The following is a 72,089-nucleotide window of genomic DNA, read 5'->3' as shown; positions in this document are numbered from 1 at the left end:
TCTGAAACACACCACACCACCACCACCAACGTCTAAAACACACCACCACCACACCACACCAACACCACCACTACCACCTCCACCACCACCACCACACCACACCACACCACACCACCAACGTCTGAAACACACCACACCACACCACCACCAACGTCTAAAACACACCACCACACCACACCACACCAACACCACACCACACCACCACTACCACCACCAACATCTGAACCACACCACACCACCACTACCACCACCAACGTCTGAACCACACCACACCACACCACCACCACCCCCACCACCACCACCATCTGAAACACACCACACCACCACTACAACCATCAACGTCTGAACCACACCACACCACACCACCACTACCACCACCACACCACCACCACCACCACACCACCACCACCACTACCACCACACCACCAACGTCTGAAACACACCACACCACCACCACCACCAACGTCTAAAACACACCACCACTACCACCTCCACCACCACCACCACACCACACCACCACCACTACCACCACCACCACCACTGACCACCACCGCCTGAACCACACCACCACCACCACTACCATTATCATCTAACACCACCACATCACCACCACCGACTGAACCACACCACACCACCACCACCACCACCACCACCACACCACACCACACCACACCACCGACCACAACCACCACTGCCTGAACCACACCACACCACCACCACCACTACCATCATCATCTAACACAACCACCACCACCTGAACCAAACCATACCACACCACCACCACCACACCAGATTGTGTTATGTATCATCATCATTAATACTTCCTTATTTTTTCCCACCGCAGTAACGGTGCCAGCCAGCAGAGGTCATGCCAAGCTCAGCTCAGGAGGAGGTCTTTCCACAGCTGCATGGTCCTTTTTCTGCTCCTGGTCTTGATCGTGACATTAACCTTTGTTGAAGTTGACAGCCGACTGTCAATAGTCTGGAGCCATAGGTGGTGGTGGTCTACGACCACTGACTTAACTACTGACCAATACTTTGTGTCTTACCCACACCAGTACCACTTCCTGGTGGACGAGGAGGAGAAATGCCGTGAGCAGAACCCCTTCCTGGTTCTGATGGTCCCAGTGGCGCCCCGCAACAGGGCCGCCCGCGACGCCGTCCGCAGCACTTGGGGCAAGGAGAGCCTGGTACTGGGAAAAGTGGTGCGTCTGTTCTTCCTACTAGCTCTGCCCGGCGGAGAGGGCAGCGAGAAGGTCCAGGAGGAGGTGCTGCGGGAGAGCAGAGAGCAGCGAGACCTGCTGCAGAGCGACTTCAGGGACAGCTACAAGAACCTGACCATCAAGACCATGGTGATGCTGGAGTGGCTGAGCTCCCGCTGCCCCGACGCCTCCTATGCCATGAAGATAGACTCCGACATGTTCCTCAACGTGCAGAACCTGGTCGCCATGCTGCTCGACGCACCCACATACGACTACATGACAGGAAGGATAGCAAGGGACGCCGCGGTTTTACGAGACCCCAGCTCGAAATGGTATCTTCCCGAGAAGGTGCTTTCCGAGTCACCCTACCCACCGTACGCTCTCGGACTGGGCTATGTCTTTACCTTGGACCTCCCCTTCAAGCTAGTGGAAGCGTCAAGGTGGGTCAAAGCCATCTACATCGAGGACGTCTATCTAGGGTTGTGTATGAAGCATTTGGGCATCGACCCTACTGACCCCCCCTATGAGAGCCGGTTTGAGACATACCCCCCCTCAAACCCGGAACAGTGCTACTACCACTCTGTCATCACGACCATCCTGAGTACGCCTCAACAGCTACTGGACGTATGGATAGACCTACAGATGCCAGGGCTGGACTGTTGAAGCTCAATACACAATACAATACACCACAACACAACATCGAAACAGATTATAATACAATACTTCTCCTTTATGTTATGCAGTGTGAAATGTAAGTTTTTCACTTTTCTAGGTCTGTTCTTTCAAATACCTAATTCCTCTATTACTTTTTCTATGACTTGTAATATATTATTCAGACTGGGTTTTACCAATGTTTGAAGAAATGCACAAATAAATACATTCATTTATATTGTTTACATTGTCTCGTCCACAGTGAAATAAACAATTGGTCAAAGATTCAAATTGAGTGTTACATTTTTAACCAATACTATAGTAGAATATTACCTTGTCACCCCTCTAATGTCCAGTCATGTTCACAATGAGAAAAAACTGGATAGACTGTCGGGGGAATGGTCTAATGAATGATGACGGGCAGGACGGATGTACTTTACCACATTGTTTGCACCTATCCAATCCTCTCAGATGTACATAGGAGGTAGGGGCCTAGGAGATAGGGGCCTTGGAGGTAGGGGGTAGGGGCCTAGGAGATAGGGGTCTAGGGGGTAGGGGCCTAGGAGATAGGGGTCTAGGGGGTAGGGGCCTAGGAGATAGGGGCCTAGGAGGTAGGGGCCTAGGAGATAGGGGTCTAGGGGGTAGGGGCCTAGGAGATAGGGGCCTAGGAGGTAGGGGCCTAGGAGGTAGGGGCCTAGGAGATAGGGGTCTAGGGGGTAGGGGCCTAGGAGATAGGGGCCTAGGAGTTAGGGGCCTAGGAGGTAGGGGCCTAGGAGGTAGGGGCCTAGGAGATAGGGGCTTAGGAGGTAGGGGCCTAGGAGATAGGGGCCTAGGAGGTAGGGGCCTAGGAGATAGGGGCCTAGGAGATAGGGGCCTAGGAGGTAGGGGCCTAGGAGATAGGGGCTTAGGAGGTAGGGGCCTAGGAGGTAGGGGCCTAGGAGGTAGGGGCCTAGGAGGTAGGGGCCTAGGCGGTAGGGGCCTAGGAGGTAGGGGCCTAGGAGACAGGGGCCTAGGAGATAGGGGCCTAGGAGGTAGGGGCCTAGGAGATAGGGGCTAGGGCTTGCTTTACGCAGTGTTGGGGATTAGTTCCACTACATGTAGTTCTACTATCAGCTATAATAATAACAATAATAATAATAATAATAATAATAATCTTCTTCTTCTAGTATTGTGACTGCCAATGGCCCCTGGTCCTAGCATAGATTCGTTTTTCTTGATGAAGACTGATGTATAGATGATTCACTTACTTTAGACAAATGTATGTACAACAAGTAAGGTGCTTTGAATAAAGGCGTCTGCTACATGTCAAACATGTAAATGTAAATGCTCTACTTCGCCTGCAGGGGCTGCAGCTCTCCATGTGGGACAGTGGTAAATCCACACATCGTAGTGTTAGACTATGGAAGCATAATAGTAGACATAATTCAAATGCTAATGCAATATGAGATTGCAATTGCATGTTCCACTTTTGCATGCATTCTTTCAGACAATATTCAAATTCAAATGCAAAGCCATTTGACATTTAATTTTCAAAGTCATGCGCTGCTTTGTAGCTGACAAAATTCAAAAGTTCATTCTAATGTGCAAATTACTTTGCAATCCCAAAATAGCATATTCATTTGCCACTTTTGCCTGCGTTATTTGAGTCAATATTCAAATTGTAATGCAATAAGGTGATCAGCAATTGCATTTACATGTTCTAGGAAACACATCCGCTTTACAGCTGACAAAATTCAAACTCTCTATGTAATTCGAACGCATCCGGGTACTTTGCTCTCCCGTCAGCGAATTTGCGAAACCTAGGATGGTGGGGGGTGGCAGGGCAATACCGCTACCTGATTGGTTGGCGAAGCACTCCCTCATTGCCCCCTCATTGGCTGGCAATACCGCTACCTGATTGGTTGGCGAAGCACGCAATACCGCTACCTGATTGGTTGGCGAAGCACTCCCTCATTGCCCCCTCATTGGCTGGCGAGTCTACCATCTAAAGCCAGACTCCTTGCTATAAGCTATAGCTTGGGCTAACGTAAACGGCTAACGTAAACGCTAGCATGCGGCGTGTGAACGGGTTGAAATGCACGCCCAGAGAAGTTAGAAGTCATAAGGAAACATGTTTATTGACTGGGCAACACAGTGTAAAAATACACAGCTTCATAAAATAAACCAGAAACACTCATTCTGCAGTCTGCACGTTTTATTCCGATATTAACCACCCACAAACCATATTACTGCATAAGCAACCACACAGGGGAAATACAGTATCAAAGGAGCAGTACATTTCAGGAACATTTCAGAACTTTAGGAGTTGTTTAAACTTGAACTCTCTTAGATTATATTCAAGCCGATCTTCAGACTTAATGTTTATGGCTGCCTCGATATTTTCCCTCTCTCGCTCGTCTTTTCCCTCGCTCACTTCTCCTTCAGTAGTCTACCTTAATTGATACAAAATGTAAAATGTTAGACATGTTAGAAGGGTGGGGAACAATGAGACTGTTACACTTAGAATGTGTTTTTGAGATTAGATTGCAAGTGGACAGCGAGAAACATTGCTGTTTAAACTTGTAATATGCGTCTCCAAAAAAGTGTTCCACTGACCACCTCTGTCCACTTGTGTCCAGATGTCATTGACAGTTCAGCCAAGTTCCTCAGCAAGCATCCAGCGTAGATAATAATATATATATACATATATTAGATAGAAAGGATAACGTACACATCTGCTCGCATCGGTTAACATTCCGGAAAGAGGAAGATTTATTTGGCGCTCTAACATTTATAGACATGAATGTAGCATGAGTATGCAAATGAGATCAACAGTCAACGTCAACAACGTGAACGTGACATGTTTCTTTATGACTTCTAACACTGTAGCTGATCGGCTTGAATATAATCTAAGAGAGTTCAAGTTTAAACAACTCCTAAAGTTCTGAAATGTTCCTGAAATGTTCTGCTCCTTTGATACTGTATTTCCCCTGTGTGGTTGCTTATGCAGTAATATGGTTTGTGGGTGGTTAATATCAGAATAAAACATGCAGACTGCAGAATGAGTGTTTCTGGTTTATTTTATGAAGCTGTGTATTTTTACACTGTGTTGCCCAGTCAATAAACATGTTTCCTTATGACTTCTAACTTCTCTGGGCGTGCATTTCAACCCGTTCACACGCCGCATGCTAGCGTTTACGTAAGCCGTTTACGTTAGCCCAAGCTATAGCTTATAGCAAGGAGTCTGGCTTTAGATGGTAGACTCGCCAGCCAATGAGGGGGCAATGAGGGAGTGCTTCGCCAACCAATCAGGTAGCGGTATTGCGTGCTTCGCCAACCAATCAGGTAGCGGTATTGCCAGCCAATGAGGGGGCAATGAGGGAGTGCTTCGCCAACCAATCAGGTAGCGGTATTGCCCTGCCACCCCCTACCATCCTAGGTTTCGCAAATTCGCCTCCCGTCAAGTCCACGCCCCTTTTTGGGTGATAGAAGTGTAGAAGTTTGACTGGCGGTCAATGGAAATTTCTGGTCTTTGCTACTTTAATCAGATAAAATAAGAAAACCGTAGTGCTTTTTAGATATTAGGAGCCCAAATCCGATGGCCAGTTAGGCAAACTATTATATAGTGTCGTTGCCGATCAATGATCAACGTCGTTATATAGAGAAAATTAATGAAATAGGGGTTGATTCATCAGAGCAGTCATACGTCATCTCCCTGTCATCAGGGATTTGTCGATCTTTGATTTGATTTGCCGTGTAAGTCCCCAGATGAGAGTGTTACATTAGTTTTCTTAAGATAGGATAATGAATAAATCTGTTCAATGGGCATTTGCCTACTGTTAATCAGTAGCCTGTATGGTGTATATGAAGATGTTATAGCTAGCTAGCTACGATTTATCATGAAAATAATGAACAGCAAGCTAGATCCAAAACTAGGGCCGGTGGAGGAGGGCAAGTGTCACATTGGACAGACTACCAAAACAGAAAAATAAAGTATCTTAACGACAGCAAAAGTGATGGATGTCAGAAATTGCCTACATTACCTGGAGATTCAATAAGGTACTTTTATATGACAGGATATGGGTTAGGGTTATATGACACCTGTAGCGAGATAGATAGATAGAGCCAAAAGTAAAAAGTCGCTGAGAGACGCAACCAGGGTCTGGCTGGTAATTGTATGATGCGCCAAACAATCCGCTGAGATGAAAAGTACGTTTTAGAGCATTTATTGAATAGAACAATCAAACTTGGCGAGTACAAAAATAATCCATAAGCGATCAAAACCAGAAAAATAACAAACAATGCATATAGAATATAGAATAGAGTGGCCCCGCGGTGGTGTAGCGGTCTAAGCACTGGCCACTAGTGCATGCTGCCCACCGGGGACTGGGATCGTATCCCAGCTCGCCAGATCCGGATATGGCTGGGGCACACACGGGGAGCGGCATATTGGGCGGCCGCTCCCGAGGGCGGTATAGGAGTAGTTCCGGACAAGGATCCGTCGCGCAACAGCGCCCCCGGGGTGCCGGAATAACAGGTGCTGGGCTCGAGGAGCCAGTCAGCTAGTCTGCCTGGCGGCCTCTTCTGGGACTGCCGGCCACAGGGTCGTGCGGCGGATCCTTCGCAATAGGCAGGGGATAATTGGATGCTAGGTTGGGTTCAATTGGCTACCAAATTGGGTGAAAAAAGGGATAAAATCTGAAAAAATAAAAAATATATATATAGAATAGACTTTAGTAGACTTGGAGTTTTCTGACCCAGCTACAGCAACAACTTGCCTTCTTTAAAGAAGCGTGGAACCATCACACACTTAGAACAGAGGCCAGTCAGTCACCGTATCAACTGTGGACACGATATAGAAATGCTGTCAATCCTGATACGGTAGGTATTAAGTGGAAATAATGGCCATTATCACATCACATTGTTGAAAGAAAATTGGCATCCCAAACTGTATCTTCTCCAGAGCTGGTTAGGTCAGATGTGCAGAACAAGTTAACGTGGCAATATACCCTTGATAAAAGTGGGCCACCTTAATTACACTGGGGAATTAATTATTTTTTATCAAAGCCTAAATGTTAGGACATTTCCCATTCGTATTTTCACATACAATGATTTGTCAAAGCTAGAAAACGTACAAAACGTATGAACTGTTCAAACATGTAAAACCACATTTTATAATATCAAATGTTTCACTGATTAGGCCTATAGGTACATACTGTCACCTTGAAAGTAATAACATTTTTAAATAAAGGTGGAGGAAGACTATGGCATTGACTGGGATGGGCCACATGAGCTTGAAGGCATAGAAGGTGTGCCAGTCCCAGACGTCCAGCTCCCTCGACCCCTCACTGCTGAGGAGACCTCTGGACTACCAAACAGAGATGTTGCGCTCATGGATGCAGTCGACCTTTTTACTTCAACAGTTGGGCAGCTCAATGTGATTATCAGAGAATGAGTAAAAGCAGAACAGATGAATGAAAAGGTAAATCTTTCAAACAGATTTTTTTATTATTTCAAAATAAACATTTGAAATGGTTGAACATTTGAAATGGTCCTCTCCCCTCAGATTCACCAACTGCCACCACCGAGCACAGTCAGACACAGCTGCCTTCCCTCAGCCAATCAACAGTGCCATGCAGTGGCACAATCATTAAATCAAAGAAATGTGACACATCACAGCCCATATGTGGAATGGACAGAGCATTGACACCTGATTTGAATGTGTGAACAGACACACATATTTGGTAGTACTAGCATAAGTGTGGTTACTTGAACTACTTGCACAACTTTTTATTGACTAAAACAAATAAACAACCGTATCTATCGGTTTCTGTGAACATGCATGCATCCTGCATTCCTAAATCCTGTCTATATTCAAATCAGGCCAACGCCATACTTGCTCGTTTTCACAGCTGCCTTTATGATCTGTACAAAAGCCTGGGATGTTCTGCACCTTAAAGGTAGTTTGAGTGTTGTGAGGCAGGTTGAGGCAACTGGCAGACAGATCTGGGGAGACCTTCACATACAGGTGCTGAGGGAGGATTGTCCAACCCGTCCAAAACTGTAGTAGTTCACGTAGTTCCTCAGAAGAACCTAGAACAATGTGATTTACACATCATTAGGTCCACACTCATCTAAACACAGAGGAAATACTTGGAAAATAAATGCAAGGAGTGGAAAGTAAGTTATTTATAGATATCTAAGAGCTATATTAAATCATTTAATATTCTTTATTGGACAGGCCACCACTACATCTATACAGTTGGCAATTAACTTAAAATACATCAATGTGAGTATTTGTCTTACCGCTTTCAATGTAGTCACGTAGAAAGCCGGTGACCTGGCACGTGTCTTCCACATGGAGGTCATCCTCAGGTTCTGGCCAGATGACCTTTTTCAAGATCATCTACCAAAAAAATGACTTTGTAGTTTACGCAATAAAGACATAAAAGATTGATAGCAAGCAGATTACCTCTGGTTGCATCAGCTGCGTGTCCGATCTGGGGAACAGGACCTGCGTAAGAGCTGGGCGCTCCTTGATCATGCCAAGGACCCCGGTGTCCTGGAGCCCCTTGCGCATTTGCTTAATCTGCTTTTCACGTCGGCCAATGACCTGAGGAATAACACAGCACAGCTATAATAAGACCATGGTAAAAAAAAAAAGTCACCAAAAGAACAAAAGCCAAAATAAGACCTGTAATTACATTTATTCTCAATAAAATACACAAATTGACTTAAGTAAAGGTTAATTGAAGAGCAACTTGGAGCACCTAAAGATGTTCCCCAAGATAGCCCTTAAAAATAGTCTCAAACTACTGCAAATTACATTACAAATATTATACATACCCCATGGTGGAGGATGGTCTCTGCCAGCCACCGCCTGTTCTCATGGCTGACGGATGGAAGATCCCAGCTGACTGCCAGGTTATTGATGATGTCTAGGTCTTGCTGGCTCAATTCCTCCTGATTTTCAAGCTGTATACAAACAAGAAATATAGAGACACTTACAAGGTCATTTAAATATATCAATACATGATTCCTCAGGATAATAATTGCCAATGAAATGTATTATATAAGAAACTTATATTAAGAAGACTTACCATAGACACAACATCAACTACATCTCTGTCTGGGCAGTCATCCAACTCCAAGATTGGAGTTTCTTCCCTATTTCCAGTCAAAAGAGGGAATAATGACGGGCTCAATCCAGTGAAGAGTGGACCTCCATGAAGGAACGAGTGGCCAATCATCCGTCCCACAACTCTGAAGAGATCGCCATCTATTAGTGGTCGGGAGGTCGACGGGACCATGTGATCTTCTCTTCCATTGAAGAAGAGGATTTTGTCACCATTTTCTGTCAACAGAAAGAGTTTTTTTTTTAATGAATTAACCAAGAGGTAATCATGAATATAGTTAAATCTTTAAAAAATAATTTAAAGAAAAACTCACCAATCTCACGGTCAAATCCGAACTGGACCTTTTCCATCACAAATGAAAAGAAATGGAGTTTAACTCCATCCCCCATTGCTGCATCACCTGAAAGTAACAAATGAGTAGACAATGAAATTAGCAGATTATAGAGTACAGTAAGAAATGTAAAATTTACTAAATAGTGTTCAGAATTACCTACCCCTCAGTCTTGCAGAAAAAGGACTTGCCCAGTCGTTGCCCATGTAACAGAGTTGGGAATGTATGTTTAGTTGTGGTGAATGTAGATGAGTTTCGCCGTGCTTTGAGCAGCCCTGGTTGTTGTTGGAGCCCCCCTTTGGAGTTTGGGTGTACTGCAGGTCTGCACGTTCTTTGTCCTTCTCTTGTTGCCGTACTTGCGGTGGTGCGTCAGAACATGGCCGCCACCTTAATGGGTATGTGCGTGATGTGAAATGCTCCTCGTGTTTTGTTGTTTGTATGGAGAATCTTGTAATGTAGGGTGAAGGTGTTGGTGTAGTACTGTGCTGTTTGTTTTTACATGTATTGTGATGATGTGATGTATTGTGATGATGTGAAACAGAACATTTATTGTATGTTGTTTTGAACGTGCAGATTCACAAGCAGACCAGAGAAGAATTGTGTTCTATATGTCTTCTCTGCAGGTATGTCGCTCCACATGTTGTTTGTAATTGTTATTTGTAATGTTTGAGGGAAGTTTGTGTTCTTTCTGTGAACAAATTGTCCTGATGTGAAATGTACATAGACGGTGGTGGGAGAACATGGCCGCCACCTTAATGGATTCACAAGCAGACCAGAGAAGAATTGTGTTCTATATGTCTTCTCTGCAGGTCAAATAAACGAATTAAATGAAAGAAGTTTGGCTGTTTGACCATCGTTACACTGGTGCCGTGACACGTCGATCTCAAGATCAGCTGAACGCCGATCTCCGTGGATGCTGCGTGGATGCCAGGTCTTAGTGTGATAGATCAAGTGTGGTCAGAGTATTATAGTAAATGGTCATTCAGTCTGAGGTCTGTGATTATATCAGTTTAAAAAGTGCTTTGATTGTTTTGGTTTTTATGTCCTGCTGTAACTTTATATTTTTTTTTTAAACATTATTATTATTATTTTTTTTTTCATTCAGTAATATTACACAACGCAAGTCTGTACCACTATGGCTCAGAGGCCAGGTTTTAATGATGAGATTTTTGCCAGTCCAGTGTTGCCTATGGGGAGGGGTGCATGGGGGGCATGTCAGAGCAGAGCAGACAGTGCTGTCATAGACATTGAGAGTGCTGTCAATAGTAGGGAGGTGGGGTGTTCCCAGTTGTTTACTGACAGTGGTAGAGGCACAGGGTCAGGTCAGGACCCAGGTTGTGCTGCTGTCGGACAGTTTACAGGGGAGGCTCCTCCCACATCCACACCCAGTGTTAATGACACTGAAGCTCTTCATCACCTTTCAGACATGATGGGTCAGCTAGGTGCTCAGATTGGCGAGTCCATTGTAACCAAGTTAATTTCAGCTGGTGTAGTTCACTCAAGTAGTATGAGCAGTGCACACCTCAACTGCACATCGCCTCCAGATCCTGTAACTGATCCTAATGTTGTTAGACAGGAGGTTCCGTGCGTTACTGTGAATGTAACATCAGACAGGGAACCACCAATGTTCCGAGGTGATAGTTCTGATAAGTGTTCAGTCCAGGACTGGATTGACATGTCTAAAGCTTATCTGAGAAAGCAGAAATGTCCAATGCATGAACAGGCTGAGGAGATACTGGCAAGGCTGATGGGTAAGGCAAAGGATGTTGTGAGGGTTGGTTTGCGAAGCGATCAGACACTTGATGTGAAGCAGAACCCTGATCTCATCTATGATATCCTTCTCAAGTACTTCAGTGATGTGTCATCATGCCTCCCGTTGTCAGATTTCTATGCCACTCTACCCAGACCCAATGAGAACCCTGTAGACTACTGGTTGAGGATCAACAAAGCAGCTGATGTAGCTGGTGAGGGCCTTCGCAGACAAGGTAGGAGGATGGAGAACGTGGGTGAAGAGGTAGCACGGATGTTTGTCAGGCATTGCCCGGACTCTGGACTATCCCGTATTCTGGAATGCAAGGCTATTGAGGAGTGGAGCTCACGAGACATACAGTTGAAGATTGATAATTATCAGAGAGAGCTGAGAGCCTCTGGCAGAACCGGTAGTTTTGTGCCATTGAAGAGCCATGCCACCGCCCTCCACACTGTGCAGTCTCATCCAGAGCCTTCGATTCAGTCTGTGTCTGAGCAGTGTTCCACCCAGTACCCCCCTTCTCCTGCCCATAGTCCAGTGTACCACACACAGTGTCCGCCTTCTACCCTCATTCCTTCCCAGGACCATGCTTTAGGCCAGCTTCCGTGCCACTCCTCCGCGACTGCTGTGGCCCAGAACACTCAGCAATCTGAAGACAGGATTCTTGCTCGCATTATGGAGAGGCTGGAGCAGATGATGGGGAAAGTGCAGCAGCGTGACAGTGCTCCTCGTGGCGGAAGATACCAGGGTGGCGCCCGTGAGAAGGCCTGCCGAGTCTGTGATGACAGTAGACACACTACCATCTCACACTGCATGTCAGAGAAGCTGTGCTTTGTCTGTTTAGCCCCAGGTCACACAAAAGTTGAGTGTCCCACCAGGTCGTCCCGAGCACCTCAGCCTCAGGGAAACTAGGTGGCCTGTATTCAGAGGGAGAAAGTATAGGTCGCCAAGTAAACTCCCATTGTGAGGACGAATCTAGTGCTGAGACAGTGTATATAGCTCTCAAAAGCTCAAGTGATAACTCTGAAGATATTGTTTATCAGAATACGCATACAATTAGTGGTAGTGACAGCCTTTTCTACACACCTGTGACAGTTGGTAATACAGTGACTCTAAATGCTATGCTAGACAGTGGGTCTATGGCTTGTACAATGAGTAAGACGGCAGAGGGAAAGCTTAGAGAGGTTGGAGTTGCTACAGAGCATAACCAGTTCAGTTCAAATGTGGTGCTTGTTGGCTGTGGTGGTCGCCGTGTCAAGCCTGAGTCAGCTTTCAATGTGGAAATGGAGGTGTATGGCTGTAGGATTATGGTTCCCACTCTGGTAGTTGAAGGCCAGCATGATGAGTTGATACTAGGCACCAATGTTATTAAATATATCCTCCGGCAGTATAAGCAATGTGATGGCTACTGGAAGGCTGTGTCTACGCCCTGTCCTGCTGGCGATCCAGAATCTGAACAGTTTCTCTCGATGCTCGCTGGTCTGAACCGTTGGCGAGGTGACGTCATACCTGACAAGATAGGCACAGTCAGGTGCAACTCAGCCGTGTGTCTTGAGCCTGGTCGGGAGTACCTGATGTGGGGCAAGCTACCCAAGTCCACTATTGTGTCTCCTGGTAGCGCTGTGATGACAGAGCCCACATCGTGTCGCTCAGCTCCAAGAGGGGTTCTGGTGGCCAGAGTTGTTACTCCTTTGTGGGGAGACGGATGGGTTCCATTGAAGCTGATCAACTCGTCCGACAGGCCCGTCTTGGTAAGACGCAATGCTAAATTGGCCGACGTCTTCTCCTGCATTGCGCTCGAGGACATGGATGAGACCGGACCTGCTGAGGTCCCACTACTCAGTTGCTGTCAAGTAACCCCGTCCAGTGAAAATGCGGCCCGCACTGTTGATGAGGAACTGAAGTACATGGGATTGAGTGGGCTCGACATACACTCCTGTGACGTGTCTGAACAGTGTAGAAGCAAGATGGCTGACCTGGTTGTGCGCTACAAGGACATCTTCTCACGCCATCACCTGGATTGTGGAGAGGCAAAGGGCTTCATACATCGCATTCACCTCTCAGATCACAGGCCATTCCGGCTCCCATTCAGACGAGTGCCCCCCAGTCAGTATCAGAAGTTGCGCCAAGTACTGAGTGAGATGGAGGAGAAAGATATAATCAGGAAGTCAACCAGTGAATATGCATCTCCGTTGGTTCTTGTATGGAAAAAGAACGGAGATCTCCGTATCTGTACAGACTTTCGCTGGCTGAACAAGAGGACCCTGAAGGATGCTCACCCTCTCCCTCACCAGGCCGACTGCTTAGCTGCACTTGGAGGTAACTCCTTGTTTAGTACTATGGATCTAACCTCAGGGTTTTATAACATGCCACTACACGAGGATGACAGAAAGTACTCTGCCTTTACAACACCTATGGGCTTGTATGAGTATAATCGCCTCCCGCAGGGCCTCTGTAATAGTCCTGGGAGCTTCATGCGTATGATGACTAGCATTTTCGGAGACCAGAACTATCTGAGCTTACTGGTTTATCTGGATGATTTATTGGTGTACGCCCCTGATGAGAGGACAGCTCTGGAACGCTTGGAGATGGTGTTCAGTAGACTGCGTGGTCATAACCTGAAATTGGCCCCCAAGAAGTGTTTTTTTCTCCGGAAATCCGTCAAATTCCTCGGCCACATAATTAATGACAACGGTGTGTTGACTGATCCCAGCAAAGTTGAGAGCATCGCAAAGATGACAAGTGCTGACCTGATGGAAGCGGACGGTGTAACCCCCTCACAGAAACGAATCAGATCTTTCTTGGGGATGATCAATTATTACCAGCACTTTGTGCCTAGCTTCTCCGCTATTGCAAAGCCTCTCTTCTCTCTGTTGACGGGCCAGAAGAGAAAAGGGAAGGTGAAACAGTCCAAACAAAGGTCACAAAGCAGGAAGTTGAAGGTTACTGACTGGACCCCCGAAACGGAGCAGGCTTTCCAGAAGCTGAAAACGGCGCTGGTTGAGACGGCTGTCCTGGCTCACCCTGATTTCAGCCGTCCCTTCATGCTGTCAACGGACGCGTCCCTTGATGGCATCGGTGCTGTCCTGTCGCAGATCCAAGAGGGTGAAGACCGAGCGAGGCCAATCGCATTCGCCAGCAAGTCCCTCTCTCAGTCTCAGAGAAACTATCCAGCCCATCGGTTGGAATTCCTAGCCTTGAAGTGGAGTGTCTGTGACAAGTTTAGCCATTGGTTGAAGGGGCATGATTTCACTGTTTGGACGGACAATAATCCATTGACTCATATCATGACGAAGCCCAAGCTGGACTGCTGCGAGCAACGATGGGTGGCTAAGTTAGCGAGCTATAACTTCGACATCAAGTACGTGCCAGGCCCACAGAATGTTGTCGCTGATGCCTTGAGTCGTGTGCCTTTCGTCAAGCAGAGAGTCAGTCACAGATTACTTGAAGAGCCCTACAAGAATCTCCTCTCCGAAGTCCAGGATGTGTCGAGTGCTTCTGTACAGGACGCCTTCCGGTCGTCCAATGATAGTGGTGACACTCCACGCCAGGCAGAGAGTTACGCTCAAAGTGTCCCATCACCTCTGCATGTCCACGCTCAGTCTATGGAGATGGATGAAGTGTCTGTTGTTCTACAGTCATATGACGATCTGTGGGAGGTCGGAGCAAGAACGCGCGCTGTAGCAGTCTTGCACCATTTGCCTCAGTTAGTCCCAGGTGGTCAGGACTCACTTCCTGCTTACAGTGAGAAGGAACTCCGGGATGAACAGCTCAGAGACAGGACTCTCTCTCGAGTCTTGTACTATGTGGAGAGACATCGGAGACCCTCCAGGAGAGAGAGAGATAAGGAATCAGTCACAGTCATGAGGTACCTGAAGCACTGGGAGAAACTTGTTGTGAGCAATGGGATACTCTACAGAGTCTCGAGGGATCAAGTCGTGAAGTCAAAACGCCGCCAGTATGTGGTTCCTGAGTCTAAGAAAGTTGAAGTTCTGAGAGGTGTTCATGACCATGCTGGCCATCAAGGTCAGTTCAGGAGTCTTGGCTTGGCCAGACAGAGGTTCTTCTGGCTCAACCTCGACAGAGACGTAAGAGACTACGTCCGTAACTGCCAGCGGTGTATTGTCAGTAAGACTGTTGAACCTGCTGCGAGGGCGCCTTTGCAGAGTATCACATCAACCAGGCCACTTCAGCTGGTTTGCATTGATTTCTGGTCAGCGGAGGACTCAAGGAACAAGTCAGTTGATGTGTTAGTTGTTACTGACCATTTTACAAGAATGGCCCAGGCATTCCCCTGCAAAGATCAGTCAGCCAAACAGGTGGCGAGAGTTCTATGGGACAAGTTCTTCTGCGTCTTTGGGTTCCCAGAACGTATCCACAGCGACCAGGGAGCTAGCTTCGAGAGTCAACTAGTGAGTGAGCTGCTCAGAGTCTCCGGTGTCAGAAAGTCGCACACAACCCCGTATCACCCGATGGGTAACGGTAGTGTGGAACGTTTCAATAGAACTCTCGGTAACATGATCCGAGCGCTTGAACCAGAGGCAAAAATCAACTGGCCGAGGCGTTTGCAAACTCTGACGTTCATGTACAATAGCACAGCGCATGAGTCAACTGGCTATGCACCTTTCTATCTGATGTTTGGGCGTACTCCTCGTCTCCCTGTCGATATACTCTTCCGGACAGTCCTGAATGATCCAGCTGTGGTCAGCTACGACAAGTATGTGATGTCTCTCACGAAGGATCTGAGAGAAGCTATGGTCATAGCCCAGGAACATGTCATAAAAGAACAGCACCGTCACACAGAGCTCTACAACAGACGAGTAAAAGGGCCCACCATTGACGTCGGAGACCGTGTGCTGTTGGCGAACAAGAGAGAGAGAGGAAAGAGAAAGGTGGCTGATCGTTGGGAGTCTACTGTATACACTGTGGTGGATAGGAACTCTGAGACTCACACATATAGGATACAAGACACTGTCACTGGACGAGAGAAGGTAGTCCACCGTAATCTATTGTTGTTGGTGAACTTTCTGCCGGTGTATGATACGAGTGTGATCTCTGACCCAGTTTCATCCCTGTCTGCTGTTCATACATCAAATGAGCCAAGTGACATGTCCGTGTCGGAAGTGGAACAGGATTCCTTGCCTGGGGAAGTGAGTAGAGGAATCGCGTTCGAGTCGGAGAGAGTGGATTCCTGTCCTGGGAGTGAGGGAGGGGAGGTTGAAGACATGGAGTATGGGGGAAGAGCTGTTCGGGAGAGGGATGTTCCCTTGACTGTTCCAGAGCCCAAGGATCCCAAGGGAAGAACCCTGGAGTGGGTCACCCAGTTACCATTCCCTGACCACTCACGGACAGAGGCTACTAACACTGTAGTGTCTTCAGTCTCGTTTGCCCCTCAGAGGGTTCCCGAGCAGATGGCTGAGGAGCAAATGGTAGATCAGTCCATTAACTCTGATTCTAGATTTGTGGTTAGCGCTGATGATTGTACTGATGTTTCTGGTAACACAAATCAGACAGATGATGCTAGTGACACACAGCGTACTGACACTTTAGCTTCTGTCACACAGTGTGAACATCCTAGTACAGTCACACAGGTCAAGTCCAAGTTTGGTCGCCTTATCAAACCAGTTGACAGATTGATTTATACTATGTCAGGACAAGACATTATTCAAGACACTAAGTCAAACATTCGAGCTGTTTGCAGGTCAGTGTTCCAGGCTTCCCACAGTTAGATAAGCCGAAGCTCAGTTCAGTGCATGTATACACTGTGCACACTGACATCCTATGACATATAGGTTTGTTCGTTATTCTGATTGTTTCATAAGAGGTTGTGGCCTCTTGAAGGCTAGTAATACACAGTGAAAATAGGGTCTTGTGGGGTGTAGAACGCATCCTACCGCCAGTAGTTGGTTGGAGAGGTAGTTTACCTCTCTTTCCACTTCATCCTTATAGGATACTTTTCAAGTTGGCTGTCCTGTCCTTTGGCGGCCCTATGTAATAGTGTAAAAAGTAAAAAGTAGTATTTAAATGTATAGTTGCTGCTCAAGGTTGGCGAAATTCAGGGGAGGTGGGTGTAACAGAGTTGGGAATGTATGTTTAGTTGTGGTGAATGTAGATGAGTTTCGCCGTGCTTTGAGCAGCCCTGGTTGTTGTTGGAGCCCCCCTTTGGAGTTTGGGTGTACTGCAGGTCTGCACGTTCTTTGTCCTTCTCTTGTTGCCGTACTTGCGGTGGTGCGTCAGAACATGGCCGCCACCTTAATGGGTATGTGCGTGATGTGAAATGCTCCTCGTGTTTTGTTGTTTGTATGGAGAATCTTGTAATGTAGGGTGAAGGTGTTGGTGTAGTACTGTGCTGTTTGTTTTTACATGTATTGTGATGATGTGATGTATTGTGATGATGTGAAACAGAACATTTATTGTATGTTGTTTTGAACGTGCAGATTCACAAGCAGACCAGAGAAGAATTGTGTTCTATATGTCTTCTCTGCAGGTATGTCGCTCCACATGTTGTTTGTAATTGTTATTTGTAATGTTTGAGGGAAGTTTGTGTTCTTTCTGTGAACAAATTGTCCTGATGTGAAATGTACATAGACGGTGGTGGGAGAACATGGCCGCCACCTTAATGGATTCACAAGCAGACCAGAGAAGAATTGTGTTCTATATGTCTTCTCTGCAGGTCAAATAAACGAATTAAATGAAAGAAGTTTGGCTGTTTGACCATCGTTACACCCAGTCGTTTATAAAATGACAAGACTTCTCTCACACGATCCTGCTCGGAACTAGTTAGGTCAAGCCAAGCAACAAGTTCAGGTTTGTCCTCTCCATTCCTTAGGATCCTTCTTCTGTATATCTTTGCTGCTTCCTCAAGATGAGGTTCACTCTTAAACTCTGAAAATGATAGAAAAAAGCTGTACAATTTCATTTCCCTAATGTCTTACTGTAAGGATGCATCAATGAAAAAAGTGATAAAATACAGAGCACAGAATTAGTTAAGTGCATTAGGAAATGGCCTTGGGGGAGACACCTTCAGTGGCAGGCTCTTCTGGTGGATAATGGCTGCTTGAGGAACTTGCCACGGGCCCGTTGGCCCTGTCTTGTCTGTCACTGTTGCTCACAGCTACAGTCCCTGCTGTGCTTTCCCGTCTCTCATTAGAACTCTCTTTGTTTCTCTCTTCAGACCTGTTGCAATATTTGGTAGGTTTGGAGGTATAGAAGTTTAGATTTCAGATATTGCATGAAACATAACATTCCTGAATCCCTTTGCGTTAACAGATCATAATAAAACAAGTCACTCACTTTTCACAGAGATCAATGTGCTCTTGCATTTCTGAGAGCTTGTATTTTCCTCTGCAGTACAAGCACTCGATTTGTGGTCCTGGTCCCACAAATGTGGAGGGCTCCAGGCTCTATAACACAATGAAAATAACAAAACTCCTGTAAAACATAGTCTAGCTCAGTGGTCCTCAAATCTGGGCCTCCGGATCAAGAGTACTGCTGGTTTTGTTTTCTGCCAGATATAATGTCTATCCGTCTAATCAGGGACTGATTTAGACCTGGGGCACCAGGTGAATGTTATCCTACCAGGTAGTTAACCTGACAGGATAGAAAACCAGCAGGACTCTGGACCCTGAGGACCACTGGGCTAGCTTATTCAAAACAGCAAATCAAAACATATTTGCAACACTAAATGCATTGCCTGAAGACAACAATAACATTTTATTAATGTGAAAAGGTTATGTTACCTCCAGGTCTATATCTTTTTGGAGTGGCCTGATATAGATAAGGGCTTGCCCCACCATGGCTGCTTCACTGGTCAGGTACTCTGGGGAATAGCCTTCCTGCGGACAGGGTATGCCGTCCAGATATTTGGACCTCGCTGATCCCTTGTTGCGAAGGAGAACAAACCCTCCACATTCCTTCAATTGTGGAAAATATCTGTACAGCTGCTCTGAAAACTCCTTTGAGGTGCAAGATTTGTCTGTAGGTAAAGAGAACAATACCATTATCATTTCACTGCTGGGATATGAATACATATTACAGACCTATAATATATCCAGAAAATACATAAGCAAAATTAGCCTTACCTAGAAATGTGACCTTCCGCTCACCTAATCCTGCCCTTTCAAGAGCATGTCTTCTCGATGTAGTGGGTACCTCAATGTCCTTCCTTTTCGAAAGGCAGAAGAAACGGTGCGTATATGACGAGCATCTTTTCTGCTTTTTAGCAGCCTGAGCTGGTGTTGCATTCCGTCTTCCTATAGGCCTACCCAGTGGGGTTGGGTCTTCTTCTAGGCCTACCCAGTGGGGTTGGGTCTTCCTATAGGCCTACCCAGTGGGGTTGGGTATGGGCTTATAGGCCTACCCAGTGGGGTTGGGTATGGGCTTCTTCTAGGCCTACCCAGTGGGGTTGGGTATGGTCTTCCTATAGGCCTACCCAGTGGGGTTGGGTATGGTCTTCTTATAGGCCTACCCAGTGGGGTTGGGTATGGTCTTCCTATAGGCCTACCCAGTGGGGTTGGGTTACATTCCGTCTTCCTATAGGCCTACCCAGTGGGGTTGGGTCTTCTTATAGGCCTACCCAGTGGGGTTGGGTCTTCCTATAGGCCTACCCAGTGGGGTTGGGTATGGGCTAAATAGCCTCATACCTTCTGCTGTGTAGAACAATGAAATGTTATGAACAAATTAACAATATTGTATTAGTCAACTGAAATAGTAAACATGCACTGTATTGATGTGATAAATACATTCAGTGATTGTTTACTTGGGTATCGTTAATGCCAATATGAATACATACAACTTAATCAGCTCATAATATATCATAGACCACATCTGAGATGAAAAATATACTAACGTTTTCTAGAGTTAAATTATCATTTCTACATTAAATCTAATTATACAACAGTTAGTTCCGACCAAGTAATTTGATTGGACAAGAGGCATTCCATGAGTTACGATATACAGTATAACAGCACTGGGACTTTTAACTATGCATCACTCCGCCGCACAGGTGTTCTATTAAATGAATGAAAGGTCTGAAAGCTCGCTAAAAAGTTATTGGAGCAGGGGAGGCTGGTTCATTAGGGGCAATTGGACAATGCCCCACCAAAGGGAGAAGAGAGAGATTTTTTTTCTATGACTTCTAGACAGTGTTGCTTCTGAATATCATAGTCCAATCAGCTAGTGTTCTGTGGAGTATATCATAGTCCAATCTAGGGATGGGACGATTATCGTGATTATCGTTAATCGCGATAAAAACACACGCGATAACTTTATCGTGGAGAATTTTAATTAGTTGAATAATCGTCATAATCGTATGTTATAAATACATAGTAATATAATTTTGATTTCTCACATGAGCCGCGCGCGAATATCCTCACAGAAATTTGTCTCGCGGGATTGTTCAGCCTGCACGTGACTGTCAAGTCAGCGTTGTCAGTCAGTCACTAGTATGCTAGCATACACCATGGCTGCATCGGCCCCGTGTCCATTGTATCCTCCGAATAAAAAAGTGAAATCTGATGTGTGGAAGTACTTTGGCTTCACAAGTCAAGAACGCCAGGATGAAGAGCCAACATGCCGAACTTGCCGGAGGAAAGTGTCTGCCCCGAGGGCAAACACGTCCAATTTGCATGTGCACCTCCGTGACCGTCACCCTGCGTTGTACTCTGAACTCCAGGTAAAATGAGCCTGGCTTTACTAGTTAGTTAACATGTGACTGTGACATTCATCTGAATGCTCGTTAGCAACATGAATCATGATGCACTGATAGGGCTTACACACCGGCAGTTCCGAACGCGGGCTCATTCGCCAGACACGCGAACGCGAACCGGCGTTCGGAACTGCCGGTGTGAAAGCCCTATGTGTGAACGTGCAGGCTATCCTACTGTATACATGCCCAGCTCATGTCACGAAAGTGTCCTTATCTAGCTCTCAAATGGATTGAAATGAATGGATACGGATAGACTACGGGTGTGTGTGGCCACGGCATCCTATCCAGTCAAAAATAATTTTCAATGTCATAGAATTCGTTAGAATAGTCTCCGTGAAAAACAAATCATACAGTGAATTAACATTAAGTAGACAGAGCATCTTTGATTACAGCTTGTGCAAAAGTGAACAAAATAATGACATGGTTGAAGTAATGAATTAAAAGTATATAATAGAAGTAATGAATTATGAATGAATGAATGGTCTTTATTGTCATTGATATAAAAATACAACAAAATATAAGTTAAAGTGATTACAGTGTGTTTTATTGGCATTCTAAAGTTTTTTTTAAAAAAAAAATGTAATTTTTTTTTTAAATTTTTTTTTTATTCTCGCGATAATATCGTGGATCGCGATTATTTTGCCCACGATAATCGTGACATGACATTTTCTAATCGTCCCACCCCTAGTCCAATCAGCTAGTGTTCTGTGGAGTATGTTCCAATCAGCTTCAAGTCCCGCCCCTTTCGGGGCAACTTTCAGTCTACTCGAAATTGCACTAGGCTGTTCTCGTAGACTTGCATGTAAAATCTATTTTGGTAACTTCAGGCCATTCGGTCATTTGTCTATGGGGTTTTGGGACATGCACAAAGAATCGTACGTGCTTACGTCATGTCATACGGACGTTCGTTCACCGGCTTCACCATCGCTATGGCGGCTAGTAATGTTCTGAACAACTCGGTTGAATCTTTAAAAGAAACACCGTTCAGCCGTCGTAGCAACCAGGAGAAATTAACAGTAAAGGAATTAGGACCACCCAGACCAAATTTAATTATAAAGCAAGTTTATACAAAGGCAGGGAAAATTGGAAAATCGTATAACCGAGGATTTAGGAGGATTTCTTTCTGTAAACAAATTGAACAAATGGATTAGAAGGAGGCATCTTTTGTTCCCAACTTGAGGATATTACAACTGGACCTATTACCGAAGTCAAACTTCGTTTGTGGTCGCAATCTCCGCACCGGCTGTGTTAGGCTGCTGTTGGTGTTTTGCGAAGCCAGAATACACAAACTCGACCTGAAGGTAAGAGAGTCAGCTAAGATAAAAGCTACTTCAAACATTTAGTAATATCGTCAGCATGGTACGTTTTCTATTGTCGTCTTTTAGCTTGTTTGTTTATGTATTCAGCACACGCACACACACACACGCACACACGCACACACGCGCACGCACACACACACACACACACACACACACACACACACACACACACACACACTCACACACACACTCACACACTCACACACTCACACACTCACTAGAGGGGATGAAGAGGTCTGTACAGGGGGGTAGAGGGGATGAAGAGGTCTGTACAGGGGGGTAGGGGGGATGAAGAGGTCTGTACAGGGGGGTAGAGGGGATAAAGAGGTCTGTACAGGGGGGTAGAGGGGATGAAGAGGTCTGTACAGGGGGGTAGAGGGGATGAAGAGGTCTGTACAGGGGGGTAGGGGGGATGAGGAGGTATGTAGAGGTGGGTAGGGGGGATGAAGAGGTCTGTACAGGGGGGTAGGGGGGATGAAGAGGTCTGTAGAGGTGGGTAGGGGGGATGAAGAGGTCTGTACAGGGGGGTAGAGGGGATGAAGAGGTCTGTACAGGGGGGTAGAGGGGATGAAGAGGTCTGTACAGGGGGGTAGAGGGGATGGAGAGGTCTGTACAGGGGGGTAGGGGGGATGAGGAGGTATGTACAGGGGGGTAGAGGGGATGAAGGTCTGTACAGGGGGGTAGAGGGGATGGAGAGGTCTGTACAGGGGGGTAGGGGGGATGAGGAGGTATGTACAGGGGGGTAGAGGGGATGAAGAGGTCTGTACAGGGGGGTAGGGGGGATGAGGAGGTATGTACAGGGGGGTAGAGGGGATGAAGAGGTCTGTAGAGGAGGGTAGAGGGGATGGAGAGGTCTGTACAGGGGGTAGAGGGGATGGAGAGTAGGGATGGACGGTTTTTCGGTTAAACCGAAAACCGGGGTTTATAAAAATAGAAACGGTTTTTTATCAAAACCGTCTGAAACCGGATTTTTTTTTCCTATGTTGTTCAAAGAATAAAACTGGAACATGTCACATGTTTGTCGTGTGTGAAAATAACAATGATACAGTCTGAATCTGCCGCGCAATGAGTGAGAGGTTTGGTCAGTTGTGAAGAATAACTGAGGATTAATATCTAATTGGGATTATATTTAAGGGTAACGAATCACTCTATGGGAAAGATAGTTGCCTTCAGTTATTGGTAGATAGGAAAGGTTTTTTACAATTAGTCGCTTACATTTAATAAGATAATTTTCGCTGCTCTCTGTAAAGCGCATTGGGTCACTTTTGTGAGAAATGCGCTATAGAAATAAAATGTGATTTGATTTGATATCAATCAATCAATCAAACTTTATTTATGTTCTATAGCACAAATCATGCATTGAATGTAACTCCAAGTGCAGTATTTACTAAACCACAATATAATAAAACAAGAGCTATACGGATCAAGAGTGTTTGTGCACAGCACCACTGTGTGTGAAGGCCTTACTGAAAGTGATGACAGAACGCATGTCTCAGAAGATACGCGGTCACTTAGTGACGCAAAGGTAGTTCTGTATTTATCTCTATCTGTATTAGTACATTTATTTTGAAAGCTCTATTTTGACAGCTCTACCATGGGCACTTTTATTTTGATGGGGCATTCTTTGTTGATTGACTTACGACAGTTCAGGACGAGTCAGTCTCGCGGCATGTGGTTTTTATGAAAAGCTTTAAGTATGTTCACTGCATAATTCTAAGTGTAATATTTCAGTGATTATTGAGCAGTATTCAAATATTTCAATACATTGAGCAGCAGCTGAAACTTTGTCTAAGAACCAAGATATTGAGAAAGCAGTTCATTCAATGAAGACGCTGTTCCAAGAGATGATCTTCCGTGCAGACGTGCACCCTGGATCAGCGGAGCTGGTGTGTTAAGTGTTCATGTGTTTTCATGTATGGTGTAGCTTACAAAAGTCTGCCTTTCCACTTATATTTGTGAAACTAAGTAGCCTAAATGTGTTACGACTGTGCTTACGGTGTTTTAATGGTGTTCGACATGAGTGTATTGTAGCAGTAGGGCTCAATTATTTGAAATTGTCGCTTTTTTTTTTTTTTTTTTTTTTCGGTCGTTTTTCGGTTAACCGGAAAACCGCGGTTTTAGTCTTTGACGGTTTTTCGGTTTCAATAATTGGAAACCGTCCATCCCTAATGGAGAGGTCTGTAGAGGTGGGTAGAGGGGATGTAGAGGTGGGTAGAGGTGATGAAGAGGTCTGTAGAGGTGGGTAGAGGGGATGAAGAGGTCTGTACAGGGGGGTAGAGGGGATGAAGAGGTCTGTAGAGGTGGGTAGAGGGGATGAAGAGGTCTGTACAGGGGGGTAGAGGGGATGGCGAGGTCTGTACAGGGGGGTAGAGCTATTCTCATGCTAAAATCGACTGTAAATCCAGATTTTAAAGTTGATATTCTTCCCCGTAGAGCATGCCCCCATAACCTGTGCCCCACCCAAAATGTTTAGCACCAGCCGCCACTGTATTGGAGACCATCCACGAGAGCAGAAAACGATGGAGCAGCGTGCTGTCTGATGTCAACTCGTCTGACTCTGAATCACATTCACACATGCCACCAAAGCGACTGTCAACCGAGTCATATTTCACTGGTTGCACAATACATGGAAATGTACAAATAAATGTACACGATACAAAGTAGCTAGCCACGATACAAAGTAGCTACTTCGTCCAGTTGAACAGTCCCGTTGCGGAACAATTTTTTCTTGACGGAGCCTAAATAAATGATTAAATAAACAAGCAAATCATAATCTGTTAATCAACTTATTACTGTTAACTAATACATTGCGGCCGAGTACCGAAGACAATCATATTCAGTATAACACACTTCCTCTCGTGATATTGCTTAATTAGCTAGCTAGTAAACTAACGTTACCTCGTGCTCCACCTGCACCTCCCCGGTCGGGGGGAAGGACGGGTGAGGGGTTCGGAGGGTTCGGTGTGGGTTGATCGGGTGGAAGGACGGGTGGGGGGTTCGGAGGGTTCGGTGTGGGTTGAGGGGAATCTTCCGACAGCCAGGAGGGATTCTGCTGCTGTGCTTCTAACGCCTCCAACGCCTCAAGGAGTAGTTGTGAAACAGATCTGGCCATTCTTGTTTCCTTCACCCACTAAATACCTTCGCCCACTAAATCAATTAAATTATCTACAGCTGGCTGGTCTTGCACTAACGAACCCGAGCTATTTCCGGTTGGCGCGTTAAACATTGTCCCGCCCCCAGAAAATGACTGACAGGCCGGTAGAACATGATAATTGCATAGAGAGTTTGAATTTTGTCAGCTGTAAAGCGGATGTGTTTACTAGAACATGTAAATGCAATTGCTAATCACATTATTGCATTACAATTTTAATATTGACTCAAATAACGCAGGCAAAAGTGGCAAATGAATATGCTATTTTGGAATTGCATAGTAATTTTAATTTTGTCAGCTACAAAGCGGATGTGTTTACTAGAACATGTAAATGCAATTGCGAATCACATTATTGCATTACAATTTGAATATTGACTCAAATAACGCAGGCAAAAGTGGCAAATGAATATGCTATTTTGGGATTGCATAGTCATTTGCACATTAGAATGAACTTTTGAATTTTGTCAGCTACAAAGCAGCGCATGACTTTGAAAATTAAATGTCAAATGGCTTTGCATTATAATTGTAATATTGACAGTGAATGTGCACATCAGGTACATGAAAATGAAAATGCAAATCATTAGAATTGCATTTGAATTTGAATATTGTCTGAAAGAATGCATGCAAAAGTGGAACATGCAATTGCAATCTCATATTGCATTAGCATTTGAATTAGGTCTACTATATGCTTCCATATTAGACGGGTGTAGAGTGGGTTAATGAAGGGGGCCAATATTCATCAACGGGGTACATTAGTTATCACATTGTTAAGACAGCTATTAAATACTTTTACAAAGAATACCAATGTGCTTCAGTTCCTTTTTTTAAATTATATTAAGATACTTGGTGTTACTTGGCTCTACTTATTCAGATGCCATAGCATACAGAGTATTATCATTGCACGTTTCGGTTTAACATTGAACATCGTTTTCGTAATCGTTAAAGTACAATAAGACATTACTAGATGAGAAGCGAAAGTTATGGACTTCTCTGCGATCAACTCAAATGTCTGTTAGAATCCAGGAACGTGAACCACATGGCATTCCATCTCCAGCCCACTCTGTCCTGCTGCTAACACACATGTGTGTTATGGTTAGTAGAGAGACGAATAATCGTTAATAAAGCAGTTTTACAACTTTTTTTTTTTTATCGTAACCAAAAACGCAGAAATGTCTCAGCTACAAGCGAGGTTCTTTACGGAAAACAAGAAGTAAGTACTGATTCGCTGTAAGACAGCCAGCCAGGTAGCTAGCTGGGAAGTTAGCTAGCATGCAAGAAAACTTCCACACATGCCATGGGATTTGATCACTAGAGCCATATCAGGATCATAATGTGAGGTCTTTTGAGGCAAATTCAGGACATTAACTGTTAATCTGAGACTTGTGAGTTATTAGAGTTGCCTAGCTATCAACATGACTGTTTACTTCTGTCCTAGTTCTAGTCTGAAGGGCGGGTGGTCCTAGTTCAGTCGGGTCCACTAGTCTGCATGCATTGTCGACAACTAGACTAGCAGAGGAAAGAATCAGAAACCAACGTGAATAAGTTAACACGACGGTATGATAGGTGTTGATCGATGATCAACCCGATGCTTGGTTTTTCCGTAGACATGCAGTCGACGACGTCCCCTTCTCCATCCCAGCTGGGTCTGAGCTGCGGGACCTCAGCAATGTCATCAACAAGCTGCTGGAAGCAAAGAATGGTGAGATATCTGGCGCAGTGTCTTCTTTCGCACTCATGTCTGTTCTTAAGCACTCAGGTTCTTTAGCACTTGATCGACTTTCCTTTCCATGTAATAACTGCCTTAAGTCTGACCCATTGATCCTGTCAGACGCTGGGAGGGAATGTTCTCTGGTGATGCTCTGCCAGGCCTGGTATCATGTCACATGAATCAAGAGTCACCCACCATGGCCTTGACATCTGGAACTTGCCCACAGTAGCTGTCATGCTTTATTGACAACAAATGGATTAAATCCCTGCACTTCTGTTCTCTTCATGTAGCGTCCAACCACAGCCAGGTTGAGTTTGACTTCCTGGTCAAGGGGCAGTTCCTGAGGACGACGCTGTCGAACCACATGGACATTGAAGGCATATCAACGGTGTGTAATATGTTAGGAAGATACACTGCATTTACATGTGTATTATGTTAGGAACATACACTGCATTTTCATGCATCTGGCAGCAGCCTGAAGTGAACACTAACACATGATGTCAAACTATAATGTTATCAAAGCTTGCTCAGTAAGCCTAATGTGTGTGTGTGTGTGTGTGTGTGTGTGTGTGTGTGTGTGTGTGTGTGTGTGTCAGGAAGATGTGGTGGAGATTGAGTATGTAGAGAAAATCACAGCGCCACAGCCAGAAGAGTGCATGATGCACGATGACTGGATCAGCTCTGTGGAGGCGGACTCTGAATGGTAAGAGAGAGAGGTGGACACAGAACCTCAAAGACAGGGACTCTCTCCACTCCTACCTCACAATCAATCAAGTTGAATTTGTACAGCGCTTTTTTACATAGACAAATGTCACAAAGCGCTTCGCAACAGAATAATACTAAACAGTATAAACAATAAATACAATACCAAATCATAGACCCCCCAGGAGTAAGCCAAGGAAAAAAACTCCCCAGAGGGGAGGCTACCGTTATCCTTTATAACCCTACATTATTATTATTTTGTAAATGTTTTCTCTGTCCTCTCTGCAGTATATTACCTCTCCCTGCTTTGGTGTGTGTTTTGCTCACCCTTCTGTCCTGTGTGTTTGACCAGGATCCTGACAGGGTCTTATGATAAGACGGCCCGCATCTGGTCCCTGGAGGGCAAGGCGGTGATGACGGTGGCTGGACACACAGACGTGGTCAAGGATGTGGCCTGGATCAAGAGGGGTGAGGAGGAAGAAGAGGAGGAGGACACGTATTTCCATAGCTTCCTCCATTGTGATGCACATTAAGCTTTTAGAGTTGTCTTCTAACACGTAAACAGGGTAGTGGTGGCCTAGTGGATAGTGAATTGGACTGGTGATCAGAATGTCATGAGTTCAAATCCCACTTGAGAACACCAACACTAGTGTGCCCTTGAGTAAGCCACTTAGTTACTCCAGGGAGACTGTAAGTCTAAGAGACTGTAAAAGCGTCTGCTAAATGGTAAATGTAAAATGTGAACAAGAAGGCTAAATGTATCCAGCTGCTGACATACCACTGATAGCATGTTAGATGGTTGGTGGTGGTGAAAATGTGTTTCATGACCCCCCCCCCCCCTGCTGTGTAGATGGTCTGACCTCCCTGCTTCTGACGGCCTCCCTGGACCAGACCATTCTGCTGTGGGAGTGGAACTCTGAGAGGAACAAGCTGAAAGCCCGGCACTGCTGCCGTGGACACGCTGGGAGTGTCGACACTATCGCCACGGATCCAACACGCACTAAGGTGAGAGAAAGAAGGTATTTGAGGGTTGCAGAGAGAGGGGGAGAAGATGGTGAAGAGAGAAAAGAGGAGAGAGTAGAAGAGGGTGGGTAGTAGAGAGACGAATGGGAGATAAAGAAATGTCTGTCAGCATCACTATGTCAAGGGAAAGCAGCATGGTTTTACTGCTCAGAAATTTTCCTAATTGTGCTGTTTCCTCTCAGTTCTGCAGTGGCTCTTGGGACAAGATGCTGAAGATTTGGTCAGCAGGTACTGTCAAAAACAAACATGTTCATCTCGACAATGAGACGGTTGCATGATGGCATCTGTAGGCTTTTGTAACAACACCAGGTTGATGCTGCTAAATGGAACCCTGTTGAATTAAGTGCTGTCGACACAGCAATTTTGAAAAAGAAAGAGAGAGAAGTCAAGACACACTCTTCCCTCCCCCAACAGTCACCACGGAAGAGGAGGATGAGGTGGAGGAGCCTCCCAACAGGCCCAGGAAGAAACAGAAGACTGAACAGATGGGGCTGACCAGGGTGAGTGTCTCCTGCCTCCTACAGGTTGTACTGGTTCAGGAGCTCTGTTGTCCATGTCGGGTCAACGTAGAACATACAAGTGCCCTCTTTAAGTATTGGAAAGAAGCATTTTGTCTTCTTTTTTTTTTTTGTCTAGCTCTATACTCCCAACAGTTTGGATTTGAAACAAATTGCTCTATGTAAAATGCGGTACTTTTACCAAAAAAGCCACTCTTATTGTTACTCTCCTTGGCGTTATGGTTAGACTACCATGGTAACTATATAATACTGAACCTCTTTCCACACAGTACTTTGCAAAATACTACAGTGCAATAAACTCACGTTACTGTCGGTCCCCCAACAGACCCCCCTGATGACGTTGTCGGGACACAACGAGGCGGTGTCCTCCGTCCTCTGGTGTGACAGCGAGGAGCTGTGCAGTGCATCCTGGGACCACACCATCCGTTTGTGGGACGCTGAGACCGGGGCCGCCAAGAGTACGCTGGTGAGTGACTCCACAACCTCTCCATCTCTCCTCATCCCAGGGTTGCATCACGGCTGGTGGATGGACGGATGGATGGATGGATGGGTGGATGGATGGATGGGTGGATGGGTGGATGTGTGGGTGGATGGATGGATGGATGGATGGATGGATGGATGGGTTGATGGATGGGTGGGTGGGTGGGTGGATGGATGGTTGGATGGAAGGATGGATGGTTGGATGGATGGATGGATGGATAGGTGGGTGGGTGGGTGGGTGGATGGATGGGTGGATGGATGGATGGGTGGATGGATCAGTAGGATGGGACGATGGACAGATGGAAGACTGGATGGGACGAATGATGGATTGACGGACAGACGGAGTAATTGATGGCAAAGTGGTTGATTGATTGATTGATTTGTATTGCCTGTACTCTCTCTCCCCCCCCGCAGACGGGCAGCAAGGTGTTCAACTGCGTCTCCTACTCGCCCATATGCCGCCGCCTGGCGTCGGGCAGCACCGACCGCCACATCCGCCTGTGGGACCCTCGCTCCAAAGGTACCACGGCTCTCACCGCCGCCTCCGTCTCACTCTGGACACACAGCTGACTGTTCCATTTACATTTTTAGACATTTAGCAGGCGCCTTCATCCAAAGCGAAGATTTACATAAATGCAAATGCATTTGTTTAATTAAGTGAATCGTCTATCCGTCAGTGTATCAAAAGAAAGTCATCTATGCCAAAAGCAGGGGCCTCTGGCAGTTACAATGCTAGAAGAAGGAAGAGTTATTATTATTTTTTTATTTAAGAATTGGGGGTGAATGATTGTATCAGAAGATCACTCTCATACCTCTGTCGTGTGTTTGTGTGGCCCTCCCTCCCTCCCTCCCTCCTATCCTCCCTCCCTCCTGTCCTCCCTCCCTCCCTCCCTCCTGCTCAGACGGTTCCTTGGTGCTCCTCTCTCTCACGTCCCACACCGGCTGGGTCACGGCGGTGAAGTGGTCCCCCTCCCATGAGCACCAGCTGGTGTCTGGATCCCTGGACAACGTGGTCAAACTGTGGGACACCAGAAGGTGTGTGTGTGTGTTATTTTTTTTATTTTTTTTACTTTGTTTATCGTTTTGTTTTTTCAAGAGCATACAATTGTGAAAATAGCATTTATAAAAAAGAAAGAAGAAAAGACTTCATCAAAATATGAAATGACAAATTATATAATAGGTGTGTACATAAAGCGGACCGGACTCCGCGTGGCATGTCCGCAGTCGTTTGAGGTTTCATAGTCGAGCGTACCACCGCGTACCAATTTCCTAAATTTCTCATGCCAGTTTACTACATTTCCCACAATCCTTGCACGCTGTTTACACTTTCTGTCATGGCGTCGTCCACCGATGATGAGGAAGAGATGCTCTGTCTTATGGCTTTGCGGGGGGAAAGCAGAGAAGGTGGTATGTAAGGCCACTCAACGAAACAAGGGATGAGGAAGGGGAGTTCATCATGTTGGTGAGGGACATGCAAAGTATTGAAGAAGAGAAACATTTTTAGTTACTTCCGCATGAACAGCCAAAAGTTTGACGACCTGGTAGTAGGGCGCCTAGCCCCGTTCATTCTGCACCCTGGTAATCATCGCTCACCGGTCAATGCTGCACAAAGACTGGCTGTCACATTCCGGTGTCACATTATATGCATGGTATGCAAGGTATGCACGGACACAAACATTGGAGCTGCGCGCGGACATGCCTTGCAGACGTCCGCTTTGAGTCCCCGCGGACCTCTGCGGAGTCCGTTCCGCGTACGTTCCGCCCGACTCTGTGAGAGCCTTAAGATTGCATCATGGACTCTTCAAATAAAAGGTTGTTTGTCATGTACGTTGCATACAGCTGTAACTGACATGGTGAAATTGCTTTGGGGTCTTGCTCCTTGTTCAACAACAATCAACAATACATGATACATAATAACAGTGACAGTAGTAGTGCAAAAGAGTGAAGTGCAAGTAGCAGCAATAATGACTGATAATAACAATTGTAATACAATGTTAAGTGTATATAGCAGAAATAATCTACAGTAGTAGTTTACATCTTATCTGGTCACCTGTCAGTGATGCATGGGCTCCAGAGGAATGCTGAGGAATTTATCATTTTCTGATGAACAGATAATGATCAATAATTACACTAATAATAATTTCCAAAAGCTTCAACTGTATATTGTATACAACACAGGGTACAGAATTACATGTACCTGCCTTGTAATTGTACTTATCTGACAGCATTGAATCTCCATATAGCTTGGTGCTAAAAGGGAACTGCTGCTAAACGTATAATACATTTGTCATAAGTCATGTCTTAAGACATAGGACTGGAAATTGTTGTGTCTGTGGCTGTTGCACTTCCTCTTACTTTGCCCTAAGGGAGTGTAAAAACGCTATCTTCCTCCTCAAACTGGTTGGGCCTGATAGTGCAGTGCCAGAAGCGCTTCCCAGAGGCCTTTCTTATCCGAGTCTGTCTAACCCCATTGAGACCTCGCATTAAAATGTGTCCTGTGATCGGATCACATATGATCTGATAAAGCTCGGATCTTGCCAGCTGCACCTCTGGAGGTGGTGACACAGATCGGATAGAAATACTATCACAAGGTCATGTTTTTTATTTATTTTTGTTCACACATTTCACACCTGTCTTCATGTGGACAGTGGACACGCAGGATGTGGACAGTATCTGGATACAGCGTTAGGACTTTTCATGCAAGGTCTAAATGTCTCTGAGTCAGGTGAAGCTGCTAGCTAGAGGCTACAAGATACCAGATGATTATTTGTCATTCCGGTTATTCAAGTAGTCGTGTGAGATACTTTCGCTAGCGGGGGCTCCATTGAGGGTACATATAAAAAGACACATAGAATATAATAACAAAATATAAGAGGCAAAAATGTTTATTAAAATGAGATAAACGTATCTAATTGTATACATTTATGGCAAGAAAAATATGCATTCAGATGCTGTTGGACAAAGAGTGTGTGTTGTTTACCGTGTTGTTTACAGTGTTTGCTTGTGTTTGACAGCTGCAAGGCTCCCCTCTATGACCTGGCAGCCCACGAGGACAAAGTACTGTGTGTGGACTGGACAGAGACAGGGGTAAGTGACATATGGTGGGGTCTAATGATCACATGGTGGGCGGTTCGATCCCCCCTTGGCCATGTGTCAAGGTGTCCTTGGGCAAGACACTGAACCGCAAATTGCTCCCAATGAGCGGGCCGGCGCCTTGCATGGTAGCTTGTCGCCATTGGTGTGTGAATGTGTGTGTGAATGGGTGAATGAGAGGCCATTGTAAAGCACTTTGGTGCTATATAAGTGCAGTCCATTTACATGTTCAGCATATGCTCCTAGTTTTGCCAGGGTTAGGGGTTAGGGTAAAACTTTGGGCCCGACTCGTTTGCTACCAGAGACAGTTCTTTGCTGTACCTAAAGAAAAAAGGTTTCTAAAGAAAACCATTTATTGGGAAATAAATTGTATATTTCTTTATGATTCAAGAATGTTGCACTGGTTACTCTATAAATTCCCTGTTACCTGTTTCATTTTGCAGCTGATGTTGAGTGGGGGAGCAGACAACAAGCTGTACACCTACAGACACTCTGCCTGTGTGTCTGACGCGGGGGCGTAGGCCGCAGAGAACACCACCACAAAGAGCTGGATCTAACACATGACACCGCAGAGAACACCACCACAAAGAGCTGGATCTAACACTCGTGACACCGCAGCAGAAAATTGAAACGGACGGACGGACAGACACCTTTAACTCTGACTCACGGCTCTGGAGATAATTGGACTTGCAGCATGGATACATCACCTGTTCTGTTTTATTGTGAAAACATATTTTACATGGTGTTCTTCTTTCAGAATTTTGCTTCTTTTCTACTGTGTTCCTATTCCTCTGAAATGTATTGCTTCTGTTGATTTAAATCTATAAATTAATTTGTCACTTGGATATTGTAATAGTCATTTGTCCGCCAGATTTAGTCAGTGCTGCCGAGTCGACTAGGCTACATGGTTCTTTTGAAACATTAATTGATTACCTGGGTTTGTGATTTGATGGCTTTGGAACTTGCTGCCTTAATGTATAAATACTCATGTATTTTATAGAGTTAGAAGGGTACATTTGAAGAAATTGGTCCAGTCAAATGTTGACATTTTGTCTTATGTACAGTACTATTATTAATTATCAATACATGTCAGTCATTTTATAACTGAGTGTTATTTTATAACATCATTAAGGTTTTGTGTTCTAGAGAACAAACCTTTCTCACCCATTCATACCCGTGCGAATTAGTCACAATTGTGGAAACTAGGCGCAGCTCCATATTTATCTTGCACTTCCTCTTATATTGTGTACAAAATAGGCCAACTGTTTTTTTCCCACCAACTGGTTCAAATGCACCCCAGTGGCAAATACCTCACTAGCACCACAGCGCCCCCCAGTGGCCGTGCATAAAGCCACTTTGCATATCCTGTTTCTAGTCTGTCTGAGGATGGGATGTGCTGCTTGCTGGGCTGCTGCTGCTGCTGGACAAAGGGAGCTCTTGGATTGCTCTGGGAGGTAAAGCCTAAACTATCTCATATGTGATGATGTATTTAACACTTTCCGAATGGCGTTTATGCTGCAGTTCACCTTTCGGTCGTAGACATGAAATGTCAGTGTAATTCGTTGGAAGTAGGAGACCGCAGAAAGATGTTTATCCTGATCTGACGTGTGTTAGCTGAACTAGCACCTGTACGCAGGAGCGACATATCCTTGGCTGCGTTCGTAAATTTGCCCTGGAAATCTGATCAGCACTCATGGAATGCCTCTTGTCCAATCAAATTACTTGGTCCCTTTATGACGTTGAACCCAGTGTGCGCTCTGGCGCTCTCAGAGCGAATTTACGAACGCACCCCTTGAGAGCATCGTTAGCTAGCTAGTAAACGAACTACATGTCAAATAAAACGCAGCCTGCGCAGTTGCATGCTTAAAGAAAATGCTGTGTTTTCGTTGTGAGAGTGAGATTTAGCACAGCAGGTTGTCACCTAAGCCATAAAGTATCCCTAAAAATGTATACACCTAGTTTCCGGTCAACCTCGTAACCACATATCGCTGCTAGCCAGCTGGCTCGGGTTGATGATGATGATGATGATGATGATGATGATGATGATGTCGTCCTCTCTTCCAGTCGCATCCTCTTATTTTGACACTGACAGGTGTGTTTGGGTCATTTACTGTTTTAGAGACGATTGTCCTGACTTACTCACGGTTCAACGTTTTAGTGGATGTCAAGTGAGAGTTTCCTTACTAGAATCATCAGTTGTCGCGACAACAGCTGTCACTTTTCTTCTCTTCCGTGTCAATGTCTTACCTTTGAATGACAAGAGCAACACGTGCACACACACACACACACACACACACACACACACACACACACACACACACACACACACACACACACACACACACACACACACCCTTTTGTACATAGTTGTGGTTTGTGATGCATAGCATTTCACACCGTACTTCAATACCTGTGTGGATATGTATATAATGTGTATATATAATCTCATCTGACAGTTGAATTTGAAGGTGCAGCTGTTATTTCAGGGTCTGCCGGATGTAAACATACTGTACACTATAATTTGAAGGTAAGATTTCCCATCGTGAACAAGTCACAATAACGTACATTACATTCCTGCATCTGCCATATAATGGGCTTGAATGATGAATTACATCTTTATGTTTGTTTATTTACAGAACAGGAAGAAAAGCTGCAGGAAAGAATGGAGAGGTAAACACGTCATTCAGTCAGTCAATGAAACTGTCAAGTTGTTTCACGCCATCTTCTGCATGTTTTGTGATAGGCTACATAACATGACCGGGTTAGTTAGCCCAACGTGCTTAACGGCAAGGCGTTAGCGCTGACCGTCACAAGTCTTCAAGTTTCAACCAACTGCCGCCCTCCTGCTAGGTTCCAGGGAGACATGCTGAGCGGTGGCCGGGCCCTACTGGGAGAAGACAGCTCTGTCATGGCCCGCATGCAGAAGAAGTTCTGGAAGACCAAGCAGGTGCTTATCAAGGCCACGGGGAAGAAGGAGGACGAGTACGTGGTGGCCTCTGACGCTGACCTGGACGCCAAGCTGGAGGTGAGGCATGACATGGCCCAGTGGCAATTATCAGTCATCAATTGTATACCATCAATAGTATCAAATCATATCAAAATGCATACAGTTTCTCATTCTGAGGGTCCAATCACCAACAACGTTGTTGGAATATCTGAATAGTATATCATTATCATGTCCATATACACTGGCGCAAGGCTTGGAAAGGGGGAATTGATACTTTATCAAGGTTTGAAAAGAGTGTGTGTGTGTCTGTGTCTGTGTCTGTGTGTGTGTGTGTGTGTGTGTGTGTGTGTGTGTGTGTGTGTGTGTGTCTGTGTCTGTGTCTGTGTGTGTGTGTGTGTGTGTGTGTGTGTGTGTGTGTGTGTGTGTGTGACTAGTGCCTGCTACAGTTTCAGAGAGGTGCGGTAGACTGAGAGCCTTTTGTTTGCTCTGGACCCCGAGACCTTATTCTGTCAAACCTCCGTCATTGTTGCTCCCAGTCCCCGTGGTGCACGGAGGAGGAGGAGAGAGATGAGATAGATGGGGAGAGAGAGAGCCTTATTACACTGGGGACTAATCACTCTGCTCTTGTGCCTGCAATCCTGACAAATGGCTGCAGGTCTGTCTGTCTCTGCCGGGTCTCACTGCTTGTCTGTTATGAGCTGTTCCCTGAGTCACAGCAGGCAGCGCTGGGAGCAGGCAGGTTGGATGTGATTGCATCAGCTGTCTCGCAAGTCATGGTTCTGCAAGGGGGTGTTACAAGGCTATAAAATAACCTCATTTAAAAAAGTAACTTTCTCAGGTTTATGGGCAAAGTAAGTATTGCACCTGCTGGTATGGGGGTGGGGCGGTGGGGGGTGGGGGTTGGTGTAATGATTAAAAAGCTCAGTTTACTTGGAAGTATCTGTTTCTATAGGCCTACTGTAGGCTCATATTAAAAGGTGCTTTGTTGTTTCTTATGAATGCGGCTCTGTCTCTTGATGGTTCAGGATCCCTGTGGGGGTGAAACAAGGATGAACAATGATGCAGAGAGAGTGCGTGTGCGTGTGTGCATGACATTTGGCTGACTGTTGATTTTGGTAGGTCATTAGACAAATACCATCTTGTTAAAATGGCATGAGTGTGCCTCTGCTAGACAGAGGTGTCTCTATACGCGCCTGTGTGTTTGAAGCGGAGATCTGTGTGTGTTTGAGGCAGTGGTGTGTGTGTGTGTGTGTGTGTGTGTGTGTGTGTGTGTGTGTGTGAGAGTGTGAGTGTGAGTGTGAGTGTGAGTGTGAGTGTGAGTGTGAGTGTGAGTGTGAGTGTGAGTGTGAGTGTGAGTGTGAGTGTGCTGTGCGTGTGCGTGTGCGTGTGCGTGTGATGATCTCTGATGAAATCTGAGGAGAATCTGATATTGTAGCGCTCAGGTGTTCCACTTAGGCTGCAGGTGTACGGCTGCCAGTCTGGGCTTGTCTGCTCCCTAGATGAGGGTGGTGACTTTCCAGCCTTGGGTGAATCAGTAACTAGGAGGTGTGTGTGTGTGTGTGTGTGTGTGTGTGTGTGTGTGTGTGTGTGTGTGTGTGTATATGCGCGCACACATGTGCTTTCTCCGTTCTCAGTCTTTTTTGTCTGTGATTCATCAGGCTATTTCATGTGTGTGAGATGTTATTTATTGGGACAATAGAAAGTATTTATTGGGTAGAATCTTCATTGTAAAGTGCTCAGAAACGAGCTGTAATCAGCACAGCAGATAAGGGCACTGAGATAAGCAGGTGGCGAGTGTGGCATTTAGAAGTAGATTAGAACTACAGGACATTAGTCTACTAGGTCACTGCTTCTCTATGCTAAGGTACAAATCCAAATTTGTGAACCCACTATTGTGTGAATTGTTTATTTAATAAAAAATAAATGTATTGAACCTTTATTTATCCAGGCAGGTCCGTTAATAACTCATTCTTAACTCAAACGATGGCCCGGCCAGTGGAAACTGTAAAGTGCAGAGCAGTAACAATTTGTTCATGTCGTGATTTGTGCAAATATTGCAGTGACGCAGGCATAAACGATCCTAAATGAGGATTTGGCTTAAAAAAAAAAAAAAAAAAAAAAACTCACCCCGTCTGCTTGCTCCGTTTCCTCTACAGAGACAGAGAGTGCCCTGCGGTGGCTTCAAATGATGTGTTGCCATGGCTACCAGACAGATGATCCTTTTGTCCTATCTCCCTAAGTGATGTCGTGTGTTTTCTCTTGAGTGAGTTGTTCTGGTTGAGAGGAGATTGATTGACTGATTATCCAGCAGGTCCACTCTGTCTGTTCCCCTATGAGAGAGAGTCAGGGTGCCTAACGGTGTCTGTGGTCCCTGACCCGGTCTGTTGGCTGTAACAGACACACACTCTCTACACAGGTCAACAAACATGGTGTGCAGAATTATGGTGTGCAGCTCTTTATTTGTCCGTCTTCTGCTCTGCTCTCAAGCCACACGCCCGGCCACACACGCGTCACATGTCACAATCCAGAGGTGTGCAGGGTCAGCCACGGTGCGGCACCCCCCTAGTGCCTCGTTGAGTGCCTTGCTCAAGGGCACAACGGCAGGAAATGGTACTTAGGATCTGAGACCAGCAGTGTAAAAGTGTGTGATGTGTGTATGTTTGTGTCCTCTAAATGTGTCTGTGTGTGTTGTGTTGTGGTTGTTTCCCCCCCAGTTCTTCCGCTTGGTCCAGACCACCTGCACAGAGCTGCTGAGGATTATTGAGAAGTACCAGCAGAGGATTATACGTGAGTGGACCCGCCCTTCATACTGAACCACCACCCCCTCCCCCTGTCATCACACTGTCATACCCCCTCCCCCTGTCATCACACTGTCATACTGTCTCTCTGTCATCACACTGTCATACTGTCTCTCTGTCATCACACTGTCATACTGTCTCTCTGTCATCACACTGTCATACTGTCTCTCTGTCATCACACTGTCATACTGTCTCTCTGTCATCACACTGTCATACTGTCTCTCTGTCATCACACTGTCATACTGTCTCTCTGTCATCATACTGTCATACTGTCTCTCTGTCATCATACTGTCATACTGTCTCTCTGTCATCACACTGTCATACTGTCTCTGTCATCACACTGTCATACTGTCTCTGTCATCACACTGTCATACTGTCTCTGTCATCACACTGTCATACTGTCTCTGTCATCACACTGTCATACTGTCTCTGTCATCACACTGTCATACTGTCTCTGTCATCACACTGTCATACTGTCTCTGTCATCACACTGTCATACTGTCTCTCTGTCATCACACTGTCATACTGTCTCTGTCATCACACTGTCATACTGTCTCTCTGTCATCACACTGTCATACTGTCTCTCTGTCATCACACTGTCATACTGTCTCTCTGTCATCACACTGTCATACTGTCTCTCTGTCATCACACTGTCATACTGTCTCTGTCATCACACTGTCATACTGTCTCTCTGTCATCACACTGTCATACTGTCTCTGTCATCACACTGTCATACTGTCTCTCTGTCATCACACTGTCATACTGTCTCTCTGTCATCACACTGTCATACTGTCTCTCTGTCATCACACTGTCATACTGTCTCTGTGTCATCACACTGTCATACTGTCTCTCTGTCATCACACTGTCATACTGTCTCTCTGTCATCACACTGTCATACTGTCTCTCTGTCATCACACTGTCATACTGTCTCTCTGTCATCACACTGTCATACTGTCTCTCTGTCATCACACTGTCATACTGTCTCTGTCATCATACTGTCATACTGTCTCTGTCATCACACTGTCATACTGTCTCTCTGTCATCACACTGTCATACTGTCTCTCTGTCATCACACTGTCATACTGTCTCTCTGTCATCACACTGTCATACTGTCTCTGTCATCACACTGTCATACTGTCTCTCTGTCATCACACTGTCATACTGTCTCTGTCATCACACTGTCATACTGTCTCTCTGTCATCACACTGTCATACTGTCTCTCTGTCATCACACTGTCATACTGTCTCTGTCATCATACTGTCTCTGTCATCACACTGTCATACTGTCTCTCTGTCATCACACTGTCATACTGTCTCTCTGTCATCACACTGTCATACTGTCTCTCTGTCATCACACTGTCATACTGTCTCTCTGTCATCACACTGTCATACTGTCTCTCTGTCATCACACTGTCATACTGTCTCTCTGTCATCACACTGTCATACTGTCTCTCTGTCATCACACTGTCATACTGTCTCTCTGTCATCACACTGTCATACTGTCTCTGTCATCACACTGTCATACTGTCTCTCTGTCATCACACTGTCATACTGTCTCTGTCATCACACTGTCATACTGTCTCTGTCATCACACTGTCATACTGTCTCTGTCATCATACTGTCATACTGTCTCTGTCATCACACTGTCATACTGTCTCTCTGTCATCACACTGTCATACTGTCTCTCTGTCATCACACTGTCATACTGTCTCTGTCATCACACTGTTATACTGTCTCTGTCATCACACTGTCATACTGTCTCTCTGTCATCACACTGTCATACTGTCTCTGTCATCACACTGTCATACTGTCTCTCTGTCATCACACTGTCATACTGTCTCTGTCATCACACTGTCATACTGTCTCTCTGTCATCACACTGTCATACTGTCTCTCTGTCATCACACTGTCATACTGTCTCTGTCATCACACTGTCATACTGTCTCTCTGTCATCACACTGTCATACTGTCTCTCTGTCATCACACTGTCATACTGTCTCTGTCATCATACTGTCTCTGTCATCACACTGTCATACTGTCTCTCTGTCATCACACTGTCATACTGTCTCTCTGTCATCACACTGTCATACTGTCTCTCTGTCATCACACTGTCATACTGTCTCTCTGTCATCACACTGTCATACTGTCTCTCTGTCATCACACTGTCATACTGTCTCTCTGTCATCACACTGTCATACTGTCTCTGTCATCACACTGTCATACTGTCTCTCTGTCATCACACTGTCATACTGTCTCTGTCATCACACTGTCATACTGTCTCTCTGTCATCACACTGTCATACTGTCTCTCTGTCATCACACTGTCATACTGTCTCTCTGTCATCACACTGTCATACTGTCATCACACTGTCATACTGTCTCTCTGTCATCACACTGTCATACTGTCTCTGTCATCACACTGTCATACTGTCTCTCTGTCATCACACTGTCATACTGTCTCTGTCATCACACTGTCATACTGTCTCTGTCATCACACTGTCATACTGTCTCTCTGTCATCACACTGTCATACTGTCTCTCTGTCATCACACTGTCATACTGTCTCTGTCATCACACTGTCACACTGTCTCTCTGTCATCACACTGTCATACTGTCTCTCTGTCATCACACTGTCATACTGTCTCTCTGTCATCACACTGTCATACTGTCTCTGTCATCACACTGTCATACTGTCTCTCTGTCATCACACTGTCATACTGTCTCTCTGTCATCACACTGTCATACTGTCTCTCTGTCATCACACTGTCATACTGTCTCTGTCATCACACTGTCATACTGTCTCTGTCATCACACTGTCATACTGTCTCTGTCATCACACTGTCATACTGTCTCTCTGTCATCACACTGTCATACTGTCTCTCTGTCATCACACTGTCATACTGTCTCTCTGTCATCACACTGTCATACTGTCTCTGTCATCACACTGTCATACTGTCTCTGTCATCACACTGTCATACTGTCTCTCTGTCATCATACTGTCTCTCTGTCATCACACTGTCATACTGTCTCTGTCATCACACTGTCATACTCTGTGTGCCCCCACCCACCTGAATATTGATCCGACCACAGACCTGTCCTAGTAGTCTAACCCCCCCCCCCCCTCTCTCTCTCTGCAGACTTGTCCCAGTAGTCTAATAATAATAATAATAATAATTCATTAAATTTATATAGCGCTTTTCCGAGGCTCAAATACGCTGACAATATGGGAGAAATGGAAAACACAGAAACAACAAGCAACAGATAACATGGGCACATGGAACACATAGTTAGCGAACGGGGAGGGGGGGCGGGGTGGTAGGGACAGGGGAGATGGTTAGGGGTAGGGGAGGCTGTATGCGTGTCAGGGGGGGAGGGGGGGTGGCAGGGTTAGGGGGGGTGGCAAGGTTAGGGGAGATGGGTAGGGGTAGGGGAGGTGTTGCAGTCTAACCCCCCCCCCTCTCTCTCTCTCTCTGCAGACCTGGTCTAACCCCCTCCCCCCCCCTCCTCTCTCTGCAGACCTGTCCCAGTAGTGTAACCTCCCCCCATCTCTCTCTCTCTCTCTCTCTCTCTCTCTCTCTCTCTCTCTCTGCAGACCTGTCCCAGTAGTGTAACCCCCCCCTCATCTCTCTCTCTCTGCAGACCTTGTCTAACCCCCCCCCCCTCTCTCTCTGCAGACCTGTCCCAGGAGTCTAACCCCCCCCCCCTCTCTCTCTCTCTCTCTCTCTCTCTGCAGACCTGTACCAGGAGTCTAACCCCCCCCTCTCTCTCTCTCTCTCTCTCTCTCTCTCTCTGCAGACCTGTCCCAGGAGGAGAACGAGCTGGGTCTGTTCCTGCGCTTCCAGGCGGAACACGACCGCACCAGGGCAGGCAACATGATGGACGCCACCAGCAAGGCCCTCTTCGGCTCCGCCAAGCAGAGGTCAGGGGTCACGTCACGTTCACACTTCAATGGTTTTTGGAAAAAAAATAGAGTAATATGGAAGACAAATAGACAAATGTGGGGTAGTGGAGGCCAAGTGGATAGTGAGTTCGGACTGGTGATCAGAAGGTCATGAGTTCCAATCCCCACCTGGGGACACCACCACTAGTGTGCTCTTAGTAAGTAGCCCTAAGGGCACATAGCCAGGGGTGCACATAACTGGTGCGCCAGTGCGCATGCGTCGCCAAAATGCATGCTGCGCGGCAGATCAGCGGCAGATCAGCGCTTTTGCGCACCAACAGCTGGGTCCAAGAAGCAAGCCCCACCAAGTAAGTAACTATTTGCCGTCCCCTCAGCCGAAGGCCCGACGAGTAATCCATCACGACGACCACGGCGACTCCCCTCACGAAAACATTCGGAAAGTATCGTAACTCGTACTTTCATTCCGCGTACCGCGTATCGCGTATCGCACGGTTATCACGCCGACACGTGACAATTCAGTCCCGAACGACTCGTCGCTAAAAGGAAAAACAACACCAACTACTGACCCAGGGAATATGGTTGGGAATTCTATTAGAAGAAAGAAGAAAAAAAAGACTTTGTTGCACAATCAAAATAATGAGCTATTTAAAGTGATGGCCTACAACATCCTCTACCATGGTTGAAATTGAGGACAGTGATAACTTACAGCAGTCAAGAGAGCAGTGATGATGATTAAGCTTGTAGCATAAGTAAATGCTTAGGCTGTAACTTTTTGTTGAAAAGTTAATTTCAGTGTTTACAGAACAGAGCAGTGCTTAAAGAGATGTCAGTTGATTTCATTGTGTTTAAAGAACAGACATTCAGTTAGTGCTTAAAGAGATGTCAGTTGATTTCATTGTGTTTAAAGGAGTCTGACAGACTTTCATGCTTAAAGAGCAGTCATTTGATTTTGCATTTGTTTATTTCGTTTTGCACACAATCATTTGTTCGTTCATCTTTATTTAGAATAAATGTTGTTTTGCTAATATAAGTTATCCATGTATCCCTTTTTCATCCATCCTGTGGGACGGGGTCGTGACTCGCGAGCTCGGGGAGCACCAAGCAGCATCCCTAGGTGCTCCTCTGAGCACTGGCCCCAAAAAGTTATGTGCACCCCTGCACATAGCCCTAAGTTACTCCAGGGGAGACTGTCCCTGTAATCCACGTTTTATCTGGCTTTGGATAAAAGCGTCTGCTACAACGGTTAACATGTAAACGGAGAGACTGATTAGAAGTGAGACAAACAGGGAAAGGTTGTCTGGATGCTAAGTGGTGTGGGTTGTAGCCTGCCTTGCTAATGTTTTTTCCCCTTTTTCCCCTGATGCCCCCCCCCCCCCCCTCTCCTCCAACCCCCCCCCCCCCCCCCCCCCCCCCACACACACACACACACACCCACACACCCACACACACACATACCCCCCCACACACACACACGCCCCAGGATGGCCCTGTGCCCTCCCCTGCAGCGCATGGAGCAGGAGGTGGAGACGTTCCGGAGGCGTGCGATCGCCGACACGCTGCTGACGGTGACCCGCATGGAGAGGTCCCGCACGGAGTACCGCGGGGCGCTGCTCTGGATGAAGGACGTGTCCATGGAGCTGGACCCCGACACCTACAAACAACTGGAGAAGTTCCGCAAGGTAGGGGTAGGGGGGGGGGGGGTGTGTGTGTGTGTGTGGGGATGTGGGGGGTGGGGATGGGGGTGTGTGTCAGGGCTCGACAGTGCGACTGTTTTGGTCGCATTTGCGAGTGAATATATTTCTGTGCGACTTGGAAATACATTCAATCGCACCAGTGCGACTAACTGCTGAACTACTGTCATGCGCAGTCAAACCTATGTGTATAAGCGATGAGGGAATGAAAACAGTGAACAGAAACGCGTGTCGCAGAAATGCTTCACGCGAGTCCTATATGCTTAAAATGCGCATAATGGGTATATGGGATACAGCTCTCATAGTTCGTAGCGCTGTGTTTTGTTAGCCGCTAGCTGCTAGCAGCGGTTGCTTCCGGTTTCATTACAAAGAGGTTAACCCTATATGTGCCTGATGTCTAACATTCAAATGACTACCGAACCGTGAACCGTGACCCAAAAACCGAGGTTCATACCGAACCGTGGGCCAACTGAAATTAAGATTCTTACTTCCCCTTTACATTGTGTGAGTCTCCATTTTTATTACGGCCAAGAGCCGGTTATGATCATTTTGATATGTTATGATTATGATAATTTGTTGTCGTTGTTGACGAAAATTGCGCAATTTTCATTGTGCTACTGAAATTCTTGGTGTGCTACTAAATTTTTCAACATGGTAGCACAGTGCTACCTGGGGAAAAGGTAAGCGTCAAGCCCTGGTGTGTGTACACATTTTGGCGTGACAGTGTCTGTGTGTGTGTGTGTATACCTGTGACGTGTTGAAATCCCAATCTGTGTGTGTGTGTGTGTGTGTGTGTGTACATTTGAGGGCGATGGTGTCTTGTGTGTTTAGAGCTGCGATATGTTGAACCGTGTGTGTGTGTGTGTGTGTGTGTGTGTGTGTGTGTGTGTGTGTGTGTCCAGGTGCAGGCCCAGGTGAGGGGGACGAAGGGCCAGTTTGAGAAGCTGAAGAACGACGTGTGTCAGAAGGTGGACATGCTGGGGGCTAGCCGCTGCAACATGCTGTCTCACTCCCTCTGCACCTACCAGGTGTGTGTGTGTGTCCATGTCCATTTGCATCAGATGTGTGTGTGTGTGTGTGTGTGTGTTTCAGTGTGTAGTGTCTGAGCTGTGTGTGTCTACAGGCCACGCTGGTTCAGTTCTGGGAGAAGACGGCCCATGTGATGGCTGAGATCCACGTGGCCTTCCAAGGCTACGTACCCTACCAGTTCACCACACTCAAGGTGTGTGTGTGTGGGGGTGTGTGGGTGTGGGTGTGGGTGTGTGTGTGTGTGTGTGTGAGAGAGAGTGAGTGTATGAGGGTGTGTGTGTGTGTCTGTGTGTGTCTGTGTGTGGTTGGTGACATTTTGTGTGTTGTTTGTATTTGCCGTTCACCCTCCTCCTCTGTCAGGACCTCCGGGACCCCCTGGACCTGATCACAGAGGGACCCACACAGGAGGACAACACAGAGAGGGCTCCACAGAGCCACACAGACAAGTGAGACACACACACACACACACACACACACACACACGCCCTCGTCTTACATTGTCCATTCCCTGTTGTACCTGACATCATCTGTCCTCTCATCTCAGTTATGTGTAAGGGCCTTGTTTTCACGTGCGTGCGTGTGTGTGTGTGTGTGTGTGTGTGTGTGTGTGTATGTATGTATGTATGTGTGTGTGTGTGTGCACGTGTGTGTGCGTGTGCACGTGTGTGTGTGCGTGTGCACGTGTGTGTGTGTGTGTTCTCCTCTTCCTCAGTCTGGTGTCTCTGGATGAAGACAAGCCGACAGAAGCTGCCATTGATGCTGGTATGTCCGCCCCCTAGTGGCCCAAATATAGCGTTTTTTTTTTTTTTTTATCTGTGCTGGTGATTTTCCTTGTTTCGAAGCCCTTTGTAATGCAAGCACTCATCTAATGCTGCCAAGCCATAATAGCCATAGGCTGTGTTCGGAATGGTATACTAGCATACTGCATACTAGCATACTCAATGAGTATATACTGCATACTACCTACTAAATTCATAATAAGTATGTGAAAACCAGCCGACCATTTACACATTACGCATACTGCCTCCCAGAATGCATTTTGCCGGGAGTGGCGAATTTAAACCTCCATTTTAAACCTCCATTAGCTAAAATATGTAATTTTGGCTTTACAAGTGTTAACATGTCATTTTATGAAGTTTTAATATGTTTTCAGGCGAGAAAGTAACCACATATATTCCCAAAATGTGTCCAGTTTACCAAAATAACCCGTTTATATATCTGATCTGATGATTTTTTGCGTCTTCTGTTCGCTAGCTGCGTTCGTAAATTCGCCCTGGAAATATGATCAGCACTCATGGAATGCCTCTTGTCCAATCAAATTACCTGGTCCCTTTATGACGTTGCACCCAGTGTGCGCTCCGGCACTCTCAGAGCAATTTTAACTTCTCCCTTCATCCAGGACACCTTCTGCATAGTCTACCCACAAATAGAGTGCTTATATAATAAAGTTCCATGAACAAGAGTGCTCCAGGCACAGGCATATGGATGCTTAGGGTCATGGTCCTCTTGCTCACGGCCATACCAGTCTGAATACGACCTGTCGTAAAAAGTTTGGGATAGCAGCGTGAGCTCTTGGAATTTGTTTGTGTGCATGAGAGTTAAGTGTTTGAATATTTGCGTAGTTTGTGTGAGTGAAAGGAGAGTTAGTGTGTGAGAGTTTATTCCCCCAGCAGCTTGCTGTTAGGGGGGATATTTTTGTTTTTTCGTTTTTGTTTGTACTCGGACGGCTCAATATGGTAAAGGCACGCGGAACGACAGACAACACGGCTAAGAACACGGACACAGGCAAGGCGAAAGAAGGAGAGAAAGAGAGAGAGGAGATGGAGAGACAGAAAGTGAGAGATGAAATAAGAGAGGAGAGAGAGAGAATCGCGAGGAAGAAACAGGCGGCGGAAGCGAGGGCGCAAGCGGAGAAGGAGGAACGAGAGGGAGAGAGGAGAGAGGAGCGAGAGGTGCCAGCCTACAGCAAGGAATTGACGGTGGCGGTGGAGCTGGTCGGCGAGGAGAAGGTGACCATGATGGCGCTGCTCCGGGCGACGAAGGAGGTGTGCGGGCTCGTCGTGGGCTGCAGATACATAGGATTAAATAAGTACGAGATCACGATGAGCCATCCGAAGGGGAAAGAGAGGCTGCTCGACGGCTTCAAGATCAACGAGACGAGGGTCATGGCGAGGGAACTGTGCGGGGACGAAATGGTGGTGTCCTTCATCGGACTGCCGGTCTACACAAAGAACGGGGACATTCTAAGGAAATTAACAGACTGGGGGGTGCACGCGGTCTCCCCGATAAAGAGGAGGATGTGGCCGGGGACCAGCATATGCGAAGGAACACGGTTTGTAAAAGTGAAATTTAATGATGTTGTAAAATCGCTGCCGTACTCGACCAAGTTCGAGACGGACAATGGGTCTGATTTTTTTCGGGTGATTCATGACAGACAGGTGAAGGTGTGTAGGATGTGTCTGCAGCCAGGGCACATCCTACGGGAATGTCCCGAGTTCAAGTGCAGAAGGTGTGGGCGCAGCGGGCATTATGCGAGGGAATGCGCGACTTTTGAAAACAAGTGCAGGGGGTGCGGGGACCTGGAATCCCAATGCAAGTGTAGGGAGAGGGAGGAAGAAGGGAAGGGGGGAAAGGGGGGAGAGGAAGAGAAGGGAGAGGGAGAAGAGGGAGAGAAGAGCGAGGGAGAGGAGGAAGAGAAGAGCGAGGGAGAAGAGGAAGAGAAGAGCGAGGGAGAGGAGGAAGAGGGGATGGAGGAGGGAGTATCGTTGACAGCTCAGACTGTGTCAGAGACTCAGAGCACGAGGTGGTCGGGACTGACAGGAGAGAGTGGGATGGGGGGAGGGCATGGGGTCGAGCCTCGACAGCTTTATGGGGGTAACCCAGGCATCGGAGTTGCAAGGGAGCGCACAGACGACCGGGGGGAGAGGTTCCCAACAAGAGCCTTTGCCCCCGAGAGTCGCGCGCCCGAGAGAAGCACAAGAGGCAGGCAACAAATCAAAGGAGGGAACCCCCATGAACTTACGGATACGAGGGGCCGTATCAGTAAGCCCCCCCCCGAAAGCATCTGAAAAGATGTTAACAAACAGTGACGATGGGTGCGGGGAGCAAGACGAGTCTGAGCTGTTGACGATAGTGGGAGGGAGGAAGAGGGCGCTTTTAGCGGGGAAACTAAAGCGCAAATCAAAGCAGCAGAACGTGGAGGGAAAGAAGAAATGAAATAAAAAATGGCAGTAAACATATTTATCCTTCTACACTTGTTTTCAATGGTCACGCTTTCCTCCATAAACATCAATGGGCTCAATAACATGGAGAAGCTGGAGGAGGTGCTGGTGACTTTCACATCTGATGTTCTGGTACTGCAGGAGACAAAGTGGACAGACACCAAAATGACAGAAATCAAGGGGAAATGGAGGGGTATGCTGTTTACAAATAATGGGACGAATAAATCATGTGGGGTAGCGATATTAATTAAAGAGAATAGGGTAGAGAATGTAAGAGAGGTTTTGAATGACGGGAAGGGTAGGGTAATAGGGATAGAATTTAATATAAATAATGTTATGTTTAGATTAATTAATGTGTATGCACCAAACAGAGAGGTTGAAAAGAGGGATTTTTTTGTAGAACTAGGCTTGCACTGCACAGGGAATTGTATTTTGGTGGGTGACTTTAATGTATTTTGCACTAAGATGGATGTTTATAGAGTAGATAGTTTTAAGACAGATTCAGCTAGGAGGGGGTTATTAGAAATGATAGAGCAGAGAAATGTAATAGATGTATGGAGAGTTAGGAACACAAGTAAGAGGGAGTTTTCGAGAAGACAGGTAGTTAGTGGGGTTTTGAAGCAGAGTAGAATAGATTTATGTTTAGTGTCACAGGGGATAGAAAAGGAAATAGGAGATATACAACACAAATTCACGGGGTACAGCGATCACGCAGCAATCACGTTTCACTTAGGGGGTAGGCACACAGGGAAAGGGGTGTGTGTGTGGTGTTTGAACACGAGGGTATTAGGGGATAGGGGTATTAGGGGATATGGTGAATGAGCATATTAGTGAGCGAATGAAGTGTGGAATGTATGAAGAGAATGTGTGTGAATGGTGGGAGTGTGTTAAGAGACAGGTAAAACAATTAAGTATTAGTTATTGTAGAAAACGAGGTCAGGATAGAAAGAGAAAAGAAAGTGTATTGAGAGGGAGGATGGATGAGGAACTAAAAGAAATAGACAGGGACCCAGATAGAAGCGTAGTGAAATACATGGAGATTAGGGGGGAATTAGAAGCGTATGAAAAGGAGAAGTGTAGAGGGGCTATAGTTAGGAGTAGGGCACAGTATACAGTAGAAGGGGAGAAATGCACAGCGTTCTTTTTAGGGTTAGAGAAGCAGAAGCAGGGGAAAACATACATAGAAGAGATAGAGAATGAGAAAGGGGAGATAGTGAAGGACTATGTAGGGGTTTTGGAGACAGTGCAGGAGTATTATGAGAATTTGTTCAAAAAAGGTAGTGTAGACAATGACAGTGTAGGAGAAGTTTTAGGGACAGTTGAGCATAGGTTAGCAGATAGTGACAGGGAAGGGTGTGATAGGGATTTATCAGAGGGGGAGGTCACCTTAGCCATTCAGAGCTCAAATAATGGCAAAAGCCCGGGCTCTGATGGCTTACCAGGTGAATTCTACAAGTGTTTTAGTGCAGTGCTTAGTAAGATTTTGTTGAAGGTTTATAAGGAAATGGAAAGGGTAGAGAAGGTTAGTGAGTCGATGGCAACAGGGTTAATTACTTTATTATACAAGAAGGGTAGTAAGTTACAGTTAGGGAATTACAGAGGAATTAGTTTATTGAATACAATTGATTTTAGCCAATAGGATTAAGTCAGTAGTAGGGTCCATAGTGTCATCGACTCAAGCGTATAGCATACCAGGGAGAGATATAGCGGATACAATAGGATCAGTCAGGGATACAGTGAAACACATGAAGGAAGAGGGAGGGATAGTGTTGAGTGTAGATTTCAATAAAGCTTTTGATAGAGTAGAGCATGAGTTTATGTTTAGGACGTTAGAGAAGTTTGGTTTTGGGGAGAGGATAGTTCAGTGGATTAGGTTACTGTATAGTTGTGCAAAGAGTAGGGTAAAGTGTAGTGGAGTTTTGACAGATAGTTTTAGTTTAGAAAGATCAGTTAGGCAGGGTTGTCCGTTGTCCAGTCTGCTGTATAGCATTACAGCAGAGCCACTGGCGACGTTGTTAAAATCAGACAAACACATTCAGGGTATACATATTCCAGGGGGTGGGAGGAGTTTAATACATCAGTATGCAGACGACACAAACATAACAGTTAGGGATGTAGACAGTGTGAAGAGAGTAGTCAAATTATTAGAAGTATATGGGAAAGCATCAGGGGCCAAAATGAATGTAGAGAAGTCAGAAATACTGTGTGTAGGGAGTGTAGACATGAGTGAATGTGATATACCTTTGAAAGTGGCAAAAGGAATGATAAAAGTGCTAGGAGTGAATGTGGGTGTGAATGAAAAAGAAGCAAGGGATGTAACATGGACAGGGATTTTGAACAGGGTGAAACAAACACTGAATTCATGGAGAAGGAGAAAACTGAAACTAAGGGGAAAGGTGACGGTAATAAACTGCCTGATCCTATCAAAGGTGAACCATGTGTTGAGTGCACTAGATTTACCTTTGTGGGTCACGAAAGAATTGAATGGGGTGATAAATAGTTTTTTGTGGGATAGCAAGCAGGCACTAATTAGGCACAGGGTGTTAATAAATAGTTATAAGAATGGGGGGTTAAAATTGATAGATATAGAAGTGAAGAAAAGGGCACTTAGGGTCAAAATTGTGAAAAAGTTTCTGTATGGTAGGGATGAATATTGTTGGATGGGTTTCTTTGAGGATTATTTGCACAGATATGGAGGGTGTGGTGTGAATGGTCTTTTAATGGTTTTTAATAAACCACGGTATGAGGGAATGTCACTGTTTTATAGAGAGGTGTTTGAGGCATGGGCGAAATATTTAGAGCAGGTAAGGTACAAGTGTGTAGGGAAAGTTGAGGTTTTAAATCAGCCCATCTTTTTTAACCCCAAGATAAAGTACAATAGCAAGATGATAGTTAGTAAGCACTTTGAACAGGCAGGGTTTAGACAGGTAAAACATTTAGTGTCAGAGAACAATTTCAAAACAGAGCAGGAGATAGTGCAGGGAATAAGGGCAGTGAATAGGGATATAAGAATAGGTGGGATTGCAGGAGTGTATAATAGAATTAGGGACAGTATAAGTAGGGAATGGAAAACGTTAATGTTAGGACAGGGAGAGGCAGGTGAGGAAAAAAGGATGGTAGAATTAAGGGTAGAAAGGAAAGGTTTAGAGGTCAAGTTTGAGGATGTGAAAACAAAAGGGATATACATGGATTTACTGGGTGATGGGTTGGTGAGGCCAGCGTCAGAGAAGGTGTGGGAAAGGGTTTTTGAAGGTATTGATGTGGGAAAGGTATGGGCAAATTTGGGTGTGAAATATAATAGCGTAGAATGTGAGCACAATGATTTTAAGATTAGGCACAATAGGGTTTACACAAATGTTGTATTGCACCAAATGGATAGGAATGTAGGTAGGGTATGTGATGTATGTAAAGGGAGGGATGAACATTTTGACCACTTTTTTGTTGAATGTCCAAGTTTGTCTGTCTTATTTGTGAAAGTAAAGGGGTTGTTAAGTGTACACTGTGGGGTTACCGTCATGAATGAGATTGAATGGAAGGAATTGTTATTGTTTGGGGTGGTGGGAAAAAAGAAAGAAGTGAACGTAGATTTGGTTAATTTTTTGTTGAGTCACGTAAGGTATGCAATTGTATGTAGGAGGAATGTAGCACATTATGAGGGGAAAGTTACCAGGGTATGGGAGTTGTTTGTGTCACTATTTAAAAAGGATGTTAGGTTAGTGCACACACTGGGGAAAGCAGATTGTGGTAAACACTTTGTCAATAATAGCACTTTGGTGACTATTACGGGATCAGGGATGTTAGGTTTTAATATAGAGGATTAGTATCTGTGTTTGGTTTTGAGTCAGTGTTTATGTTTGTTTTATGTTTTTTCTGAGTTGACCAAGGGCTGCCAGGCATAGATAAGACCTGGTATGCTACTTGGTCTCATGTTGGTTTGTCTATTCTGGTTTAGGTTTAGGGTTTAGGGTTAGGGTTGTGTCTGTCCCACTTTTTGCGCTGTCTGTCATGAATCACCCGTTTTTTTTATGTGTCATATCCTTTGCTTTATCATTCTTTATTGTTTTTTTTGTCTGGATTATTTTGCGTATGGTTTATTTGTTATGTTGACGTTATGATTTTTCTGATTTGACCAAGGGCTGCCAGGCATAGATAAGACCTGGTATGCTACTTGGTCTTTTTTGTTGTCGTCTTTTGTCTATTCTATGTCTGTCCCACATTCTGTTTTGTGCTGTCTGTCATGTCTCACTGTGTTATTTACGTATCGTATCTGTATGTGTTTTGTGAATAATGTAAATAACCAACTGAACAAATTATCTGTGAAATTTATTTTTGATAATAAAAGATTACAAAAAAAATAAATACGCCCGATCTCGTCTGACCTCGGAAGCTAAGCAGGGTTGGGCCGTGTTAGTACCTGGATGGGAGACCGCCTGGGAATACGCGGTGCTGTAAGCTTTTCGTTCCTCCGCGTTACCGAGGAGAGGCGCGTGCAGCGGTGCACTCTTTCCGGATAGACATTTATGCATGCTCTCGGGGTTCGAAACATAACTTCCCGGGGTGCCAGTGGGTTGGTTGATGGCTCAAAATGACCGTATAGCGATGGTGGAGTGAGCTAAGCAGTATTGTGTTTTTACCACCTTCCTAGCTGGTGTTATTCACGGACAAATACGGTGCCCGGGGCACACTCTTTGCGGGTTAATAACGTCGCTTTACCGGGGCTTACGGTGAAAATTCAAATGTGTCCGGACAGGGGAGAGGGGCGGGATCGTAAATCACTTTGAATGGAGTCGATTGGAGACCCCCATCGATGTCGACACTGCTCAGAGTGAATTTAAGCATGTTGAACTCCCTGTTCATTGAGTTTACTCCCGGTTCACTTCTCGGGATGGCACCACGGTGGTTCAGTTCACTCACTCGACAGAAATATCGTAACATAATTACAACACGTTGTAAAATGATTTGGGGGGCCAACATCTTTAGCTAGCTCAAGTAACTAGCTTACTATATTGTTGTCTTAACAGTTGGTAAAATAACATGATTAAAATAAATATATATGAGCAATAACATATCGTGGGCAAGCAGTACAACCAACTGAAGCTACAATACTGGGATCATTCGTGATTGGGCTACAAACAGTCAAATATTAGGTGAAGATGTGTGTAAGACACAAATAAACTTGGATTTCATGCATTTCAAGTGGCATATTTGTAATCATGACGATGTAGTCATGTCTAAGAATGCATTTCACCATGTTAATGTTAATTATTGTTAATACATGTTAATTCCCAGTATAGTGAAAATACCACCGCTCATCCGTGATCAGACTTAGCTGGGGTGCTGCAGCTGAAGAGTATCAAATAGAGTGCAAAAAAGCAGCATCTGCACACTCAAATATGTGCAAAAAACTATGTTTATTGTAAGCTTTCGGTCCCCAGGCTATCGGACAATGTAAACAAAAGCTGTATGACAAGTTTGTATGACGCAGTTTGATGAGGCTGAAAGCGCACAGGGTTGCCAGATAGGATTGACAATTTACAGCCTAAACTTTCTATAACCTCAAAATCAAGTAGCCCATTTGGCGGTAACCCGCCCCATCTGGCAACCCTGGACGCAACTCTGCAACCCTGGACGCGAAATGCATTTTGGGAAATAGGACCAGAGCTAGTGTCCATCGTAACTGACTTAAATTTTCCCGGAAATAATTGCTCACATACTAAATTTCTTGCATACTCAAATCTCGCATACTGTACAGTGTGAACGCACTACATACTCAAAATCTACGTCATATCTAGTATGAGTAGTATGCTAGTACGCTATTCCGAACACAGCCTTAGTCTAATACAGTAAGTGTAAGTTAACATGTTGGGGTATTAAGGGTGGTCCTGGAGCATAGAAATCACATGACTGGTGAACGTCGTTGGTCCTGGGTGTGTTTCTGATGTCCTTATATGGCCGTGGTTTCCTTCACAGGCCCCGCCCACAGTGCTGATGGACAGAGCCACACCAGCGACAGCTCTCTATGTGCAAGTCTGGACTCTGGTAAGTGTGTGTGCGTGGGGTGCGTGCGGTAAAGTTCTTCTAGTTGTTAGAAAAGTGTCACATAATATTGCTTCTATTGTGCCCAAGTATGCCAGTCTGCCATTGTGCTGCAGTGTCAACAACTTGAAACAATACAACTTGAACTTGAGACTTCCTAACCCTCACCTGATTCACCACCACAACCAACTCGTGAGCTTAGAATTCTAAGGTTCTATCTCCGTTTAGGGTAGTTCAGAGATATTGAGCGTCAAAGTTTTTACATTCCATTATGTTTTGTGAGATGGAACTTTTGTATTTTATGAATTACTAACTCAAACATTTCAACATTTTACAAATAAAACCACACAGGCATTAATAAACACCTACTGGATCAGATTATGTAAAAAACTCAATTTTGACCAAAAATGGAGATAGAACCTTATAATTCTAACGTCACAAACTGTACTACTACACACCCCAGCCCTGTGTGACCTCAGTGGGCCTCTGAGTGCAGCCAGCACAGACGACGACCTCTTACTCCTGGGCTGCGACCTGCCCCAGCTCCGGCCCCCGCCTGGGCCCTCTATGCAGCCCCGGGCCCCTCCACAGCCTGCAGCGCCCCCTGCTGACGCCTGGGGGTTTGAAGGGCTGCAGCTCAGCCCCACAGAGTACCCCCTCCCTGCTGGTTTCACTGGTAAAGAGGCCCTCCGCCCCTCCACCCCTCCACCCCTCCGCCCCTCCACCCTCCGTCCTGCACTGCACTCATGCAGTTCTGCCTCTCAGCCCAGCGACACGTCCTCTTGTTGCCATGACGTAGCTCCCTCTCTTCTTCTTCTTCTACTCCTCCCTCTCAGCCTAGCCTCTCACCCTGAGCCTGGTTCCTCTCCAGGTTTCTTTCTACCTACCAGGGAGTTTTTCCTTGCCACTAGGTACCCTATGCTTTCTTTCAACTGGGGAGTTTTCCCTTGGCTTGCTATTGGGGGGGGGGGGGGGGGGGGTGTACAGTTGGCTGTTCAGGTCATGTTGTATTTACTGTTTCTATTGTGTTGTTATTGTGTTGTAAAGCACTTTGAGACAAAAATGTAAAAAATTGCTATACTCTCCCTCTCTCTATCTCATCCTCTCTCCTCCTCTTTCTCCCCCCCCCTCTCTCTCTCTCTCCCTCACTCCCTCTATGTCCCCCCCCCATTCTCCCTTCCTCCCTCCTGTGCTCCAGGCAGGGACCTGCTTTCCGGAGGTCCTTCCCAGCAGTGGCCCGGGGCCGGCCTGGGCACGCCGGGGCTCCTGACGGAGGAAGAGGAGGAGGACAGCGGAGAGAGGGGGGACATGTCCTTCCTCAAGGACCTCCTCAGCCCGGGCCCCCTGGGCGCAGACGAGTTCAGCCGGGAGTGGAGCGACGCGTTCGGCCTCTTCGAGTCTTCCGACACCCCTGCGCCCCCCCCCCCTCCCCAGTCCTCCGCCGGCGCGCCTAGCGGTGCGGTCCGCCCCCCCTCTCAGCCCCCCAGCCCCACCGGCTTCCTGCCCTCCCAGCTCCTGGACCACAGCCTGAGCTCTACAGGTCAGCCGCCTCTGCACGTCTGCCCCCTGGTGGTGGGAGGACTGTGCTGCGACACACTCATGTTCATTCATATTGGGTTATGGACCTCAGTGTTTTTATTTTTATAGTGATATGTTGATTTAAGTTGCTCCCGTTAAACCTAGTTTGTCTATAGAGAGTTTGTCTGCTTTTCTAATGGGTTCAGTCTGATGTATCTGTGTAAACTTTTATGTGGTCCTCCATTTCGTTCTTGAAGGATGATCAAATGACCCTACTCCCTTCCATCTGTCTCTCCTTTCCTCCATCTGCCTCTCCCCTCATCCTCTGTTCCCCCCACATCTGTCTCGCAGGCTGGGCAACTCCGCCCATGTTCCAGGCTCCGCCCCTACAGCCCCCTCCCTCTTCTGGTCTGGCCCAATCGGCTCATGCTGGCCCCAAGACAGCAGCCAATGGTGAGAGCTTGTTGTGATGTAATGACAAGTGTGAGTGTCAGTGTGAGTGAGAGTGTGTGTGGCACCATTACTCAAAGTGGGTTTTGATGAGTTGAATAAAAAGTCATAATGGCTGTGGTCAGTAATGTATCTCTCTCTCTCTCCCCCTCCCCCTCTCTCTCTCCCCCTCCCCCTCTCTCTCTCTGTAGTTTCCGGCGGTGCAGCCAGGGACATGTCTGCCTGGTTTAACTTGTTTGCTGACCTGGACCCTCTCTCCAACCCTGACGCCATCGGCCGCTCAGAGGATGAGCTGCTCAATGCCTGAGGGTTGGGGGGGCATCCACCCACCCACCCATATGTGTGTGCAGGGTCAATGTCCATATGTGTGACAAGGTCTGTTTAAAATATGTACACACACGCACACGCACTAAACAACAGTCGTGATCATGACAGTTTGTCATGAAGGAGATAGCGGAAGGCTGTTGGAGAAGTCTACCGTGTGTGAAAGTGTTTAGACTGTGGTATACATATGCAGTACTGAGCGTCTGTACGCCCTCAGCAAGACTCAGCTGCTCAGTCACAAAGACGCTTCTGAACAGCTTAGATTGTCTCGATTGTTTTTGGACAGAATTTTTAGTGATCTACGCTACCAATACCCAACACTTAAGGTGTGTGTGTGTGTGCGTGCATGTGTGTGCGTGTGCGTGTGTGTGCGTGTGCGTGTGTGCACAGTTACTGTATACTCTGAAAGGGATCGGGGATAAAGAATTGATCACTTTAAATGCTGTATTTATTATATATATATATTTGTGTATGTATAACAACCCTTTATCAGCTATGAATGAAGAGCACACATTAGAGCAATGCACATAATAATGAGATACTCCCTGTGAAGTGTATATTTATATACTGGTTCCAGATCTGTGTGTGCTTTAGCCCACTTTAAACATTGTAGCAAATCTCAGAGTAGCGTGATACTGGTCTAGGCCCAGGTTAGGGTACATCCAGTAAGGTTGTTGGTCTCAAACTTGATTTGTGAACCCTATAATGGACGTCTAACATAGCTGGAACAGTAACACCACTCACCGAGCATCACTAGTTAGAAGAATCTATTTTCTGACTATACTATCAATAATAATAGATTACGTTATGGAAACGTGCAGCTGAGATATCTATTTTTGTTGCAAGCTACACTGGAAGAAGAAGAAAAAAATAAGTAACCCCAAGTAATATGAGAATCTATTTATCAGATCTGTTTTTAGTTCTTTGAAGATGTATATTGTACTTTGTAAATGTTTTTGAGACTGGAGTAATGCAGTGCTGTGCCTCTCCCTCTCTCTCTTTCTTTCTTTTTCTCTCTATCTCTCGCTGTGCCACGTATTCCCACCCTGCCCCTTGAGAAGGGGTCTGTGTTCACTGCTACGATAACAAGGTAGACTTCTAGACGCAGCTGTTCCTATATGTGGACTACACACACTGCGCATAGGACCCCCGACCACTAGGGGTCCCCAAGTGAAAAGAAAGGTGTTGTCGGAGGTCCTCAACATTTTTGCTTAGGGCCCCCATAACTAGTTGGGTCTAGGACCAGAATACTTCACTCCAGTTATAACCTCATCCACATCTCGTCCTATGGATGATTAAACTGGTTAAATTCCCAATCTGGCCCTCGTACTAACAGTCACGTAATCATCCCCTGCTTTCAATTGGCTCCTTCACCCCCTCCTCTCCCCTGCAATTCTTCCCCCTGGTCGTTCCTGCAAAATAGAACGTGCTCTCAGTCAACTTACCTGGTCAAATACAAATCAATGAAAGTGGTTTGAAAAATGTATCTGACCTTCCATTATGGGCTGGAGGCTCCTTCTACCTTCTCTGTACCGAATGTCCCATCCCAACTCCCAACACTACTTTTAAGTTATTTAACCTGCCGTTCTTCTGGTTTTTACCTGGTGAACATATTTAGCATGTCTTATGTAGTGAACAGGGGGGTATTCTATCAACGTCGCTAAAGGGAGATCCAGGCTTTTTCTGATGAATCTCTCAAGATCTTCAGAAATAAGCCTGGATTTCCCTTTAGCGATGTTGATGGAATACCCCCCAGGGCTATGAGAGATACCGTGTGATGACATCAGAATGTGTTTGCTGAAGTTTTTTTGTTTGTTTTTGTTTTTTTTGAGGTGGGGAGGCTACTTTCTGTAAATACCCCTCCTCACTCAGCCCGGCGCTAAGTGAAGTTACACATCCATTCCAAACACACGCTGCGTCCCAACTCTTCTCCTTTTCCCCTGAAGTATGCACGTGTACACCCTGTATGGGATTAAAAACATAGGATTAGCGTGAGCATCAGTCTTTTACAGCAATCCTCTGCTTTTAAAGGCCATAGGGAGTGCCAGGCCAAGCGTAGACCATTGGGACGCACCGATGGTGTTTCCTGCTTGCATTCAGGGAGGGGTCATTCCATCAACGTCGCTAAAGGAAAATCCAGGTTTATTTTGTTAAATCTCACGAGATTTATAAAACAATCCGGGTTTATTTTGATAAGCATCCCGAAAGAAAAAAAAAGTATTGTGAAAAATAAGCCTGGATTTTCCTTTAGCTACATTGATGGAAAACCCCCCAGGCTCAAAACTTGAGGTGTGGTTTGTGGTAATGGTGTCTAAGGGTATATTTAATGGTTCAATACTGTATAATGAGTATGCTATTTGCAGAATGCCTGTTGTTCTCCTGCTTCACAACAATATCCCCTTAACAGCTGGTAAGCTACTGCATATGACGCTCATATCAGCTATCCAACACTGTATTTTCTATGAGATATCAGGCACTGCCACCACTGGAGTATTTTCATATTGCTCACAACTGATATTCTGTTGTTGTGACACAGGAGTAACCTGTAAACGCTTGCTGCTCTGCGCCCTTAGAAGTACTGTACGATTGTCTCTGGTAAGAGTTGAGTGATGACTCCACACTACCGTCCAAGGATGTTCGCTGAACTTGTTTCCCCAAGGGCAGGTGGTATAGGAGGGTATTTGTTTTATCGCAATCTTGATGCCTTTTTTCTTACTTCACGTATGAAAAAGAATGTATAATATCAATCACAAATGCTTTATTTTATTCAACTATGCCTTTTATTTCACTGGAAGGATGTGACGTCATAGTGTAGGATGAAACGATGGGTCTGTTTCCAACAGTCATCTTGATGGGAGGTTAATAAACTTGTTATTTGAGCTTATTTTGAAACTCTTGTGTTTCCCTTTCATTTGTAAAATAAATAAAACTAGTGGGTTATAATACCCCAACTTCATATACAATAACAAGCTACCCTGTTTAACAGATCAGCCGATTCATTTTACAATTAACATGATGAATGAACACATTTCTACAGCTACAAGTTTGTAAATATTTTTTGAAAAGATACTTGAATGTCCAATATGAAAATCTACATACTGAATAGCAGTAGAGGTCATTTCTCTACATTCAGTACATAGTCTTGGTAGTTTATGTTTAGAAGTTTGTACAAGTCTGTTTGATTTACAAGTGCACCCAACCCAATTCATCCTGAGACGGAGAAAAGGACTTTAACTGGTTTGGAAGTTAGCTGCTTGTAGACCAAGAAAAAACTATTTGAATATGAAGTACTGAACTGTTCACATAATTTCAGTAATTCACAGTACCGGCAGGAGGGGGGGGGGGTTGTAATATAATACAGTTTGACTTGTCTTAGTACTCCTTAATCTTACATAAAAACACAGTGGCTCAAATACATGTATTTACAAATCCAATACATTCCAGACTTCCCACTTTAGCAGGCACAGTAATGTCATGACAGATATACAGCAGGGTGGACTCCAGAGCTTCTTTCTTTGACAAAGGCTCTTCTCTCTGGACTTCCGCAGACATGGCTGAGACTTCACAACACCAAGACAAGTCGAGCAACAAACACAGAGGAAAACACCTGACATGATTACGTGAGGGAGGGAGGATGGGATGGGGGGAGGGGGAGGCAAACATGAGAAAGACCATTGTCTAAAGTCAGACGGCACTGTCATGGCAAATACTAGACTTGCCAGAATGTGTCCGGGTGACGTAATCGCCGACGCTAGCTAACCAGACATCCCTGAGTAAACTCTACCGCTCGCTGCGATGTACCTGAGTTGCCTCGCACACAATCCATACATGAATCTGTGGTAGAGTTTACTCAGGAATGTCCAGAATGCTAGCATCGGCATAGCAACGGCGTTCAAAAGACCTGATGACGTCACCCGGATGTTGCCATTACAAGACCAAAGGGACTTTTCTGTCCAACATCCCATTGAGTCGCCCAAGTAGGTCAAAACCTACGACTGACCCTAACCTTAACCAAACACTTAACCCTATCCATAACTTACATAACTACATTTTAACCAGTTGGGGGAAATTCCACATAGTTTTTGCTGGTCATTCACGTCCCTTGTGGTTTCCCTCCTGGCAGACAAGGCTGGACACTGTGGACATTACGAGCCAGGTCAGGTCGAAAACATTAGGCACGTTTTGTTTTTCCTCACTCTCATCCGTGATGGTTTCGCTACGATATCTCTGGCAGACCCCCCCAAACCCTAACACCCCACTCCCCAAACCCTAACCCCCCACTCCCCAAAACTTAACCCCCAAACCCTAACCTCCCACTCCCCAAACCCTAACCCCCCACTCCCACCCCTAACCCACCCCCTCCCAGCCCCACAGCTACCGACATCTCTCCCCTGTTTGGGTTGCCACTGAGCGCTTCATACATAAAGAAAGGCATTTTATGTCATTTTAAGATAAATAATAATGGTAAAAAAAAAGACAAAAAGAAAACATGATATGTCTGTGGAAAGGCTTCATGGTATAATGCGATGAAATTGTAAAATAAAAAAATAAAAAAATAAAAATAAGTCTTTCCTTGCGTCGTTCTCCCTCCAAAGATAAGTTACATGAATGAGCAAAAAGGGTTAAAAAGCACAGCAGTGAAGGATTTAGCTTGAACCCATTTTCCTACAGGTCAGGTCAGGGTTCTCTTCTGAGGAGAGGCTGGAAGAAACTCTTCACCAAACGTTGGACATCCGGGGGAGTGCGGGGGCGAGTTAGCATGCTGAAGAAGGCGTTCGGAGAGAGAGAGAGAGGAGTCCAGTTTTATCGATTCGACTGCCAGCGGTATTTTTCTTTTTTCTTTTCGGAGAGAGAGAGAGAGCTGTCTCACTTTCTCAGTCTGTCCACCAGGGCGGCGGCGGCGGCGCTAATCGCTAATAGGTCTCTGGCTCCTCCAGGTGGCGGGGCAGGCAGGGCTGCTGGAGGGAGGCCGTCCCCCGGGAGAGCCCCAGGGCCGGGGAGAGACTGCGCAGGCCCACCCCGCCCAGAGGCACCAGGGAGGGGGACAGGCTGCGGAGGCCCACCCCCGTGCGGAAGCTGAGGGCGTGCTCCGGGGCGGGCAGCAGGGGCTTCAGGATGCTCACCAGGCAGAAGGCCGAGCCGCTCTTGGGGATGAAGTTCACCTTGTTGCGGTCGGGGCAGAGGAAGGGGGGGATCTCCTGGAGGGGTCGGGGTCTGAGAAGAGAACACACGCGCACACACACACACACATACACACACACACACATACATACACACACATACACAATTGTCATTCCAAGACATCTGAAGATAATTTAACAAGTAATTAACACAATTATAGACTGAGTACTAGAGGGGTGCATCTCAATAGGCAATGGATGGACCAGTGTGTGTGTGTGTGTGTCTATAGACAAGGAGCTCTGGTCCAAAGTAGAATAGGGTGTCATTTAAGACAGACACAACCCAGTCCACCGGGTGAATGGCTCCCTGCGAAGGGGAGAGTTGATTTAAGGTGAGGGTTAGTTAGTGTTAGTTAGTGAGGGTGAGGGTTAAGGCGGCTACACACTAGACGACTTTTCAAGTTGTAACATCGCTGAGCCTCTCACACTAAACGGCCGTCGTGCTGGTGTCCGCGTCGCAGCGGCGCGCAGACTGCGCAGCACAGCGCAGACTACAGGATGTGGCAACGACGGGGGCTCACAGACTACAAGATTCTTCACTTGGTCAGGACGATTCGCCAAGCTGTAGTGTCGCGATACCAGCACATGATGACGAGACGTTGACAGCTGTCAAAAAAAGATGGAGCTCATTTCTACTAGAAAATAGCCATATTACTATATGTAATATATACATATATATACATATATGGCTATTTATATAATAGACTATTTACTATTATATAAATAGCCATTTCTACTTTCACGCCTCCTCCGCGCTGCATTTCCTCGACCTCTCATTGGCTGTGCTGTCCACACGGGTCGTTGCCCATGTCAAACTAGCAGAATGTAGATTCCGTCGGCCGATAAAATGAAACATGTTTGAAAAGATCTGGAGCCCTGCGACGGCCCCTCCGACGGGGTCGGCGGTCCTCCGATTGCGTCTCTGAGCCTGTCACATTAAACGAGCGTCGGAGACGGCGCGTCCCCGGGTTTGCAACGACTGGAGGATTTTGTCGCCGACCGCAAAAACTGGTCGGCGACAGCTAAATCGGGGTTAAAATCGTCTAGTGTGTACTCGGCTTTAGTTAGGGTGAGAGTGAGGGTTAGTTAGGGTGAGGGTGAGGGTTAGTTAGGGTGAGGGTTAGTTAGTGTGAGGGTTAGTGAGGGTTAGGGTTAGTTAGGGTGAGGGTGAGGGTTAGTTAGGGTGAGGGTTACTCACAGTGACTCCTCAAAGACCTTGACCTTCTCGCAGCCCTCCGGAGGCTCCCTCTTGAACATGTAGCTGTTGTTGGGCTTGGGGGAGGCGGCGTACTTGGGCAGGGGGGAGCAGGGCCCCAACTCTGGGGAGGCAGAGAGCAGCCAGGGTCAACCACAGCTGGACGGACTGGAGGGGCATGCCGTGTGTGTGTGTGTGTGGGTTTGTGTGTTTCTGTGTGTGTGCGTGTGTGTGTGTATGCGTGGGTTTGTGTGTGTCTATGTACGTTCATGCATGTGTGTGTGTGTGTGCGTTGGCGAGGGAACTTGGTAATGGTAAGCATAATACAAATGAACTTGCTGTTACATTAATGTGAAAAATATGATGATAAATACATATAAATAAGTATGTATAATATATGGCAGAGATATGGTATATGGCAGTCTCACGTCTACTACGTTCCAGTTCAACAAATTACGCCACAGATCCTAGTTAACTGATGAACACCTCAGAAAAAGAAAAAAAAATCTGAATAAAGGTCCCCCCAAAAAAAAATCTGAATAAAAGTCGATAAAAGTTATATTGAGTTCAGCCTACTGGTCCGGCCCTCCACAATAGTCCCGGTTTCTCATGTGGCCCATTGTGAAAATTAATTGCCCACCCCTGGTGTAGACTATGTGTGTGTGTGTGTGTGTGTAAACTATGTGTTTGTGTGTGTGTGTGTGTGTGTAGACTGTGTGTGTGTGTGTGTGTGTGTGTGTGTAGACCGTGTGTGTGTGTGACCTGTCTCCTCTCACCGGGGTAGGGGCTCCCCCCTCCCATGTCGTTGAGGATGGTGAGGTACGAGGGGGAGATGGAGTCGGGGCGGCTGCTGCTGTTGCTATGGTTCCCACCGCCCAGGCCCCCCCCTGAGGGCGTCTGCGTGTCGATGCTGCGGGTGCTGCTGCTGCGCTGGGGGGGGAGGGGCGGGGGCGCGCGGTGCCCATCTGGGACGTCCTGCGGCTGAACAACCACACACACACACACGCACACGGGAAATGAGGTCACAATAACAACACCATACTGAAGGCCATACTGCGTGCGTGCGTGTGTGTGTACAAAAAGATTATAGCATGTACGTAGTGTGTGTGTGTGTGTGTGTGTGTGTGTGTGTGTGTGCGTGTGCGCATGCGCGTGCATGTGTGATGTGTACAAAAAGATTATAGCATGTACTGTGTGTGTGTGTGTGTGTGCTACAGAACTAGAATCGTTCTATTCCTCTGGAGTGTGTGTATCGGCTAAGACAAGTAGCTGTGGTGGTTTCGGCGACTCACAATGATGACCTCATCGCGTTCGGGGGTGTCCCGGATGATGATACGCTCGATCTCCTGGTTGAGGCCCTCCATGCTGTTCCGGAAGCGCGGGGCGGTGGACTTGGAGATGGGGATGGGGATCAGGATGGTCTTAGGCATCTGGGCCTGCGAAACACACAGAGAGAAACCCTGTGTAAAACCAATAGGTCACACACACACACACACACACACACACACACACACCCCATCATTTTATTGTATCAGTCACTGTTTCTACACTGTGCACACATGAGTGCAGGGACGCACACATTAACACACACGTACACACACACACACATGTACACACGCACACCACCATCCCGTTACTGACCATATATCATTTTGATAACTCTGAGAACAATGTTCTGTCCCTCTTCTCCTTCCTGTACCCAGCTCTCTCCTCTATTCCTCCCTCCCTCCCTCCCTCCCTCCCTCCCTCCCCCTTCCCTCCCTCCCTCCCTCCCTCCCCCTTCCCTCCCTCCCTCCTTCCCTCCCCCTTCCCTCCCTCCCTCCTTCCCTCCCCCTTCCCTCCCTCCCTGCCCACTGTGATGACAAACATGAAGGTGCCACCAAGTTGTTTCTGGAGAGCTATTCATTGAGCTGCCCCTATCCCCTACAAAACCTCAGCTGATGCATATGTGACAGCAGCTGGTGAAGTCAGCAACCAATCAAAATGTTCAGACTTTTATTCTGTACATTTTAAATAAATGTCAACGTTGTTGAAAATCAATGACACACTCGCTAGTGAACTAACACAGCTTGTTTTGTGAATCTGCTAACAATGTAAAGGAGTGTTACAGTTAACTAGGTAGTAGTGGGGATTACTCACCGAATCCATTGCATTGCAATGTTTTGGCTTGACTAGCGAGTGTGTCATTGATTTTCAACAATGTTGACATTTATTTACGACTTGTTCCCGCTTTCACGAGCTGCCGTCACATAATCATCTAAGGATGTTGGCTACTGAAATTAACATCCAGGAGATACAATACAAAAAATACAATAGGTTATTAGGACCCGGGACCCTGGGTGAGTGACAGGTACCCGACCCTGTCCCCTGACCCTGTCTCCTGTCTCTTTCCCTGTCCCTGTCTCCTGTCTCTGTCCCCAGTCTCTGTCCCTGTCTCCTGTCCCCTATCCCTGTCTCCTGTCTCTGTCCCTGTCTCCTGTCCCCTGTCTCTGTCCCCTGACCCTGTCCCTGTCTCTGTCCCTGTCTCTGTCCCTGTCTCCTGCCTCTGTCCCTGTCCCTGTCCCTGTCTCCTGTCCCCTGTCTCTGTCCCTGTCTCCTGTCCCTGTCTCTGTCCCTGTCTCTGTCCCCTGACCCTGTCCCTGTCTCCTGTCTCTGTCCCTGTCTCTGTCCCTGTCTCTGTCCCTGTCTCCTGTCTCTGTCTCTGTCCCTGTCTCCTGTCCCCTGTCTCTGTCCCTGTCTCCTGTCCCTCTCCCTGTCCCTGTCTCTGTCTCTGTCTCTGTCTCTGTCTCTGTCTCTGTCTCTGTCCCTGTCCCTGTCTCTGTCCCTGTCTCTGTCCCTGTCCCTCCCTGGCGGCGCCACAGACAGATCTGGGCCAGGGACACGGGGAAGAAGGGAAACTGGGGCATATTCAGATACTCCAGACTGAGACCAGAGGGCCAGCCGACTTCCCCAGAGAGGGACTCACACACACACACACACACACACACACACACAGTCTATGTTGGTCACCTGTGATTGGATGATGGCAGCATGACTGCCGTTGAAGGGGGACTTGCGGTCTTTGTCCCTCCGATGGCGGCTGCTGCGCTTGCTGCGTTGGAGCTGCTGACGCAACTTAGCGATCTACAGCGGGGGGGGGGGGGAACGCAGGGTATTACATACATATTGGATGCTGTCAGTCATTGGGTGCGCTCGTATATTTACCGGAGCACACACTGGGTTCAACGTCATAGAGCGACCAAGTCATTTGATTGATTGGACAATGAGGCATTCCATGAGTGCTGATCAGATTTCCAGAGCGTATTTACGAACGCACCCGTTGTGTAGATTAGCAAAGTGTTGTATTGCGTGGCGGTCGTGGGTGCAGAGTGTGGTGTGATGTCCTGGATGTGGTGAAAGTGTGTCTGTGTGTGTGTGCGTGTGTGTCTGTGTGAGTGTGCGTGTGTGTGTGTGTGAGTGTCTGTGCGTGTGTGTGTGTGTCTGTGTGTGTGTGTGTGTGCGTGCGTGTGTGTCTGTGTGTGTGTGTGCGGCTGACCTCCTTGAGCTGGTCGGTGCTCCCGCAGGACGCTGAGCGTTTGTGGGAGCCCCTCCTCCGCTCATCTGCCCAGGCCCTGGGGGTCTAAGGACACGGAGAGACACGGGTGAGACTCAGGGTATGGGGGGGGGGGGAGTGGTTAGGGTTAGAGGTGGAGGAGAGATTCAGGGTATGGGGGGGGGGTGAAGGGTTATGGTTAGAGGTGGAGGAGAGGGACAGAAAGTGGAGAGGCCAAGAGAGACGCAGGAGAGAGAGAAAAGAGAGAGAGAAAAGAGAGAGAGTGATACAAAGAAGAGAGGGAAGAGGAGGCACCGCAGTGGCTGTCGAGAGCCACATGGGAGGGAACAAAGCACACCAACCCTCAGGCCTGGGCTACACGCAGGGGCGGACTGGGATAAAAAAACAGCCCTGGCATTTGCGACACAACAGCCCTATTTCCAAACGCAACACGCAACACGGATTGTTAACATAAAAAGTCAGAGGACAGATGCCAAACTACCGACATGTTTGCTGTAATTATGTATTATCAGTAGGCAGTCATCAGTCAATATCTCTTTCAATAGCCTTTTTACACCGAATGTACTTTTTTGTGCTATTTTCAGCCAATACATGCGAATTTCGGTGCATTCCTACTTCCAACTACACTTGCTCCCTGCATCCAGTTGTTGCACATTAACTGCATCGCTCTCATCAAATTCCCCCATTCTGAAAATGAAATCAGTGTAACGTTAACTGCTGTTATAAACGGAATGATGACATGAGGTGCGTGTCCACTGGCCATATAGAACTGACTACGATAGTTATGGAGATATACTCCAGTTATATGAGTGGAGCTCCGCCCCATAGGGGAGCTCTGCTCCTATTGGTTTACCCCGCTACCTAAAGCTCTGCTCCTATTGGTTTACCCCGCTACCTAAAGCTCTGCTCCTATTGGTTTACCATAACTATCCTTCTAGATCGTGGAGCTCCGCCCCATAGGGGAGCTCTGCTCCTATTGGTTTAGGGCCCTGGGCATCCGCGATGCAGAACTGCGTGGGATATCAAATGTTTTGGGCCGCGGTCTGCTGAAATAAGTTATTTTCAATGAAAATCACTAGAGACAAAATTACAAATATATATATATTTTTTATATAATACATTCTGAGCGGCCCAGAGTCTCGCGGCCCTCCTGGCATTTGCCAGGCTTGCCCGGTGGCCAGTCCGCCACTGGCTACACGGCGCCGGATTTGTCTGAAACGGTGAAGATTTGATATCGTTTGCGCCAACACTTGATAAACCAGTGCTGTGATATTATTTATCGTCTTGGAAACATCTTAGCAAGAGGCACTTATAACAATTATCATAAAGTTTATTATGCATCGGCTCTTTTTATACAACCTAAATTTACACAGATGAATAACGTATGCATGCCATATCTTGGATGCAGACGTAATTTAAGTGGAGAGGAGATTGATCGGGAGTTAACAATACTACCGAATGAATGAAAATGAATTTCTATTATTTTACGGTACTGTCTAAATTATATTTTAATCATTTTCTGGGTCTACCAGTACGCGCATGCCCAGTATACCTGAATACGCGGTTCCATGTGGCCAGAGATTATTTTGCGCGACAATGAGAAAACGCTGGTGTGGCCAGAGATCGAAATTGCAAATTTGTCGTCATTTGTCGTCACACACACACACACACTTACCTGAGTGGCCTTGTCCCTCATGAAGGGAGCGTGGTGGAAGTGGCTGCCGTCCTGAGGCCAGGGACCTATCAGATGAGAGCCAGGGAGCGTGCCCAGTGAGGGCCACAGCTGGACCCTAGGAAGACTAGGGGGAGGAGGAGGGAGGAGGGGGAGAGGAGGAGGGAGGAGGGGGAGAGGAGGAGGGAGGAGGGGGAGAGGAGGAGAGAGGAGGGAGGAGGGAGGAGGGGGAGAGGAGGAGGGAGGAGGGAGGGAGGACATGTTGACAGGAGGCAGCAGGAACTTGAGTAGCAGGCATAACACCGCTTTCCACACACGCACACACACACACACGCACGCACGCACACACACACACACACACACACACACACACACACACACACACACACACACACACACACACACATACACACACACCCACACAGCTCTCAAAGGGGTGGGTTGCCAGATTGAGAGGGTTTTAATCCCCCCCCCGCGCACGCCCCCGCCGTCTGAACCTGAATCCACAGGCTAGTTTAATGACATTACAGCAGATTGGAGAGACAGGTGCCCCCCCCCTCCTTTCCCCCCTCCACAGACACACACACAGTCTGCAGCTCAACTTGACCCATTTAGGGTTTACCCCCCACCCCCCCCCCACACACACACACACACACACACACACACACACACACACATACATACCCCCTTCGGCAACCCCACCAACCCTGTAACCCCCCTCCCCTAAACTGCCTCCTCAGCACTCTTTGTCCTTGTAGCCCCCATCTCCCTCTCCTCTCCCCAGCTTTAGAAGACGTAAAAAAAAAACACAAGACAACATTTCATTCATCACAGCTGCCACCGTAAAGCAGCTGCTAGTGTGAATTCAGCAAGGAGACAACATAACATAATCCCTTTGATTTGTATGATTTCAGTAAATCTGTAGAATTGACTGACAGAGAAAGGATCTGTCTGCATGTTATTTTAATGCTGCAAACACTATGTCCACCATGCAGGGTCCAGCAGGGTCTATATTTGTCAGGGCCGGGCCAGGAAGCATCCTTGTTGCTATGGAGCAGAGCTGCGTTAATGCATCTGTATCTCTTGGGTGAATGGTGGCGGTGCAGCTGGTTTTCCGTATGCTAATTGGAAGCAATGACCAGTATTTTAAGGTTGGAAGCAGCACACCTTAGAAAAACAAAGATTAGGCTACTAATGGAACGAATTACGAATTACAAATGTAATGTGCTGAACCTTGCGAGAGCCATCCATTAAAAATCCACGTGCTAATGCAAAAGCACAAATGAAGACGAACACACGCGCACGCACGCACGCGGACACATATATACACACACACACACACACACAATTTGTTTATTGCAGCCTGTGTTTCCACATCAGCAGCCTAACACACCACCTCATAGGTAGATACCGTCGGATGAGAATCCGGCGGATCTCCAACCCAGGACGGGCCTACCGACCTGCGATACTACTCGCTTTAAAAACGCATGATGCATTTACACTCAGATTACGTCAGATTCCATGCAGTCTACCTACCTACCTACCTACATTACGTGCAGTTTACGTCTTTGATCTGAAAATGAGGTACACTGATCACCTGTGCAATATTATAGCTCCGTCGGCCCCAGAGAGGTGCGGTGTCCCAGACCTGCCCGGGTCCAGACCTGGAGGTGCTGAGGGGCGTCCTGGTGGTCAACTCAGGGGAGTCGGAAGCGATGGACCTCCAGTACCGGACACCAACACACACAGCCGGAACCAGACAGACAGACCGTCGTGGATGCGCATAGGTTGCTATGGGGCGTTGCTGGATATGTGCAGCCTGGCCGTCTGGGGGAGGATGTTGTTGTTCTGCTGCTGATGCAGATCGCTGCTCGCCGCGGTGTTGGAGGTGATGTGTCTGTCGGGAGTCCGCGGTGGCACAGTGGTCGAATAAACCGTTAAGGTTGCAGCCTGCACAAGCAGATGAATGGAGATCGTTCACACATCAGACAATCGACAATAAAAAACTAATATATAAACCGAAATGAAAAATGAGCGATTTCGAAACGCTTAACATTGGAGCTGCCTGGCTGGGTGATGCTCTGCTTACGGTAGTAGGAGACGGCTTTGACGTGGCGGCGTGTCACCGCGCTGCTCGGTCTGATGCTGCAGTTGCTAGGGCGCGTGGAGCAGATGGTGTGTGTGTGAGTGTGTGTGTGTGTGTGTGTGTGTGTGTGTGTGTATGTGTGTGTGTGAGGAGGGGGAGGGGGGGGGGGGGGGGGGGTAAGGGTAACACGATTTGGTTCCCAGTACGATTTTTAGGTTGTAGGAGCATTCCCTTAACGTAGCACGGTGGTTTCCTAAAGGTACTGAGACGGAAAGTGTTCTTGCGGTTATATGAATGTTTTCTTTGATTGATGATTCAAGACTAAAATCTAATCTTTTTAATATTGCCTTTAAATGACTGCATTATTTTCTAAATGTATTATGTTATGTTAGTTGATTCATTTATATATTTGTATATATTGTAGGCCTATATATTTGTATATGTATTTATAGTTATTTTGTTTATCTTTGTTCTATGCCCCTTGGATTGTATGGTTTAGTCTTGTTTTATTATGTCGTTTATATTATTGCTATTGTGTGTTTTATTGATTACTATTGTTTTATTGTTATTGTTATGCTGTGTGGACATGCTGAAGCACTTTGAGCTGCAACGTTTGCGCTGCAAAGGTTATTATTATTATTATTATTATTATTATTATTATTATTATTATTGTACGTTACAAAGTGAGAAAAGGTTCTTGGAAGGTAGCCAATGTTCTCTTGTGATTATGATGAAAGTTTTCTTAACATTCTTTGAACGTTTCCCATAAGGTTGCATGAGGGAATCACAAAAAGGGTCAAATTACACCACGTCACAGTTGTTTAAAGCTTAATAAGTTTAATAAATCATATAACAAACAGAGAGTCATTGTATTGCATTGTATATGTATTATATCCTCCTGAAAAGTAAAAGTTAATACAGTGCACTGCATACATAATAGAAAATAAAGCATTTTTTCTTTATAGGCCTACTCCAAATGTTTGAAATCAAACATTATTGTTTGTTGGTTTCAACCATTCACAAAACACTTTTATACATAGTCCCCCATAGCCTGCTGGTAATACCAGACCAGACAAACACAACCAGGCTGGCAGATACTATCTAAGGTAACAGCATTAGTTTTTTTAGAGAAAAGTAATTGTATTGCATTGTAACGTCATAAAGTAAAAATTAAATGAAGAAAAAAAAAAGCTTACAATTCGAGATTACAGGGACAGTCTCCCTGGAGGTTAAAGGTCAAAGTCAGTCAGAGTATTATAATCACAGGTGGGAGGATACAAATTGTCGCTCCTCACTCTTTTTGTTGGCAGTGATCCAGCATCTGATCCAACCTCAGATATCAGGTCAGAACCAAACCCAGTCTCTGGTCTGCTGTCTCCACCCACTGTAGAACACAACAACAACAACTTAGATTGTGGGGATATTTAGCTTGTATGATGTATATTGAATAGCTACAGTATTAATTCTAGTGTATTATCATCAGTTTTATTCATCATTAGAAACAAAGCGGATGATATCTGTGAGTGAGGTTGGTCTAATCTATTATGTGCTCAAGGTCAAGAACAGAAACGGACCAAACATTGTTCCTTTCTTTTATAAATCAGTTCCTCTCTACCCTAATTCACACTACAGAGCTGAGCTGTACTGGGCTGGGCTGTACTGGGCTGCACTGGGCTGTACTGGGATGTACTGGGATGCACTGGGCTGTACTGGGCTGTACTGGGCTGTACTGGGCTGTACTGG

The 72,089-nt window shown here is 46.2% G+C and overlaps 4 protein-coding genes across 4 annotated transcripts in view; 3 read left to right on the top strand and 1 right to left on the bottom strand.

The window, feature by feature from the left end:
- Positions 1-908: 908 nt before the first annotated feature.
- On the top strand, positions 909-1,865 carry LOC308158099 (beta-1,3-galactosyltransferase 2-like; the record flags this gene model as incomplete). The annotated part of the gene is made up of 1 exon (XM_080531694.1): positions 909-1,865. One exon carries the CDS (start codon positions 909-911, stop codon positions 1,863-1,865), a length of 957 nt encoding a protein of 318 aa, XP_080387820.1.
- Positions 1,866-26,394: 24,529 nt separating this feature from the next.
- wdr12 (WD repeat domain 12) lies at positions 26,395-33,592 on the top strand (the record flags this gene model as incomplete). The annotated part of the gene is made up of 13 exons (XM_080532166.1): positions 26,395-26,435; positions 26,830-26,924; positions 27,224-27,321; positions 27,530-27,636; positions 27,988-28,103; positions 28,486-28,640; positions 28,841-28,886; positions 29,073-29,158; positions 29,502-29,642; positions 30,071-30,176; positions 30,559-30,691; positions 32,671-32,743; positions 33,193-33,592. 13 exons carry the CDS (start codon positions 26,395-26,397, stop codon positions 33,268-33,270), a joined length of 1,275 nt encoding a protein of 424 aa, XP_080388292.1. The 3' UTR covers positions 33,271-33,592.
- A 580-nt stretch (positions 33,593-34,172) lies between these two features.
- On the top strand, positions 34,173-56,653 carry ical1 (islet cell autoantigen 1-like). The gene is made up of 16 exons (XM_080531693.1): positions 34,173-34,203; positions 35,236-35,276; positions 35,386-35,419; positions 35,600-35,774; positions 38,411-38,483; positions 42,286-42,409; positions 43,872-44,070; positions 44,985-45,110; positions 45,206-45,304; positions 45,472-45,557; positions 45,824-45,873; positions 54,303-54,371; positions 54,832-55,044; positions 55,567-55,908; positions 56,238-56,339; positions 56,528-56,653. Exons 3-16 carry the CDS (start codon positions 35,412-35,414, stop codon positions 56,641-56,643), a joined length of 1,782 nt encoding a protein of 593 aa, XP_080387819.1. The 5' UTR covers positions 34,173-34,203; positions 35,236-35,276; positions 35,386-35,411; the 3' UTR covers positions 56,644-56,653.
- Positions 56,654-61,573: 4,920 nt separating this feature from the next.
- Positions 61,574-72,089, bottom strand: part of LOC308158097 (protein FAM117B-like) — a gene marked incomplete at its 3' end in the record, with an annotated part of 16,930 nt that continues 6,414 nt past the window's right edge. The window contains exons 8-15 of the mRNA XM_080531692.1: positions 71,611-71,730; positions 68,264-68,328; positions 66,571-66,654; positions 66,045-66,158; positions 64,328-64,471; positions 63,812-64,016; positions 63,039-63,159; positions 61,574-61,874 (exon numbers count right to left, since the gene is read on the bottom strand). Coding sequence (XP_080387818.1) covers positions 61,574-61,874; positions 63,039-63,159; positions 63,812-64,016; positions 64,328-64,471; positions 66,045-66,158; positions 66,571-66,654; positions 68,264-68,328; positions 71,611-71,730 — 1,154 coding nt within the window. The remainder of the gene's footprint in view (positions 61,875-63,038; positions 63,160-63,811; positions 64,017-64,327; positions 64,472-66,044; positions 66,159-66,570; positions 66,655-68,263; positions 68,329-71,610; positions 71,731-72,089) is intronic.

This window comes from Nansenia antarctica (assembly GCF_963989245.1).
Source record: "Nansenia antarctica genome assembly, chromosome: 5".
Classification (NCBI taxonomy): Eukaryota; Metazoa; Chordata; class Actinopteri; order Argentiniformes; family Microstomatidae; genus Nansenia; species Nansenia antarctica.
This window is presented reverse-complemented; position numbering and strand designations above follow the sequence as displayed.

Bases quoted from the DNA above. Each gene is read 5' to 3' on its own strand.
- ical1 (XM_080531693.1), top strand. The intron at 38,484-42,285 runs GTGAGTGGACCC...CTCTCTCTGCAG, and splicing joins GTACCAGCAGAGGATTATAC to ACCTGTCCCAGGAGGAGAAC. The intron at 44,071-44,984 runs GTAGGGGTAGGG...GTGTGTGTCCAG, and splicing joins AACTGGAGAAGTTCCGCAAG to GTGCAGGCCCAGGTGAGGGG.